The sequence below is a fragment of the Pyrus communis genome, chromosome 13 (genome assembly GCF_041283825.1).
Source record: "Pyrus communis isolate YQ-2024b chromosome 13, ASM4128382v1, whole genome shotgun sequence".
NCBI lineage: Eukaryota > Viridiplantae > Streptophyta > Magnoliopsida > Rosales > Rosaceae > Pyrus > Pyrus communis.
The window spans coordinates 16,223,815-16,293,529 of NC_142577.1; the positions used below are offsets into that span (position 1 = coordinate 16,223,815).

At 36.5% G+C, this 69,715-nt stretch overlaps 5 protein-coding genes and 1 long non-coding RNA gene across 6 annotated transcripts; 2 read left to right on the plus strand and 4 right to left on the minus strand.

The window, feature by feature from the left end:
* Positions 1-3,621: 3,621 nt before the first annotated feature.
* Positions 3,622-5,268, minus strand: LOC137736902 (cell number regulator 7-like). The gene is made up of 4 exons (XM_068476217.2): positions 5,187-5,268; positions 4,151-4,222; positions 3,821-4,030; positions 3,622-3,677 (listed from the first exon to the last, which is right to left on the minus strand). The coding sequence occupies exons 1-4, from the start codon at positions 5,266-5,268 to the stop codon at positions 3,622-3,624; spliced, it is 420 nt and encodes a 139-aa protein (XP_068332318.2).
* A 567-nt stretch (positions 5,269-5,835) lies between these two features.
* Positions 5,836-6,210, minus strand: LOC148691844 (uncharacterized). The gene is made up of 2 exons (XR_015954591.1): positions 6,138-6,210; positions 5,836-6,105 (listed from the first exon to the last, which is right to left on the minus strand). It is a non-coding gene; the product is annotated as an uncharacterized LOC148691844 (long non-coding RNA).
* A 23,775-nt stretch (positions 6,211-29,985) lies between these two features.
* LOC137738251 (phosphate transporter PHO1) lies at positions 29,986-39,198 on the plus strand. The gene is made up of 15 exons (XM_068477881.2): positions 29,986-30,281; positions 31,734-31,817; positions 31,965-32,202; positions 33,428-33,770; positions 34,508-34,556; positions 34,919-34,990; positions 35,500-35,629; positions 36,209-36,329; positions 37,040-37,289; positions 37,454-37,558; positions 37,668-37,712; positions 37,840-37,992; positions 38,095-38,376; positions 38,481-38,620; positions 38,748-39,198. The coding sequence occupies exons 1-15, from the start codon at positions 30,045-30,047 to the stop codon at positions 38,836-38,838; spliced, it is 2,340 nt and encodes a 779-aa protein (XP_068333982.2). The 5' UTR covers positions 29,986-30,044; the 3' UTR covers positions 38,839-39,198.
* Positions 39,199-46,229: 7,031 nt separating this feature from the next.
* LOC137737593 (long-chain-alcohol oxidase FAO1) lies at positions 46,230-51,965 on the minus strand. Its single transcript, XM_068477126.2, has 4 exons — positions 51,800-51,965; positions 51,433-51,710; positions 50,736-51,008; positions 46,230-48,131 (listed from the first exon to the last, which is right to left on the minus strand). The coding sequence occupies exons 1-4, from the start codon at positions 51,861-51,863 to the stop codon at positions 46,380-46,382; spliced, it is 2,367 nt and encodes a 788-aa protein (XP_068333227.2). The 5' UTR covers positions 51,864-51,965; the 3' UTR covers positions 46,230-46,379.
* Positions 51,966-58,591: 6,626 nt separating this feature from the next.
* Positions 58,592-62,868, minus strand: LOC137738436 (KIN14B-interacting protein At4g14310-like). Its single transcript, XM_068478071.2, has 3 exons — positions 60,891-62,868; positions 59,898-60,511; positions 58,592-59,310 (listed from the first exon to the last, which is right to left on the minus strand). The coding sequence occupies exons 1-3, from the start codon at positions 62,646-62,648 to the stop codon at positions 58,782-58,784; spliced, it is 2,901 nt and encodes a 966-aa protein (XP_068334172.2). The 5' UTR covers positions 62,649-62,868; the 3' UTR covers positions 58,592-58,781.
* A 1,368-nt stretch (positions 62,869-64,236) lies between these two features.
* On the plus strand, positions 64,237-67,286 carry LOC137738040 (plastid-lipid-associated protein 6, chloroplastic). The gene is made up of 4 exons (XM_068477644.2): positions 64,237-64,565; positions 65,541-65,777; positions 66,686-66,812; positions 66,927-67,286. The coding sequence occupies exons 1-4, from the start codon at positions 64,293-64,295 to the stop codon at positions 67,139-67,141; spliced, it is 852 nt and encodes a 283-aa protein (XP_068333745.2). The 5' UTR covers positions 64,237-64,292; the 3' UTR covers positions 67,142-67,286.
* Positions 67,287-69,715: the final 2,429 nt, after the last annotated feature.

The following is a 69,715-nucleotide window of genomic DNA, read 5'->3' on the forward strand; positions in this document are numbered from 1 at the left end:
TTTTTTTTTTTTTCCTTCTCTCTTCTTCTTCTTCTTGTTTTTCTTTTGCAGGATGGGTGGGTATGTTTGGGAGGGGGGGTGGGGGAGGGAGGACAAGTTTCCCATTTTTTTTTTACTTCTCTCTTCTTCTTCTTCTTGTTTTTCTTTTGCAGGATGGGTGGGTATGTTTGGGGGGGTGGGGGAGGGAGGACGAGTTTCCCAATTTTTTTTTTTCCTTCTTCTTCTTCTTCTTCTTCTTCTTCTTCTTCTTCTTCTTCTTCTTCTTCTTCTTCTTCTTCTTCTTCTTCTTCTTCTTCTTCTTCTTCTTCTTCTTCTTCTTCTTCTTCTTCTTCTTCTTCTTCTTCTTCTTCTTCTTCTTCTTCTTCTTCTTCTTCTTCTTCTTCTTCCTCTTCTTCCTCTTCTTCTTCTTCTTCTTCCTTCGGGTTGGGTTGGGGTTGTTTTTTTTTTTTTTTTTTCCCTTCTTTTACCTCCTCTTTCTTCTTCTTCTTCTTCTTCTTCTTCTTCTTCTTCTTCTTCTTCCTCCTTCAGGTTGGGTTGGGGTTGTTTTTTTTTTTTTTTTTTCTCCTTCTTCTACCTCCTCTTTCTTTCTGGGTTGCAGGAGGTTGGGTTTGTGGTGGGGGGACGAACTGCGTTTGGTTTGGGGTTTTTTTTTTTTTTTTCCTCCTCTTCTTCGTCCTCCTTCTTCTTTCTGGGGTTGCAGGAAGATGGGGAAGAGAGAGAGGAGGGAGGGACGAAAGGGAGGTTTATTTTTTATTTTTTTTATGTACTTTTTTTAATTATTTTAATATTTAAATAATATTAAATGAATTTTTTTTGTTTTTAATAATATTTTATTAATTTTTTAACAAAAACTGGGTCCCGGATCAAGCCACGTCAGCATTTAAATGAGAAATAAACGGCCAAGCTAACGAGGTATAACATTGACACAAATTCTAAAGATGAGGTATGACATTGTCAATTTTAAAAGATAAGGTATGAAAGTGTCGTGACACCAATAGTTGAGGTAGTTTTTTGTACTTTACCCTAAGTGTTTTTAGTAGTTTAAAAAATTAAAACCATCATAATAACATTTTTATTAATGGGTCGAAATGATTACCTGTGTGTCATCCTCGTGTAAACCTGTTTAGGAACCGTTATTAACGGGTTCTTATTGTGTGACTTAATAATCACTCGATTAGTTATCGTGTCAACCCAAAACCCATTGCTTTCGTGTCGTTTACGTATTGTTTTAACGAGTTGTGTAAGAAATTTTCAAGTCTATCGGGGGATGGCCACCTTTGGCCTTAACGTGGTCCACCCTTTCTTGGATGTAGGGGTGATTAGGCATGGGATCCCAAACCGAATAGGATCTCGATCCCAAACCAAAAAATTTTGGGGTGGGAATTTGAAGACTAATCCCAAACCAAAATTTCGGTATTCCCAAATTTTATACAAATTGAAATAGCAATTAGTCATACCAAGTTAAATTAACATGCAACAAAAATAAAATAGGGTAAATTACATAGAACTACCAAAACTATTGATTATGAACAGTTTCATACCTCGTCTTTAAAAAGTTTCAATGTCATACCTCATCTAAGAATTTGTTACAATTTCACATCTTCCGTCAATTGTCTGTCAATTCCTCTGTTAAACGCTGACGTGTCACACTTTCTATTAAAAAAACTAATAAAATATTATTAAAAACTAAAAAAAAACATTTAATATTTTTTAAATATTAAAATAATAATAAAAGAACCCACCCATGTTCGTTTCCCCCCCTCCCCCTCCACCCCCTTCTCCCCTCACCCCCTGCAACCTAGAAAGAAAGAAGAAAAAGAAGAAGAAGAAGAAGAAAAAAAAAAACCCATCTTCATCTTCCCCGACCCCGCCTTCCCTGCAACCCACCCCTTTCTTTCCCCTCCCGTCTTCCCCTTCCCTCCTCCTCCACACCCACCCTCTTCCTTCCTTTACACACCCCACTCCTTAAATCCACATCCTTTCCCCCCATTTTCTCCGTGCCCAATTTCTCCACCTGTGGAATCGGCGGAAGATGAGATCTGGGTTGCAGGGAAAGGGGGATCGGGGAAGATGAAGATGGTTTTTTTTGTTTTTTGTTTTTTTTTTTGTTTTTTTTTATTTAATTTTTGGGTTGCAGGTAGTGGGTGTGGAGGAGGAGGGAAGGGGAAGACGGGAGGATGAAGAAATGGGTGATGGGTGGGTCGCAGGGTAGGGGGTCGAGGAAGATGAAGATGATTGTTCTTTGTTTTTTTTGTTTTTTGTTTTTTTTTCCCTTCTTTCTTTTTGGGTTGCAGGGGGTGGGGGGAGAAGGGGGTTGGGCATAGGGAAGACGAACATGGGGTGGATTTTTTCTTCTTCTTCTTCTTCTTCTTCTTTCTTTCTGGGTTGCAGGGGGTGGGGGGAGAAGGGGGTTGGGCCCCCGGGGGGGGGGGGGGGAAGACGAACATGGGTTAGGTTTTTTTTTTTCTTCTTCTTCTTCTTCTTTCTTTCTTTTTGGGTTGTAGGGGATAGGGGGAGAAGGGGGTTGGGCCGCTGGGGGGGGTGGGGTAGGGTTTTTTTATTTTTTTTATTTTTAATTTTTAATAACTTTTCTTTAATTAATTATTATTTTAATAATTAAAAAATATTAAATGATTTTTTGTTTTAGTTTTTAATAATATTTTTTTAGTTTTTTAATAGAAAGTGTGCCACGTCACAAGCCATGTCAGCATTTAATAGAGGAATTGACAGACAACTGACGGAAGGTATGACATTGCAACAAATTCGAAGATATGGTACGACATTGAAACTTTTTAAAGACGAGGTATGAAACTGTTAATAACCCAATAGTTGAGGTAGTTCTGTGTAATTTACCCAATAAAATAAGTAACAAACCCAAAAGCAAAAAAAATAAGTTAGAAATCTAACATGTTCAAAAACTAACAATACAATTTTTTGATATTGTGTTCGAGAAATAGACACCTTTGTGGGAGGTTTGTATTGCCAAATGTGACAATAAAGGGTTACGGTTACTACTTGTAGACCAAACCAATTATATTGCTACTAGCAGTTAGCAACAATTCAAATGTGTGTGTGTGTGTGTGTGTGTGTGTATCTATATATACAATATTTATTTTCGGTTTGGTATGGGATTACCAAAAGATTGAGTAGACAATACCGAATCCCTTACCGAAATTTCGAGATCGGTTTGGTATTTCATCCCGAAAATTTCAGGAATTTTAGTTTGGGATCGGGATTTTTTTTGGTTTGGTTCGGGATTTTCGAGAATTTTTTCCAACCCTACTTGGATGTGTGTTAAATATATCAATAATGTCTCAAAATTGTATTGTTTAATATTATTTGAACAAGTCATTTAGTATAGTCAGATTTTTCTTTTCACTTATAACTAAGAAATCTTAAGATCAAATATTGAGTCTATCAAATTCATAATCAATTTATTCTCCCACTCCTTTATTATAAATATATTCATCACATTTTATTTGAACAGGAAAACGCGTTACACCCAAATATTATATTATTTTAATACATGACATACTTAGATTAAGAGTGCACACAATTTGTCAACATGCATGACTCATGGACACACAAACCATTGGACCATCCTCTGCCAAGCGTTGGAGATCATTTGAACATGGAAGGAGGCACCTGTGGAGCAACGGTTGGTGGCCCAACCCAACCTGCATTATACAAACAAACACAAATACTATTGTTATGTTAATAGTTGATAAATTTAAGGTAAAATATATAACTACGTGCTTGGCGATGATATATATATATATATATATATATATATATATTCGTCTAGTATTATATATAGAACCTGCGGCGGGATGGAATCCTCTATATTTGAGCTCAGCATGTTCTTGGCAAAGAGCACATGATTCGCAGCAGAAATGAACACAACAATCACAACAAGGCTCCTCAGGCAAACCATATTTTTGGCGTAATTTCTCTCTGTATATGCACGAGTAGAACCAATGGCACTGAATCGTCCACAACAACCCGTAGACTATGGCTTGGTTTACGCAAGCTAAAATCATAAAATACAACCCACAATCATGAATTAGTAACATAACATTGATGTAATCAATTTCCAATCATTGTTGTATACATGAATTTAGGTTTTTTTTTTGGCTCTTGTGACACTTACAGCTTTGTCCTTCGTCCACAGTTTCAGCAATTTGGCCGAAGGTGATGCATGGGAGAAAACATGCTATGCAACCTACATCACACGATCCATTAGTAACAACAATTGGGTTGGCTTTGTATACATATAAAATGAAGGGAAAATTGCACAAACACCATCTTGACTATTATTGGTGTGCTCAAATATAATCCAAATAAAAAATCTTGTCAATTTACCACCTCAACTCGTGTTTTAGTATGAATATACTACCTTGATTAATTTTCATTAAAATTTGAGTAAATGAGTCATCTACAATATAAGTGAGTTCTCTTTTTAGGGTATTTTAGTCACTTAAGACCTCTAGCTAGATGACTTTAAAGTAAAATTCAGTCGACTAAAGCTTGTGAGACATCAAGAATTCATACCCGATGTTGTCTATGATTCTATGGGTCTTGGATTGGTGCAAATATACAAGAAAAAGTGCTATTTCTGCAACACAGGATGGGCCTTGGTATAACTTTTAACGAAGATTGACAATACATCTGCACTAAAATTGGATATGGGTGGTGGGAACCAGATACCTTTCGGACCCAAAGGAACTGAGCTCAAGGATCAAATGATCCGGGTTCTTGAAATTTGATCAAACGGTTAAAGTTATTATAATTTTTAGATGATCCCGCTGTTTGTAACCGTTTGATCAAATTTTAATGATTCAGATCATTTGATAAGTAGGCTTAGTTTCTTTGGATCCGGAGGGATCCGATTCCTGGGTGGTGAACTTGCAAAATTTTTCCGCAAAACTGAAAGATCGAAACATTATAAATAAGCATTATATTTGGTGGCACATAATGAAGTTGCCAAAGCACTATCAGGGACTCGGTGTCATATACTTAAAAAGTACGATTATTAGTGACTAAAAGTTTTAGCTACCTCATCCTATTTCACTCGCATCGATGACTATTTTGTACTGTTTTCTCGTAAGGCGAGCAAACAGTTGAATCTTATTAAATACAATGAACAAAAATTAATTTGTGCCATACAAAGAGAGTATATGTCTTACATGTAACAACATCTTCTCCGCAGCTACAAAGGCCGCCGGACCAACTGGACTGCTGAGGTTGGTGGCCATAATCAACATTCATTTCCAAAAGTAATGCAGAAAGCTTAAGATCTCGTTTAATCAAATTTGAGAGAATTTAGTTTAGTGATTTTGATTACAAGGTTCCTAACATTTGGAATTTATACTCTCAGATATCTGGCTCCAGGTCAATTTAGAAAGATACATATGTCTCTGGGAAGTCCGGCTACGAATTGATTAATTGTATGTATGCTTTCTTCGACTGGTATAGCAGGCCATATATTATTAATTAAGGTAGTTGAAGTCTACTTTTTGTTTTTTGTTTTTGTTTTTGTTTTATGTCCGTTGTAAAATTGTTAGAGCAATCGATCGAGAGTGACAATATGTATTGATCAACACGGATTGGCTTGTTGCTTACGGTAATGACAAGGTGTTGGATCCATTGTTGATTGCGTGAATCACTATGGACAAGTTCCCCGAATATTTAAGAATTTGTCCTATAAGTTTATCTTCTGCATCATATTTATTAGGGCTGGGGAAAATTCCCAAAAAAACCTGAACCCAAAATCGAAATATCCAATACCGAACTATACCAAAAACCGAAAAATCAAAATAAAAAAAAAACCGGAAGTTTCGGTATGATATTGGGTTTCCATTAAGCATTTGTTCAATAATCTCAAACCGAACTGAAAGAATTAATATTAGCCGTTGGATTTTTTTGAGATTGGATCTCAATCGTTTGTTTAAACTCAATTCTCTATCTACCCCACCTCAGTATCTCACTCCCTCTCTCTCGATTCCGACGCCTTCTCTTTCTCGACCTCTCTTTACTTTCTTCTCTGGCTGTCAAAACGCCAGCCACACCAGATCACAGTGATCACTAACCACACCATACCTTGCCCTCAATTGCAGTGTAAGCGTGAAAAGCTTGACCCTAGACCTCTTTCCCCCTCTTCGCTCGAACCAAATAACCACCACCACGTCGTCAGCTCTCTCTCTCTCTCTCGACACCCATCTGGGTATGCTCTTCTCCATGAGAGGATAAACTGTCAGGATATCCAAATGTGGATGGGTTCGGTTGCTCCAGTGTAACTAGCTGCACGACAATCTATGTCGACTTTCTTATAATTAGCCTCAATAGTCTCTTCCTGGATCCCTAAACTGAACTTTGGTAACTAAATGATTTTGGTATGCGGCCTAATCCACATGAATCCAAGCTTCTTTACATGGAGAAGCATAAGTGCAACACATTCCCTAAACTGTGGCCCACGAATGCCCACACAATTGCACATGCATGTTTGCTGTAACAAGTTAGCGATTTTCGCGTTCATACAGAACTCTACTGTTGACCAAATTCGCGTACCGCCGTGAAGAGTGGTGATGCATGAATCTGTTTACCTGCAAAATAGTAAACAATCGTAAGTAGCCAAAGATTGGAGGGTGTGTGCCAGGCAAAGGCTCTCTGGTGGTCAAGTTAATAAGCAATATTATGAGACTCAACCTGTAGATAAGAGAATAAGTGTGCGATAATTGCGTCACCATAGATGAACCCTAGAAGGGTATATTTATATCAGTCGTGAAAAAGAACTTTTATGATAGAGAATTCGTACTGAACCGGAAGAATCCCAGATGATATCTAGGAAATAAATATTGCATCCACTTAGGAGTGTGATTATTTGATGCGCACGCCAAACCTTATATTGTAAGGACTCCAAGAATATAGGAAACCTACTAATTCCTTGATGGGTTAGGTTTTTGTATCATGCGGAACAAGTATGGTCAATCTCAGGGAAGTTGTCGGACTTCACCTAGTGCACCAAAATTGGATGATGGTGGCATCGCTACTCCGTTTATTTAGCTCTGTTGAGAAGCTGTTAAGTCCATGACTAGACTTCCAAGGTGTTCATATTCTGATCAGTCTTCCTCCGGCCCTAGAAATCATGTTCCCATAATTACCCTTAACTATGTATCTGAAAAGGACTTGTGACATATGGCATCTTGGCTTTGTAACCCGCTCATTTTTTACATTTCGGATTCGGACATGCTGGCTTGAAGTTCGCGGTGCGTAGGTAGTAATGACGAGGGATGTCATGTTGTTTGTGCACATTTAACAAGGGGCGGCTCTTTGCATCATCAAGTGGCTTCAACCCATGAATCTCTAGGCGAGGCTTCTCGAATTCGACAATGAGATTTTCCAGTAGCTCCTCTTTAAATACCTCAGGCTTGGCTCTATTTCTCAAAGTCCTTCATTCTGAGTTCCAAGCATCAACATGGATCTCTTGTTTCTTTTATGCCTTAGCCTCCAAACCCAATATCCACTTTAAGCCTTCGATGATTAGGATATGTTACCAAGGATTTTCCACATCCTTATTCACTCTTGTCAAGAAAGATCAAGTAAAATATGGATGAGCCACAACCTTTCAATAGCTAAATTCGCTTCCTTTAACGGGACCCTCAGTCTCCATACTTTGCTCCACAACCAAAAATGATGTCTTCCTCATAGTCTTCGCATATGGGTTCAATTTTGTGGAGAGTATTACGATCCTTGAGAGTGTTCTTCTTCATTAGAGCCGTCTTAGTGTTTTATTAAAGTAGCATTCTTTTTTATCGACCTAAAGGTAGGTTAAACCTTATTAAAGTTGATAATCTTGTCCAAATCAACCCTTTTATCATCCTTAGCAAACTTTTTGTGGTAAGAGTGAGGGCATGTCTCCCCCAAAGAATTGTACTCTTTTTGCCTTGCGTTCTTCAACAAAGTTGAGGTTGTACTTCAAGATTCAGTGTGAACCTGACAATATCTTAGCACCTAGAAAATAAATAACATCATTAAGTGGGTAATTATTCTATTTCTTTAATTTTGAGGTCAGTGACGGATCCAAGAAATATTATTTGGGGGTCAAGGGTAAAAATGCATAAACATTTCTTTGACTAATAAATAGCCCTACAAATTAAATCATAATTCCATCATTTATAATTCATGAAATAAATAAAATTAAAAACTGCAATTGTTCATTACAAGCGACAATAGTTCACGATGCGATTTCATATTTGAAAATGCTGATTATAGCTTCATTATCAACACAAGAAAAATTGAAAAAGTTTAAAGATCTAAAATTTGGTAAAAATTAGAATATTAAATATTTGGGTTTTATATATGTCTAGACTGGAAGCTTAAGTTCTTTTTATTTTTTTTAAGTGGCCATGTCTTATTTTATATATATATATATATATATATATATATATATATATATATATATAATAACTTGTTTTTGCTGCATGCAAAGCTGCGCATCAGCAACAAAAGAGACTTTTTATCAGCAGCAAAGGAGCTGCAAACAATGCCTTGCCCTACCCTACTCAATGTTCTTTATGGTATTTCATCGAGCAGTAGGAGGTCATATCTCAAGGGCAATCTAAGCTTTGAAGGACAACACTTAGATCTTGAATGGAGGTTTGTCAAAACTAGAAGGGTCAGCTGACCCCTCCTGCCTCTTAGTGGATCCGCCCGTCTAAGGTCATGTGTTTGTTCGTCCATTTTTCAATATTTTTTCAATTATTATTTTTTAAATCTCAATATGAGGGTATATATCCAATTAAAAAAAAATTGCATTGACTCAATATAATTTAATACTTTCACAAAAACAATACGTATTGGATTTCACATGCATATTTGAAGATTTAGATGCTAGCTACTTCATATAATCCATTTTTTTTGTCAAGCACAAATCCAGAATGGCCTTGTGGAGTTTCGATAGTCAACCAGAGAGAGGCAATTTGGCATCCACTAACCAATAACCACGCAGGCTTTAATTTCTAGATACAAATCATAATGGATTACGCACCATTTTGTGACACCGTAGTCTACCTAAAACAGTACTACTCAGCCACGCCAAGGATTGAAGTAAACAGAACAAGCTAAAACCGAGAGAGAGAGAGAGAGAGAGAGCCACCACCTAATTGGAATGATTAAAAAAAGAGGAACTTCAATGAAAAGCTCTCGGTATTGTTTACTTTAACGAAAAATCACATGTTTTACATTAAAAAGTCAATCCTGGTACTATTTATTTTACCCTTTAATTTATCCTTATCGTTAAAATTTAAAGTTTTTAAACTCTTTTAATTAATTTTCCTTTAAAAAAAAAGGAGAGTTCATAAGAGCTAGCATTAGTGGAGGGTGCATTTAGCTATTAGGTTATAAATTAAAGTACATTTCGAATGGAAAGGTCACTTAGAAAGGCCTTGGTGTACGTCGTTACCAAATTGAAATTGGTCTCTCCTCTCCTCTTCTCTCGTTGAAAGTGGACACTCAACCAGAACAACTATAGTTTGTTAATTATATGTCAAGCAACCATTTAATATTACAGTTTAGTGATATTCATTTTCATTTGTAAATAAGAGGTCTTAAGTTCGATTCTCCTCAAAGGCGAAGTTGAACCACATTATTACTAGTTATTGTGAGATTAAGCCTACTCCCTCCTTTTAGTGTTGATAATATCGTTTGTTAAAAAAAAAAAATTATATGCGAAGCATTTGGTTGTGAAGGTTGCAAGAAGCAACCAATGTATCTTATGGTAAAAATAGGGGTAACATTTTTCATCTAGATTAGGTTAATCTACGCCAAGGAAAATGGCCAGACCTAAGCCTTGGTCCTAAATTCTTCTAATTGTGTACGGACCATTATCCCCATGTAAATTAAATTCCAACAAAGGATTCTTCGTAAGGAAATAAAGGGAGCGTCCAACCTAGTGCCATCTAATCCGATCCGTCTATATTTAGTAGTCTCAATTATTATTTAATATAGGTAAACGAATATAGTATTCTCGATAAAAAATAAAATGCTAATCAAAAGGTTAAACTTTACTCCATTTGACTATTTTTTTAATAATGATCCACAATATTTGAAGGAATGCCTAAAATATGAATAGTACTGGATTAGATTGCAAGGACAATTGCCAAATGGTATCTTTCTGTTCATCTTGAGAATCAGATCTTTGTAATCGAGGAAAGACCTCATTATAATTTATCCAAAAGACTAGGCAGTCTTATACACTCACAAGACCAGGGTGAAGATGGGCTCTCACAAAAAAAAAAAAAAAAAAAAACAGGTTTCGTAAGGTGAAAAAAAAAAAGATACTTCTCAAGAACAGTCCTCTAAGATTCTCATTTCACCTTTTTCTGAAACGAAATAACCTGGACACTAATCAAATCCCCTAAGGCAGTTGACCTCACGTGTCATCCGGTTTCCAGGACAGCCCTTAAATCCATATATATATGGCCAATCTTTGGCTTAAATTACTTTACAGCAAAATGCTAACCTGCATAATGCCTTTATCATAATAAACTTGTGGTTGCTAGCTCGTCATAGTGGGGAAACACAGAGAGGATAAAAATGTATGTTCCGACGTCATCCACACCCAGGAAGTAATAAGTGTTGAGCAAAATGGTTCTGCAGGATTGATCTGGAAACCCCACTAAACCAGCGTCTTTGTCCCTTCTACTGTAGAAAACAACTTCCCAATAGTCTCGGATCCTGATCTAGGGTTCCTCAGTTCCTAGTTGGTAGAGTGAGTGTATATCATGCATATGGAATCTATACATGTACACACACAGACACACACACAAGCATGTTCCAATGGGCCAAAAGAGCCACGTCCAGTCCACGTACACTACTTATTCTTGTGTTCTACATCGGAAGGTGAATAAGAGGATGATTAATTTACGAACCACTAATTAATGATGCTTAATTAAATGCAAAGATCTCTGATACGATCTGTATTGACGTCATTTATACAAAACTTTACTTAATGCAGGTAGATGCCATCCCACTAGCATTGTATATCTTATCACCAGCAAGTAGCAACATTACCCTACAACAACCGGCCATATTTACACCACATATACTTGGAGCCTAGAAGTAACTCATGGATTGACAAAATGTCAAAATGTCAAAGTCATTCAATGATTAAGATTCAATAACAGGGAGTTGCTATAAGCACTTTAAAAACATTATTCTGCATTCCTCAGAGTCGCTAATGAAAAAAGAAGTGCATAATAACTTTTTTAAAGTGTTAATAACAATTTTCTACAAATAATCAGTATATCATGTTGACTGAGGGCGAGTTTCTCTCCCGATCCTCGCAAAGTGGGGAGCCTTATAACTTGGAGTCGCCCTTTTTAATCAGTATAACATGTTGACTGGTGAATGAAAAGAATTACAACCTCACCCACGCACGCAATTAGAGGTGGATGCAACAAGCTACAAAATGAGCAATGTACAACCTTCGGGTTGGTGTCTAACCCTAGGATGGTTCTCATAAATTTCTAACTGATTGCATTTTCATTTTGGGAACAACATCTCAGGAAAATATTTTCTTATCATGTCGTAACGTAAGATATTAATATTGATAGATTGTAAATACAAATCTTGACCAAGCGCCAATTTTCCGTTTGACGATGTAAACTTTTTCCAACATAAGCGAATCATTTATTTTACCATCAATCTGTCAACTTAAATATGAGAATTCATCAATCACTAGTCCTGATGACGAGAGACGTATCATTACATCTGCCAATTCCTATCTAACCAAAGATTCCCAAATCCCTACTCAGAACCATGAATCTGGGCATATATGCTGTTAATGCTATGCGCCTTGCAGAGGATAAGTTAGCAATAACTAATGCTTACTAGCTAGCTAGCTAATAATACCGGAGAACATGGAAGATCCAGGTTCCACACATTTAACTGATTTAGGTTCTGTTATAAGTGCCTTCTCGTACCCCAATTATGCTTCACCAATATATTTCTTGACATGGGAATATTCTCAAAATTGATACTTTTGCACTAATTTATATTGTTTTTATCTTTAGGCATTCAATACTTGACTTATGCCAAAAAGAAGGGGAAAATGAGCTTTTTGGGTGTCTAGAGTAATTTCAATGGAGTAAGAGACTAATTAACTGTACCATGATGCTGGAAAATAAAAAGGAAATTATTTTAGGGATATGATTTAATTAGTGATTTTATATGATTTAATTAGGTTTGATATGATTTGATTTGGTCTAGGTTTCCTTCCCTTGTTAACAAATGATTGTTTTCATTTATTTCCTAGTATTGCTCCTTTGTAATCTTATAAATACCTCATGATGGAGAAGAATAAAGTATTGAAGTTATATTTGAGAATTGTGATATTGCAGAGTTCGATTCTTGGTTGAACTTTGCTGTGAGTGGTTCCCTGTGGGTGCACGAAGCTAATTTTCTTCATGCACCCACTTGCCATGAACTTGAGGGTGAAGATTGTCTACGATTGTTAGAAGAAGATAAATTCCGTTGCCATGAAGAAGAATAAAGAGAAGAAAAGTGCGTGGTTTCAATGCCTTGGAGGAAAGAGATTAGAAGAAAAAGAAAGTCTTGAAAGGTAGGATACGTTTCCTATCATGAAGGCTTTTGGGTTTTGTTTTATCTTTTATTTTTTTTTAATTTAGTTTGATTATGAGTTTGAGGAAGAAGAAAAAAAATGAAGGATGAAACAAAAGATTGAAGAAAAAGAAAAAGATTTGGTGATTGGGGCTTTTGAAAAAGGCGTTAATTTCAGTTGAGATTTCGAAAAGATTAGCATTTGTTCCAATTGGACTTTCAAAAAGAGGCGTTAGTTCCATCATATCAAGAGATTTATTTATTGGGCTTTTGAAGAAAGATGTTAGTTCCAATTGGGTTTTCGAAAAGATTAGCATTAGTTCTAGTTGGGCTTTCGAAAAGAGGCATTAGCTCCGAGGATTATGCTTTGTTCATCGAGCTTTCAAAAAGAGGCGTTTGTTCTAGTTGGGCTTTCGAAATGATTGGCGCTAGTTCTAGCTGGACATTCGAAAAAGATTGGCATTAGTTATAGTGTATCAATGAAGATTTCCTTCTTGGCAAACTCATGATTTCACACCATGAGTTTAAAGGAAAGTATTTTAGGGATATGATTTAATTAGTGATTTTATATGATTTAATTAGGTTTGATATGATTTGATTTGGTCTAGGTTTCCTTGTCTTGTTAACAAAGGATTGTTTTGATTTATTTTCTAATATTGCTCCTTTGTAATCTTGTAAGTGCCTCCTTATGGAATAAAGTATTGAAGTTATATTTGAGAGTTGTGAGATTGTAGAGAATTCTAAATTTATCCTAAACCCTTTATTTTCAACTCAAGACATATGCATTACAACAAGAAGATGAAACCGAGTGGTTTTGGAGATCACATGGACATTGGAATACTATTCAATGGATTTTAGGAGAGATATAATTATTTGTTTTTATTATTTTCGTTTATTTTATTTTTATTTAGTAAAGACTTAAAGTGCATTAGGTAGGATTTTAGTGGGGTTTTAATTAGATTTTAGTATGAATGATTTTCTTGCCGTGGGTTTAACTTTTATATAAGGAGATTCATTCTCCTTGTGAAGGATGGAGCCAACAAATTGAACATTGTTATTATTGAGTTTTTCTTCCTTACTGAGTATTGAAATTCTTGGGAAGTTATGGATTAGAAATTCAGTGGATGAATCTTCTAGATCAAGTTACGTAAGGTTGTCGACCCTACGGTTGACCACGTTAATTGAGAGTTGACTTTTGGTTAAATGTCCCAAATTGCTTATAAATAGTGAAATTATATTATTGGAGACCCGATAAAGTTTAGCGGGCTTATTACAATAAATGGGTCATCCTGAGGATGTGTACCTCGGTGTCTGTGCAAGTGGTACCTTACTGTGATATGCATGCTTATTGGGCTTCTAAATGATACAAATGATATGTATTACTACTCGTATGATAAAATGAGCCTAGAACTATGATAGAAGTATTTCGTAGAATTTGTATGTACATATGATTAGATATTCATGGTCTTGTGGAATCAATAGTATGTTTGTTAGCAATTATAATTCATGTTGATTTTGATGCACATTGTGTAGATATGACTGCACCATGTAGCAATGTGGCACATAGGTGGTGCTGCTTGGTTAATCCGCATTAGGGGACCACGTTATGTGATGTGTGTACATGGTCTTGCTTGGTTAATTTGCAGGGACCATACACATTATAGGGGTGACCTTGCTTGGTTATTTCACATTAGGGTGTCACTGTATACCTGGTTACATGGTGCTCATAGGTGGTACTGTTTGGTTAATTCGCACTAAGGGAGTACGCCATTTGATTCATGCTTATGATCCTACTTGGTTAATCCACATTAAGGGACCATCATAAGGGTGATTCTGCTTGGTTAATCTACATTAGGGCCTATTCGATTTCTCTATTCCATAGGTGATCCTACTTGGTTAATCTGCATTAGGGGATCACACTATTGGATACATGCCTATAGTCTTGCTTAGTTAATTCGCATTAGGAGACCTTACACATCATAGAGGTGACTCTGTTTGGTTAATCCACATTAGGGCATCACTACCTATTTGATTTCTCTGTTCCATAGGTAGTCTTGCTTGGTTAATCTGCATTAGGGGACCATACAAAACATATGGTGACTTTGTTTGGCTAATTAGCATTATGGGGCCACTGCTTATTCAATTTCTTTGTCCCATAGGTGGTCATTCTTGGTTAATCTGCATTAGGGGACTATATGCATCATAGGGGTGGCTGTGCTTAGTTAATATGCATTAGGGGGTCACTACCTATTTGATTTCTATGTCCCCTAGGTGGTCCTACTTGGTTAATCCGCATTAAGAGACCGCAATATTAAATACATGCTTATGGTCCTGCTTGGGTAATAATTATTAGGGGACCATACGCATTATAGGGGTGACTCTGCTTGCTTTATCCACATCAGGGGTCATTGCCTATTTGATGGGTGGCTATGGTTCTGCCTGGTTAATCTGCATTGAATAACCATATATATTCTAGAGTGGATTTCGTTGAATGGTTCGGATGCCCTGCTTCGCCTCGATTCTGTTAAGTGGTCCAAAATCAAATTCTAATTGGGAATCCGTTGAATGGTCGAGATACCCGTTTCGCATCGATTCTGTTGAGTAGTCTGGTATAGAATTCTAATCGGGATTTCGTTGAGTGGTCCAGATACCCTGTTTCGCCTTGATTTTGTTGAGCGATCCAAAATCGTATTGTATTCGAGATTCCATTCAGTTGGTTCAGAGATAGATTCCCAGAAATCTTTATGATTCCTTCGTGTTGCTCTGGCCCTAAGTTTCTACATGTTATGAATAAAATATTTGAGAACCTTTGTGTTTTGAATTAGAAAGGCCGACGAATGTCTAGGTGACTTATCAGGGATTTCCTGGAAGATTATTCATAAGTTTTTAAATTATGGTTTATGATTGATTTATATTTTTCAAGTATGTCGATAAGTATGGTTAAAGACTATTGCTTTACATCATTGGTTCATAGAAATGTTAAATGTTGTTGAGTGTGGCAGTGCTCCTGGTTATGAACATTCTTTCTCACGAGGTCGCGCGTCCCATTTCCTATATGAGGAGGTAGACTAGAATGGATGTGAACTAAGTGTGTTGATTGAGACTATGCCACACCTTAAGTGGGTGAGTGGGAGATGTAGGATTTATCTTATGGGATAAATAAATATCAAAGGATCACTACTACAAAAAGGGCATATACTGTCGGTGACAAAACCGACAAGAAACCCCAATTACTATAGGATTTTTAGTAAAAATCCGACATTAAATCATGCAATGTCGGATAGAGGAATTGACACCAATGCTACCATCACAAAAAGGGTATTGACGTCGCTTATCCCCCTTAATCTGCCACCAAGAAGCAAAGTAATATAAAATAAAAAAGAACAACAACGTCGCTTAAAAGTGACATCGAAGCTTGCGTCGGATACAAGGGACATTAAGTACCGACGTCAACTAGCATCTAACAAATAAAATACTTAATCTATTGTCGGTCCTAACCAACATTAACCAACATCTCGATAAATAAAATAATTATCATGCATTCCTACACAGATGGTACATGGGATGCAAACTTCACAGATTCAATTTATTCAAGAATTCAACTGGGCTCTTTGGGTGTAGAATTTCTTGTTAAATGTATTCTATTTCATATAAATAAGGAAGTACAAATAACACATATATAGGAGCTAGTAGAGAACTGGTTACAAGATGAAGATAAAAAAAAAACTAACAATTACATATAATACTAATCAGAGCTCCATGCTTGCATATAATTCTAGCAGCTGCCATGATGCTTTCCCGTGCTTACCTTTATCGAAGACCACATATTCTGTAGCTCCATGTTGCCATATATAATACTAGTAGCTTCATGCTGCCATGCTTGCCATCAGATTAGTGCTCCAATACTTTACTACTTCAACATTAGGGCTCTAATCCTTATAGATTAAACTCAGGTTTTATACCTTTAAAAAATTATGGATATGTGAACCTGAGTGCATGAGGAGTTGAAGATTTTTTTCTTGTATTATATATTTCAATCTGTGAACTTGAGTGCATGAATCGGCAAGGGAGGGTGAGAAGTTTACCTCTGAGTGCGTCGACACGAAGATCGATGCTGCTACCATTCTGGTGATGTAGTAAATCCATGGCTACGAGGTCTTATGGGTTGCTGATGGAAGATTAAGGTTTGGTTTGCATAAACAGAGGTTAGGGTTTAAGAAAATGTGGAGAAAGGAGTTGCGGTATTAAGGTGTGCTTGGAAGAAAGGAGAGATAAATGAGGGAGGTGAGCTTCTTGAAATAGGGAGACTGACATCCTCTTTTTCATTTAAAAAATTGGGGGAAATATCCCGCCCAAAAGAGAAGAAGATGGAGGGATGGGAAATGGAGAAGTCGAGGAAAAAGAGAGAGAATAGGAATGAGAGAGAGAGGGATGAAAGAAGGTTGAGTGGGTGGGTACAGAGAGAGACATTATGGAGACGGAAAAGAGAGGGGGTGAAGAAGAACCAGTTAAAAAAAAAAAGAAAGAAAAGTGAGAGAAATGAGGCATGTGTGTCAGAGAGAGATAAAGAACCCATGTGAGGGAACCAGCCAAAGAGAAGGAAATTAAAAAATGATGTGATGCATTGATGTGTGTGTAAGAGAGAGAGAGAGTCACGTAGAAGCCAACATTGGGAACCGGCCAAAGTAATGGGAACCAGCCAACATTGGGTTTTAAACTATTAAAAAATAATTGTTAGTGTCGGCTACAACCGACATCAGGTTTTACAATATTTAAAAAATATTATTAGTGTCGCATAGAAGCGACACCATTCTTAATGCGACGCAATTTTCTTTTTAAACGACACCACCATTTACAAAGATTAAAATTCATGTCGGTTATAAGTGACATTAATAGTTTATGTCAGTTATATGTGACAGTAATTTCGACATCATAAAAAGAGGGTGTCGAAAATATCTTATCTGCCACTATATTATATAAAACCAACACCAGCCACCGACACAATAAGACACTTTATAGTAGTGGATATTCCACCCACATGAGGATATTAACCTCCTAATTATCTATGTGATAATTAGGTGAAAATCAAGAGATATTCATATTAGAATATACTTGGGATTTTCGTGGGCTTTTCAGTCTTTGTACACTCTTCCCAACCACTATATAAGGAGGCTTTGGGGAAGAGAGAAGACACAAGAAACACAAGCTTTTCCATAGTTCAAATCTTCTAGTTAGGTCTTTAGAGCTATCACTTTCGGCTCTAGGTCTTAGGAGGTGAAAACCAAAGGGCAACTCAACATACCGTAGCCAACCCGAAGACCTACGAGGTTTTAGGCGTGCACGGAGGGTTAGAGCAGTTGTTCGTGTTTGTAGAAGCGTGTTGAGATTCAAACTTCTGCATATAAGGTACACACGTCCTTTTGAATTTATTTATAGTCTTCCAACAGTGGTATGAAAGCCACTCACAGGCCTCTCACATGAAAGCATGAGATATATATATATATATATATATATATATATATATATATATATGAATATGCCATGTATGAAAGTATTGAAAGCATGAGATATATATATGAATATTCCATGAATGCTTGTCTTTAAATTTTTCATTTTTGCCATGCTTATTTTTTCTGGGTTTTAACACTTGGATTATGTTCTTTACATTTATATGAGACTATGTTTAAAATTTGGTAAAGAAAAACCAAGTGATTAGAGAGATAATTGAAACCCTAGTTTTGTAATAGCATGAAAAATGAATTTTTTCAAGGTTTTTTCGATCCTTTTTTCATGAAGTTAGAGTTGTTTTTGGATTTCTCCAAGTAAGATTTAATTGTAGATGGTAATCTGATCTTTCTAACGACATAAAATACACATAAAACGGATGCATATTCACTAAGTTATGGCCTCTGTAAACAGGCCTCGTGAGAGTGAAAAATCTAGAAATTCCAGATTTTTTGGAAGAAGATGATGAACAGTGGTTCATTTCTTCTACTCTTGGCCTAAGCAAGTACGAGTACATCGCTAGGCTTTCATGGATGTTAGCTACACCGTTGGATTCATCTCACAGTGTTCAATCTAACAAAGGTCAAAAGAATTGCATCGAACTGCCAAAAGGCGACGTGTGTGTGTCACGCACCACCCACGGCGAGTGGGTTCGCGCAATATTAAATTAATTATTAAAAAAATTTAATTTTGCATTGCCGCTTTGGGCGGCGTGTGGGCCGTTTTTAATTAGAGACGTTTTTAATTTACTAAAATTAAGGAAATGTTCTTAATTAACCTTTAAAAAATATCCAACACATGCCAAGATTTTAGGAAAATCAAAAAGACATAATGTCGATCAAATTGCTCATGTTGATTGAGCATTTTAAATTAGAAAGGAAGATTCTTTAGGAGAATATTTAAAAAAGATTACCTAATTAATAAAAATTAATGAAATTAGACTGGGGTTCACTAATGGTCACCTCTTATTTGATGTGGTGTCTAGGAAAAATCTTTAAGGAGACACTTTGGGTGTCAAAGAGATTCAGTTGTTAAAAGCTTCTCACTGCCACCCTTCCCGAATTTGACCTGGCCGCACTTACGGAGGCCCACATGTTGAGCCCATTGTCTAAAAACCCCAATTGTTGTGCACTCAATTGGATGTTGCATGGAAAATGGATAAGCTTAAAACATAATAATGTTTAAATTAGATTTATTTCGAAAATAATTAGAAAATATGATCTTGACTCTTAGAATTGAATGGTAATTACGAGCCACTTAGCGGATTTTTCAATTTCAACCTAGGAGAAAAAGTGAAATATTTTCTAATGAGCTTTTAAAATAAATAAATGCAAGATATGTAATTAATAATGTCAAAATTATTTCACCCTTATAGAAAGAAATGGCTGCCAAAAATGTTGTTGATTTGACCAAAGGAGAAAAGCTGGTTGGAACCAACTATGATATTTGGCATAGGAAGATCCAATATCTTCTCAATGAACAAGAGCTCTTGGACCCTTTGGAGGCTTCGGTGGATGAGCTTGATCTTGAAAGAGATGGAACCACTACGGCTCAGCATACGACTAGAGTAAGGTCTTATGAATCTTGGTTCAAGAAAGATCGAAGTGCACGCTTTACTATGTTAAGCAACATGCATGATGATTTTATTGGTGAGTATGAAGGGTACTCAACCACCAATGAGAAGTGGGACAAGCTGAAATTTTCCTTTAGTGGAACCTCAACTACTAGGCTGAAAGTCTAGTGTTGAAGTTTAAAGTTTACAGGATGGATCCTAAGCACTATGTATCTGAACATCTTAGGAAGGTGTCCAGCATGATATGAGATTTGAAAGCTGCTGGGAGTATCCTTACCGATGAATAGAAATTCCAAGCTGTCATTAGGTCCCTCCCAGACTCGTGGGATGCCCTTAAATAGATCATGACACACAATGATTAGATTAAGAACTTTCATGAGATATCGCGTCATGTTGAACTGGAAGGTGAGGGCTGAGTGGTGACCCAGAGTACTGCCCTTTTGAGTCAAGGTGGGTCCAAAAAGGGTAACCAGTTCAAAGGAAAGGGTAAAACCAAGTCTGAGAAAAAGGAAGCAAAGCTTGCTCCTAATTCTAATAAGATCAAGGCCCACAAAGATAAACGTGGCAAGAAAGACGAATCCAAGTCAATGTGCTTTAACTATAAAAAGAAGGGACAATTCTCTTGTAATTGCACTGAGCCGAATAAAAAGGTAATCGCTAACCCTAAATCTGTCATTGTTTGTGTATGTTCACATATACATGTTGCTCACACATATGACAATTGGATTGTAGACACAGAAGCAACCAAGCATGTGACGCGAGATAAAAGGGGGTTTGAAAATTATCAACGATTTCTAGCAAAGTCACACTAGGTGTACGTGGGTGAAGGAAGTCATACAGAAGCTTTGGGAGTTGGTTCGTATCGACTTCAACTAAGCATTAGGTGTTAACTACTTCTACATGATGTCTTGCACACCCCTGGAATGCAATTTAATTTACTTTCAATTACTGCACTTTTATATAAAGGATATTGTATTTACTTAAGCTTGTCTAGACTTGTAATTTATTTGGATCAAGTTGAAATTGGATATGGCTCAATAAAGAACGATTTTGTTTGCTTGGATTTGATTTATTCTTGTTCTTTTACTTTTTTTTAGTAATTGTTATTAAACATGCTAATTCTGAAACATGGCATGCTAGACTAGGGCATATAGGGCAAGATAGAATGATAAGGTTAGTTAGAGAAGGTCTGTTGGGGTCACTCACTAATGTCAATCCGCTTGTATGTGAGCCTTGTTTAGCTAGCAAAGTGGTTAGAAAGCCTTTTGGAAAAGCTGTTTAAGTTACTCAACAAATAGAGTTAATCCATTCTAACATCTGTGGACCAATGAGTGTGAAGGCCCGTCATGGCGCTTCTTATTTCTCACTTTGATTGGCGATTACATGTGGTATGATTATGTGTACTTGATCGCTCATCTCTATGAAGATTTAGATTATTTCAAATGCTTCGTAGTTGAGGTTGAGAATCAAAAAATGAAGATTGTAAAAGCTCTTCACACTAATCATGGACGCAAGTATTTGTCTGACCAATTCAAGGTTTTTTGTGAAAGTAAGGGGATACGCAAACAACTTTTTATTCCTTACACGCCACAACTAAATGGTGTTGTTGAAAAGAGAAACAAAACTTTATTAGACATGGTCAGGTCTATAATGGCGCATGCAAATCTCCCTATATCTTTCTAGGGTGATGCATTATTGACTGCGATGTATATACTTAACCGTGTGCCTTCAAAGACGGTTCCTTCAACCCCATACAAACTTTGGAATGATGTAAAACCTAATCTGGGTAATTTGCGTCCTTGGGGTTGTGCTGGATTTGTTCATAATCAATCACATAAGTTTGGAAAGTTGGGTATTAGAGCAAATAAACATATCTTTATAAGATATTGTGAAAACTCGAAAGATTATGTGATGTATGATGAACATCCAGATGAAGGGAGAATCGAGATTGATTCATGTGATGTGTGGAATTCATAGAGAATGACTTCCCAAAACTTGGCAATGCTGTCAAAAACCTTGATCTCTATGAGTTGGAGAAAGATGAGGAACTCATAACATCTTCAAGTGAATGAGGGGAATTAATTTCCAATCTGATGGTTGTTGAATATGATGTAAGAGGACTTGATCTGAGTGGGAGTACACAACCCAGTAGGAGTAATGTATCCATAAACACTCAAGAGAATACGCCCAATGATGGGAGCATACCCGCTGAAATTCAAGGTCACACAGTTCGAAGAAGCAAGAGAGGCCATATTCCCAAATGTCATTTTGAGGTTGATGGGGAGGCCTACATTTGCATACCTTCAGAGGAAGAAAAACCTTCTTCTTACAAAGAAACGTTGCCTTCAACGGCCAAAGAAAAATGGATAACTGCAATGGAGGAAGATATGAGCTCCATGGACAAAAATATTGTTTGGGAGTTAGTTGACCTTCCACTTGGACATAAAACCATTGGAAATAAGTGGGTTTTAAAAATCAAATGCAAGGCAGATGGTTCAATTAACAAATATAAGGCACGCCTTGTGGTGAAAGGATACACTCAGCAATTAGGTGTAGACTATGAATAGACATTATCCCCTGTGGTGAGGTTTGCCTCTATTCACCTCATTTTAGCTATTGTTGCTTAACTAGATTTGGAATTTTACCAAATGGAAGTTAAGACAACATTACTCAATGGAGAACTAGACGAGGAGATATACATGGATTAACCTCTAGGCCTTGAGGCTAAGGGACACTAACGCAAAGTTTGCTGTCTAAAATGTTCCATATATGGCCTCAAGTAAGCGTCTAGATAGTGGAACAGTAGATTCCATAATTCAATCACTTCATTTGGTTTTGAGATGATTGAGGAAGACCATTGTGTGTATCTTAAGAAATTTGGGAAAAGTATTATCATACTTTCTCTGTATGTTGACGACATCCTAATAGCAGGAAATGACAAAACCTCCATAGAAACCACGAAAATGTGGTTGTCATCCTATTTTGAGATGACAGATATGGGTGAAGCACATTATGTGCTTGGAGTTAAGATCACGAGAGATTGCTCAAGAAAACTTCTAAGTTTGTCTCAATAGACTTACATTAAGAAGGTACTTGAATGATTTAAGATGGAGAACTCCAAACCCATAGACACTCCTATGGAAAAAGGCACGATATTGTCCTTAGAACAGTGACCAAAGACTAAGAAAGAGAAAGAACAAATGGAAAACGTCCCCTATGGCTATGCAATAAGAAGTATAATGTATGCGATGCTTTGCATGCGTCTAGACATTTGCCATGTCGTGAGCACGGTAAGCCGTTATCAAAGTAATCCTGGACAAGCTCATTGGTAAACTGTCAAGAAGATTATGAGATACCTGCAAGGAACAAAAGATTTAGCCCTATTTTACCAAGGAAGGGATATGAAGTTGAGAGGATATAGTGATGCAAACTGGGCAAGCGATAGAGATGAACGCAAGCCCACCTCTGGTTATGCTTTTGTCCTTGGAGGTGGAATTGTTTCTTGGTGTAGCAAGAAGCAAACTTGTATTGCTCTGTCCACAATGGAGTCAGAATATGTTGCCCTTGGATCAGCTGTTTGGCTTAGGAGATTTCTACAATAGATGGGAGTTATGGCTTATGCTCAAGAAGCTGTACTTGTTTACTATGATAGTACTTCAGCTTTAACATACACTAAAGATCCTAAATATCATGGCAAATCTAAGCACATAGATACACAATATCATTTCTTTAGGAACAAGGTTACCAAGGGTGAAGTAATGTTGAAACATATCTCGACTAGTAATGTTGAAACATTTCTTTATGACTAAACCCATAATTAGAAACTCGTTTCTGACTCATGTAAAGAATATGGGTTTATGTAGGGTTTGATGTGTTTTTCTTTGTATTTGACATTATTATTGCATAAAAATGCATTGAAGTTTTTCATTTCATATTTATTTTTGAAATGATTGTTTACACATCTTTACAAGTGTCAGCAAGCTAGAATAGGTTTTTCACATAAACGATTTGCCATGGCGTTGAGATAGTGAGTAGGATGAGACATTTGTGTCCTCAACGCATTGGACTGCAAGACCAAACACGTGTATATTGAACGTACCAATATGCACAAGTCAAACGTCGCCTTAGAAGCGTCTAAGATGAGACTTAACAGAAGTCAAACATGAGATTTGTTTCATGCTGAAGCTTGTAAAGCCAGATATGAGTATCTAGGTTAGTGCCGAGAAGGTGATTAGGCTAGAAGACTCAAGTTAGGCGTTTGTGTAGCGACTAGACTAAGATCTATATGGTGTATGTCCAATGGACATGCGACACACTTATTGAAATGAAGATACACCATAACATATAAATCATATTGTATGTGCTATAACCGACTGATAGTGGGAATGATGAATTGATCCCTGCTTCAATCACTGTGTGAACCATAAGGAATCTATACTATTCCACCCTTATGCCCTTTAAACTAAAGTCTATATTAGAAAGATGAGGTTTAATGATTGTTACTTTAGCACGTTTATCTAAGATGATCATGTTAGCTACTGTCCTAAGAGGCGTGTCTAGGCAAGGAGTTAAATCAAATTAGACTGACATGAGAGCTTAAGGAAGACAGTTCGAAGAAAATACCATGTCATGTGATTCATTAGCTACGCAACATCTTTTGATATTTGTTATCAAACATAAGACATCGATACATGATACTTATAAGACATGACATTGTTTTTATTTTCATAACGAGGGATAAAGAATGTCAAATCTGGTGTGTGACGAACAGTCTGGGGCATAAAGTGATGAACTTCCGAGTGATGCACTATTGTTAGTTTAGTGATAGCTTAATGGCAGTGCTCCTGGTTTTGTACGTTCTTTCTCGCAAGGTCGCGCGTCCCATTTCCTGTATGAGGAGATAGACTAGAATGGATGTGAACTAAGTGTGTTCATTGAGACTATGCCACACCCTATCTGGGTGAGTGGGAGATGTAGGATTTATCTTATAAGATAAATAAATATCAAAGGATATACCACCCATATGAGGATATTAACCTCTTAATTATCTATGTGATAATTAGATGAAAATCAAGAGATATTCATATTAGAATATACTTGGGATTTTCATAGGCTTTTCAGTCTTTGTACACTCTTCCCAATCACTATATAAGGAGGCTTTGGGGAAGAGAGAAGACATAAGAAACACAAACTTTACCACCGTTCAAATATTCTAGTTAGGTCTTTAGAGCTATCACTTTCAGCTCTAGGTCTTGGGAGGCGAAAACCAAAGGGAAACTCGACATACTGTAGCCAACCCGACGACCTTTGATGTTCTAGACATGCACGGAGAGTCAGAGCAGTTGTTCGTATTTGTAGGAGCGTGTTGAGATTCAAGCTTCCGCATAAAAGGTACACGCGTCCTTTCGAATTTATTTATAGTCTTCCAAGATGGATGAATGGCCTTGCCCTTCCCTGGTGATAGTACTTTTGTTCCTCTTGATCATAAGCATTTTTCTTGGAAACATCTTACATTAGAATGTCATTATGACAACTACTTGGAGCAACATTGAGCAACATTATACATAAGAGGAAAAAGGAATACCATTAATCCATAAATGCTTCTAAAGTATTTGTCATCACATCACACTTTTGGTTAGGCTCATGAGTCTATGCCCTGATTTGCAAATGTATATTGTAATATGAAATTTTGACCTCAAACCAACATGGAGTTGAAACCGTGTTAAATTATTGAATATGCTTATAAGTTGGATCCTAAATTAATCTCAATTTCCATTGAAATACTAACATTAGTGAAGAATAGGCTAAGGTTGTGCTTTCAAGTATGTTTGATAACCAAGATGGCAAGAGATGGCAAATTATTGCAACAAGGTGGCATAAGAAAATGTTCTATATAATACATCCCAAAAGACTATACTAGTGTAAATATCATCACATAATTAGTGTCAATGACTCATTGGTCTCTTATTCCATAATGACTTCTTAGGCAACTTAGCTTGTCTTCTTGTAGATGTTTGAGATAATAAATAGTGCTCATGCAACCGAAACCTAAACTAAAAGTACGACTTCCCCAACTTCTTATTCACACATTCAAGAATCTTCAAATTAGATAGGTACACCTCAAATAGTATATAACATCAAAATAAAAATATCTAAGTGAGTGGTTGAAATTATTACTACTAAATCCAAGTAAAATCAAACTCACTAGCAATGACGCCAACAATTTTTCCTTATCTTTAGCTGGGGCCTTCATCCATCTCTTGTAGTACACTGGTGCATCACTTCGAACAAGAATCCCTTTCTTAGAAGTGAAAAAAAGCTGACACACCCACATCAATTGGAACTTCCTATTTGAAATCAAAGATGACTAACATCTTCTTCATGTCATTGGCCTCGAAAATATTGTGGAGGCATTTCTCAAATGACTTTCCACGTGTCATTCTTTATGTAGAAAAATCAAGGGTAAATTACATTTTACCCTTTCAAGTTTGAGTGCAATTGCAACCTCATACAATATCTTTAAAACATTTTAACCTCATACATTACTTATCATATAATTGCAATTTCATAGCAAGTGGCCCTTTACCACAGTGGTTGAAAGTTGTTGAGTCATTGCATGACAGCGTGGGTTCGAACCCCGTCGGTGGCTAATCTAACATAATTTATCGTTTGACAAAAACAAAAAAAAAATTGCAATTTCATACATCCATTAAATTTTCTGTTAATTAATTTGTTAAATGATGATGTGCGGTACCATGTGTGACCCATAATTTTATGATGTGTCCGACTAATTGGTGCTAAAAAAATAAGAAAAAAAAAACATTTAATCATGCTTCAACCAAATCAATTCCCATACCACCCATCACAATTCACAACTACTTCTTCTCCACACATTGCATCAGCTCATCTTCTCCCATCCATCGCAGCCATTTGCAGCTTCTGCCCCCACAACCCTGAACGATCTCCATGCTCGGCCTTTCTCATCCACCCACAACCCACTTCCAACCAATATGCTAAAATTTCTTTGAAAATTGGAAAAGCAACACAATCATCAGATCTACTCAACTTAATACCCATAATTTTGATAGATCAGGTCCGTCAACCTTAGACGGCATTCAAGCCTTAACAGTCATTTTCGTCCGTCCCAGGCGTCATTACCCAACTGTTATCTACTGTGCGATTTTGATCAATAAGTGTTGCCAAATATCGAATTTCATTCAAAAATGTGTGTATTGCACAGTACATCAATCAAGAATCCTTATTTTCTTGTAGCGTTCAAGTGAATGATGGGTTCGTTATCACCTTACGTTAAGATTAAATTGAGCACGTCCTATATCTTCAAACTAGTAGGAAATACCACTTCCTTAACGGGTAGTAGAAAAAGTCACATTCAAAGGCATTATTCTCACGATTCATTATTTAAGCAATTTTTAATTCATTTTAAACAAGCGATATTACAGACTTTGAACACATAAATTTAACTGCAAAGGTGAACTATTATTGAAAGTGACTTGAACACATAACCTTAAGTCTTTTATTTTATTTATTTTTTTTTTTATGAAAAAGTAATCCATTAAAGAGAAAAGCCCCTAAGGTAACCAGTTTGAGTACAATCAAACAAATAGGTTTGTTGAGCAACTAAAGGAAGAGATCTATCCCAAACGTACAAACTATTGATGGAATACCCAACATTAGTGACAGCACCCGCAAAAAAAAAAATTGGCCTTCTTGAAAATGTGCCTCCAACTAATAACCTCAAAAGAACTGGCCATCTTCCGGATGTCCTCCAAAATCGTATCAGTCTCCATGGGATATGATAAGTGCCTCGGATGGAATCAATTACAAGTTTTGAGACTCCTTGAAAGTTGATTATTTTGAAATTCCTAATTTTTGCCATCCATAATCCATCATGAAGAGCCAGGCATCCAGCAACAGATTTAGTGTTATGTCCAATTCTACGAGCCCCAGCTAAGATAGGCTTCCCATTCTCATTTCTAATGATCAAACCTTGGTTGATAAGACAACCATCAAAGTTTAATTTAACAAAGCCAGAATCAGGGGGGACCATTTGATGGATTTGTCATTCCTTCTACTAGAAATTGAAATCTTCTGATTTGCTTTAAATACTCCTTGCCAATAATTAGGGCAATAACAACCTCTCTTAGGGTCTGCTTTTTTTATTCTGAAAACCAATTTAAGTTTCTCTCTTTCCAAATTTGCCAACAAATGAGCAAAACGACGCTTAAGTCGTTTAGATTTTCATCCATCTTATAGTTAAGAGACTCAAGCCAATCATTGAACTGTATGGAACGATTTATCTTTATAGTATTAATAATTTCTGGATTGCTCCAAACTTGGTTAGCAAAGGTGCAATTCATAAAAAGAATACTTATACTTTCATTCTCAGAGTTCCAAAGAGGCAACTGGTTGGAATGTTAATAATATGTCATGATAAACGATCTCGAGTATGAAGTCTTCCCATGATAAGCTACGAACTAAATAATTTAACCTTATGAGGTATATTAAGCTTCAACATTCTCTTTAGGAGATCAATAGAATGACAACCATTATTTGCACCGTTTTGGATCCAGGTTGCAAATTTAACCAAGAAATTGCCATTTGCATTAGGCCCCCCAGCAAATGGAATCATGTTGAGGAGCTAGAAGCAAATGAATGCTACAAATCTTATTAACAATATCTGTATATACAACAGAAGAAAGCAAATCTTGATCCCAATTGCAATTATTAATGAAAGTGATTGACTTTCAGGTTCTAGTTGATACTACTTAATTGATCATTGCTCAAGAGGTTAGACAAAGGCAAAGAAAAAACCCAATTATAGGTCCAAAAAGGAATGCTTTCTCCATTTCCCTACCACCCATCTTAACCTCATCTTAACGAGAAATTTTTTCAGGAGCCGGGTACATAGGACAGTTGGAATTCCCTCCTATAAATATCTGACACCTAGGATATCATCTTCTTAAACTACTCAATCTTTAAATCTCATTGCCCAGAATATAATTAAAATTATATTAAAAAAATCAATAAAGAAAACAGGCAAATGACTCAAATTACCCTTCAGAATCTGGAACCCTCCGCCCCACCCCCACCATTCCTCCCATCCCTTTACCTCTCTATTACCCTTTCTCTAATTTCTTTCTCCTTTCTCTCTCCTTTTCTTCTTTCTCCTCCTCTCTTACGCCGGAGAAGAACACAGGAAGGTCGACCACTTCACCATCAGTTAGATCGGCGTTGGACACACCAAATTTGAGGTTGAGTTGCCGCTAAACATCCATCGGCTTCCATGTTGAATTAAGAGTGGAGAAATCGAGGGAAAACGAGAAAGAAAAATAGGAAGAGAGAGAAGAGATGGGGTGCCCCGATAAATTAGCCGGTCGGCGATGGGGGTGGGTAGCTGCTGCTTTCTGGTGATTTTTTGGCGTGGACGAGATGGTGAATTGTTCACTGTGATAGGGGTAATTCAGAAATTGTGTTGATAAAAAATTTTAATTTGGATTTTTTTCATTTTAAAAAATAAAAGAGACAGGTGGCAACTTTTGATTAGTTGGGAACCCCAACTCAGCTATTATGGAAAAATTTCTCCATCTTAACAACATGCCTAGCATTTAAGAAGCCTTTCCAGGCACAAGAGTGATTTTGCCTAACTTTCGTTTCCAGGAAACTCTCATGTCTTATGTACTTATTTCTAATAATTTGAACCCATCAATTTTGTTCATCAGTAATGATTTTCCAGCCCAACTTGGCCAAGCAAGCATTGTTAAAACGAACACTCTTTCTAATACCCAGGCCACCACTCTCTTTTGAAGAGCAAACTTTATCCCAAGGGAATAATTTAAACATAACCTTAAGTGCAAGGAAGCTCTCTCATAGACGGTAGTTTTGAACACAGAACCTTAACTGCAAGATGAATTCTCTTTTTATTACTTGATCAGCTATAAATATCTTTTTACATTTTTAAATTTGAAAGAGATGGAGAAACGAGAGCAATAACTCTGTTTAACTTTTTATACATAAAACTGGTACAATCTGTAATACAGGTGAATTGTGTGTTAGGTACTAATGTGAGAATAAGCAATATATCTTTGTTTTTTATTTTCGGTCGACAGCAATATATTTATGTTTATTGATGCAATTAAATTTGTCTTTTATTGGATAAATTTTTTGTCCCAAAAGCAAGTCATTCGACTCTTACTATACGTCTCTCTCTCTCTCTCTCTCTCTCTCTCTCCCCTGCCTCTCTATATAAACCACTTTCATTTCTCTCTAATACTTCTTAATAAACTCTCCTCTCTTCTCCTCCTTTTTCCTTCACACACGCATAACAAGAATGGTGAAGTTCTCAAAGGAGCTTGAAGCTCAGCTTATACCAGAATGGAAGGGTGCTTTCGTCAACTACTGGCTACTCAAGAAACAAGTTAAGAAGATCAAGCTTTCAAGAGTCCCCAAACAACCCTCAGACGCAGCCAGAGATTTCGGTGTCTCCATTTTCGATCCAGTTCGCTTTGTCACCAAAAGAATTAGCGAAATGTTGTTCAATTTCGATAACAAAACGGAGATAATTCAGGTAATCAATTAATGCACACGAATAGAACATGTCAATAGTTATATATCTATTAACATAATAATTTTCAATGAGTTTTTTTTTTTTTTTTTTTTTTTTGTTTTTTTTTTTTTGAGGTTTATAGGTGGTTGGTAGGAAGGGTTTTGCCTACTTTGGATTTTCAGGCGAGTTTCAGGCAATTGTTAACAAGTTTACAAATCTAAAAGGAATAAAGAACTCCAAAAACTTGGTTAACTTAAGTTTCTTTCCTTCTTTTCATTAGTTCCCCAATAAAAATAAAGTTGGTGTGTTTTGGATTTTGTCCTTCCTTGTGGGTTGTGTTCAGACCTGCAAAACACTCCAGTAATCACGTCATTTTCAGGCTAAAGGTTTCGGGTTGTGTTTCCAAAACTCTGATTCCTAAACCGATCCTCCGATACCACTGCTTAAAATCTTCTTCATTCCTCGTCCCTTTCACTCTGTTAAAGTTACGTCCTTTCAACACTCGTCAGCCATAACATCCACTTTAGTGACACAAGCACCAAAGCTTTACATCAGTGCCGGTGCCGTGAATGTTTTAGGGTATATAAATATATAGATGCTTCGCTTTCTCGCCCTTGGAAATATGCATGATATGTGTGCATGGCACAATGGAAATAACATTGGCTTCGATTAGTGAGGAGGCTAGAGGCGTCTTTCCAAAGACCCCTTTACAAAATCAACACCACAAGGTTTTTCTTTAAAAAAAAAAAAAAAAAAAGAAACATAATATTGGTATTACATTTGTGCATCGTACAAGAATAATGTTGGACACATTAGATACGTGCACTAAATGGTGTGTCATCAAATAAATTTGTACTTTAATTTAAGTTGGAAATCGATCAATAATTATAATTAAAAATTATATGGTGTAGAATGTGCCATATCATTTGGTGCACAAATTTAGTGTATGTAGCACCACCTGTTCAAACAATATTCTATAAATTAAAATTGAGTAACCAGACAATAACTTCCCCTCTTTAACGCATAAAAGTGGGTCTTTCTAAAATGAACATTAGCTATTGGACTACAGGAATGACTTATATACAGCGGCTTCTTTAATCTTTTTTCTCATCAAATACATGCTCTTTTGCTTTTCCATGAACTAGGCTCCCCTTTTTGTTTAGTTAACAGATTCAATAATCGGCGTACATTATAATTTGTTCAAAACGTTAATAAAGTGGCCGGAAATGTCAGAAAATGTTTCAGAGTCCAGCAAGTATAGTGCCCCTTCTTTTGGTCTTCTTACAAGACTTTTTTGAGGGTTTCGATCTTTCTCACGAAAGCAAATTATGGGAACGGTTGTAGTTGTAGACATACTCATATCACGAAACCATCGTGACCATGTGAAAGTAAATCCAAAACCAACATGAAAAGACACTAAAAAACAAAGACAGCAGTCCCATAAATTATTATGGATCTTTTTCTGTTGCACAGGTGAAGAGTAAAATCATGGAGGATGGTGATGAAGAAGAAATTTATGAGACAGAGCTCGCTCAGTTGTTTTCATCGGAGGATGAGGTATTAACAAATATTGGTACAAATTTTACCACTAAATAATTAACCAATCCAAAGTAATTAAGGTGACTAGGGTTAGTTAATTTTTTATTTATTGAAAAACATTTTAATTAGGGCAATATTTAATGTGTTGGGTTGGTGTTTATGTAGGTGAGGGTATTTTTTGAGGCACTAGATGTAGAACTTAACAAAGTGAACCAATTTTACAAGACGAAAGAGAGTGAGTTTCTTGAGAGAGGAGAGATTTTGAACAAACAGCTACAGATTTTGCTGGACCTCAAGCAAATTCTCAATGACCGGCGGTGGAAGAATTCTGGATCAAAATCCAACATCCCGAGTGTTCCCAGCTCATGGTCTTCTTCTCCCCGGAATTCCGACTTCAGTACCGGTAAGCCTCTTGTTTCGAAATTGGACATCTGCTTATGTTTTCTGTGTTGATATTATACTTCTGGCCAAATTAACAGAGTTTTGCTTACATGGACTTCCACATGATGAGGTAGGTGGAAACACATGGAAATTTCGAGACTGTTCATGTGCAACAAAAGAGATACAGAAAATAAACCATTTAGTGTTGCTTTTTAGATTATGACAAGGCCATGGACCACCTAATAATACCCATAAAGGGAAAAAATTTGGGTCGTTTTACATTAGATCAAACCAAAAATAAATTCTACCTCCCTCTCTTCATGGTGATACGGACTCTTTAGGCCAGTGCCTTAATAATTAACTTCGGTCTTTATTTGTGGTTTAGCAAAAGAAAATTAGCTGTTAAGGATCAGTGGCCACAAAATCCATGGCTGTACTCGAATTCCAGTAGTGCCATATGAGGTCACATTTCTTTCTTGCAAGTATTGCTTGCATTCTCAATCCTCTTTCACATTTGCAAGTGATATATTGTCAACTTTGTAGGTTTAATGGATATACATATGCAAATAAACCACTTTATATGGTATACTAAACGTATGGGAGTTTTCGTGGTCTTTATGGCACTTTGGCTTTCAAGTCGCGAGTCTAATCGTTAGTGCACCTATCTAATATCTATCTATCACAGCTGGAGGAAGATAAATTCTGGACAAATCCAAATCTTTAACGCTATTGTCATCAACTTTTCTCTTTTTTGAGAAAGGCATAAAGAAAATATATCAAAATTTACTCTTTCTGTTCTGTCTCAAATATTTTCCATGTTCCCCTATAAATTTGCTAAGAATATAAGCTCTACATAAAAACTATTAAACTGAATAAAAAAAAATGCTGTTGAAGAAGTAGGGAGTTTATCAAAAGAATCATATCAACCAAAAAAATACCAAATATTAGTCTTAGTAGCATTATTACTCGTGATAGAATTGAGAGATGATGGTGTATGACCTAATAACTTTTTTTTGTATAGGGCGAGTCTTACATGCATGGTCCTCCTTTTTTTAATCCGATGAAACTTCATTAAGAACGATCAAGAACGTACATAGGACAGACATGCCAAACATAATAATGTTACATGTTCATTAAGTCCTATATGATGCGAGAGAGTTGAGAAAAGAATTAGGTTGTAAAGAATTTTTCAAAATTAAAAAATTATGAAACCATGCATTAATTACTATTAATCGACCTTGATGCAGAGAGCGTGGCGGAATCGAATACGGCCCCTACAGAAATAACACAAACGAGTGAAGCACTTGCAGCATTAGAAAGAAATGGTGTTAACTTTATTAACACGACAACTGGGGGTAAGACGAAGAAAGGCAAACCTAAAACGGCCATGAGGATTGATATTCCAAACACAACACCGACAAGAACTATCACAGCTGTTACATCAATGCTTTGGGAAGATTTAGTGAACAATCCTAAAAAGGATGGCCCTGGAGAGTTCATCAATCGAAAAAAGATACAGTGTGCTGAAAAGATGATTAGAGGGGCTTTTGTAGAGCTCTACAGAGGTCTTGGTTTGCTTAAAACTTACAGGTTCTATCTCTTTCTTTTTATAACAATTACTTTGATTTACAAGCTAGGGATAAAAAAAAGCTTAAATATTAAATTTGGTGTGATTCAGCTCTTTTTACTGTTTCAGACTCGGTTAAAAGCAATCAAACCAATAACTGAGACATTTGGAACATATTTTCTGATTCTCTGAACAACAATAGAAATAAACCACGTAACAAGATGGTGTCATGTCGATTACAGGAACAGTCAGCAAGGCGGTCAATTATGTGGCTTAAATCTAGTTTGTTAGAAACGAATGGCGTCCTCGTTAATTTGGGCCACATTTTCTGTTATTTTTATTTTTAAAGTATACGTATAGAATTTGGTTTATATACATGTTTAAGCACGCAGATGGGATCTTTGCAGAATCCTTCACTTTGACTTGAGCATTTGTATCCTCAAGTAGCAAAAGCATTAGCAACAGTTTCTGAAAGGTATATAACAAATGACCCTTTTATTGTGCTGCTGATGTGGGCACTGGGTGAAAACACATGGATATGAAAATTATCAAGGTGGTGATACTATATACTAATAAATAGTTCTCTTTCTAAAATAGAGAAGTGGAAGGAATCAAACACCGTCTTAATAGTGAAAGCTACTTAATTGTGCAGTGTAACACTGGATCTACGCATTATTTAGCTTAGCTAATGATTGTAGTTTTAAGTATGTTTTCTTTAAGTACTTGATTAAGTATCTAAACAAATTTGTAACTTCTACAGCTCACTAAATATGGTAGCTTTTACAAAGATCCTAAAGAAATTCGACAAGGTAAGATATACATTAATTTGTTTTTTGTTAAACGATAGATTTGTTAGATTAAATATTATATTAAAATATATTTTGATATTCTACCATTTTCTTCAGCCTCATTTAATTAGCAAATAAAAATATCTCAACTTCATGAGCCATGATAGGATACTATTATTAAGCTGCATTGATTTTATTAGGGATTTTACTTTTAGGTGGTTATACAGATCATGAGTCATGCATATTTAATTAGGTGTATAACAGTGCTTATCAAGTTTTGTTTCTCCAAATTCTGTCGATCTTATTGTTGCTTTATACACATTTACCACATCCACTATTGGTGTATGTAATAACTTGGAGCAACTAAGTTTTTCCATGTATAGGTATCAAACCAGCAGGCGTCAGAAAGTTATCTGAAAGCAGTGAAGATATCACATTTCATTTGTTCTGACAAGGTAACCAGTCTGATACCCTAGCTGCAACCCTAATCTAACTAATATGCACATGCTTGGTGCTTGAATCTGCTCTAGTTACCATGATTTTCATTTCTTTTTCCGTTGTTTTGTATAATGACCATGATCATTATTTTGTATTAGTTGTACTTAGTTTTTGAGTGGAGAGGTTTGACTTGTTATTGCCGTCTCCATGTTAACATGTCAAATAATAATTTAATAAAAGAAGATTTACTACGGAATTCAAAATATTCTAGTGCTATTTTTTAACAGAGTTTTAACGAAAAGTCCACGGTACTGTTCACTTTAACGAAAAATCACATTTTTACATTAAAAAATCAATCTTGGTGCTATTCACTTTACCCTTTATTTTGTCCTTATCATTAAAACTCAAAGTTTTCAAACTCTTTTCATTAGTTTTTCTATTTTTTAATTCATTTAACTAGTGTTGGAGACAGTTTTAATGGTTTTCTGACTGGGCTTGTGTGTATTGTTATATATGGTTTGAAAAGGTTGTTACACTAATGGACGAAGTGGAGTCCATATTCACAAAGCACTTCGCCAGTAATGACAAGAAAAAGGCAATGAAGTTTTTGAGGCCACAACAAAACAAAGATTCTCATACGGTTACCTTTTTTGTTGGTAATCTCTCTCTGTCTCTCTCTGTGTAATATGCGCGCGCACGCGCACACACATACACAAATAATTAATAAGAGTGCATACATGTAAATATTTCTGAGGTTATTACTGGCTGGCAATCCAAATATGTGCTTTATACAAATTTCCATATATATTTATAAATTTAAAATACATAATGGCTATCTTAAAGTGTCAAATACATCTTCATATAATATAAGGAAGGTCACTATATAATGCTAGTCCAATGATTATTTAACTATTGTGCCATAAAGGGCATTTTCACCAAATGGCACAAAAGTTTAATGACAGAAACATCGCTTATGCAGTGCAATATGATGCATGATTAGTCCTGGGGGCCAACATGAACCGCATTAATCTGCATCGTATCGTATAAAGCTTTTACTTGCCACTAATCCTGATAGTGGGATTGCTCAATATTTAATTGAATGAATGGTGGCCACTAAAAATTTACTTGGTGCCCCACAAATCAGGAGCCCAATTGTTGTATGAGTTTTTTGTTTGATCTGATTGTGGTCTCAATCTTTTAATAAAGCATGGTCGTTTTTTGTTATGTGGATGCAGGTTTGTTTACAGGTTGTTTTGTATCATTGTTTAGTGTGTATGCAATTTTAGCGCACTTGTCTGGTATATTCTCTCCTAGCACAGAAAGAGATTACATGGAAACTGTCTACCCTGTTTTCAGGTGCACTCTTCATCCCATATATTTCTTTTAAAAAGTTATATATTTACACATAGGAGGGAGAAAACAAATTGATATCAAACTCATCATTTACAAGAATCGAACTAAAACATTTTACTTACAAGTAAAAAATAATACTACTAAATTGTCATAATAAGTGGCTTTGGTCCCAATCTATATATTAATTAGCCCTAATTATTTTACGCATATACTATATAAAATGATAACATATATAAATCGTATCATAAAATAGCAATAGTTTCTACTATGATCTAAAATTAAACTATTTGCACTAAAATTGTGAACCATACTGCGGACAATATCACCAACAGAGGTGAGAGTATGAGAATCATTTGTATAGATTGAGCCATAGCATTGTTAGTATTGTGGCGATGATATGTATTGTCAGTCACTTGAATACACTAATTTAAGCAAATATATCCCTAACTTCATGTTAGTGGCTAGATAATGAAGTTTTTATGCTTAACTACGTGAAATTTCTTAGCTTACTAGCTCATTTCTTAAACTTAAACTTCGGTGTCTTTTAATTTTCTAATAAGGTATTTAAGCTTTAGTTATAGGAGGTCTTGGGTTCGAAACCTCTAATTCTCAGTCACCAATCCTTTGTTGGTTTGCAAAGTGTAGGATGGGGGCTGCAGCTATGTATTTATTCATGTCTGCATTTCTCTAATTAAGGGTGTGAATTTGTGCAGTGTTTTTGCCTTACTCAGCCTGCACTTGTTTATGTATGGGTGCAACCTATTCATGTGGAAGAGTACAAGAATCAATTACAACTTTATATTTGAATTCCAACCAAGCACGGCCCTCAAGTATCGCGACGCCTTCCTCGTATGCACAACCTTCATGACAACTGTGGTTGCTGCCATGGTTGTGCACCTTATATTAAGGGCAAAAAACTTCTTACCTAGCCAAGTTGATGCCATTCCTGGAGTTTTCCTTCTGGTTAGTTTCATTGCTTTAATCAAGGTCTTGTTAGGAAGATGGCTTGGAGTTGAGTAACTTGTATAAAACATAATAATCAAAACTCAGGCTTTAAAATAAAGTAACTAAGAAAATTGAGACATATATCATGAAACATTGTGCTAATCTTCATTTGAATTTTCCAGTTTGCTGTTGCACTGCTTGTATGCCCATTAGACATCTTCTATCGACCAACTCGTTACTGCTTCATCAGAGTAATTCGTAACATAGTCTGCTCACCACTTTACAAGGTACATTTACAGCTTCTCTCATCTTCTCATCAAATATGCAGAATGCTACGCAATATTTTGAAATTAGAATTAATATACTTTTTGTTTTTGTCATTTGAAAAATATGCAGGTTTTGATGGTAGATTTTTTTATGGCTGATCAACTTACTAGCCAGGTAATCACATTATACTTCAACGGATACAAAAAAACATCTAATGCCACTGTAAACCAAGTCCTAAAAGTAAATAACTCTTAACATTCATCTCTTGTTATGTAATGAACTGTGATCTTCCTGCTTGTAGATCCCATTGCTGAGACACATGGAATCTACAGCTTGTTACTTTCTTGCTGGAAATTTCAGATCACACCAATACGAAACCTGCCGAAGTGGAAGGCTATTTAGAGAGCTGCTTTATGTTATCTCGTTCTTGCCATACTACTGGCGCGCCATGCAAGTAATGCAACCTCTCCCATTATTTTTCTGTTCAGTGAAAATCATAATTCTTTTAGCTAGTCCAACTGACATGTAACCTCTTCCATATGCAATGAACTTAAAGTGTGCAAGACGATGGTTTGATGAATGTGACGTTAACCATTTGGCTAACATGGGAAAATATGTTTCTGCCATGGTGGCAGCCGGATCAAGGATTACATATGCTAACAACCCGCACAGCCACCTATGGTTTTATATAGTAGTGATCACCTCTGTGGTGGCTACAGTCTACCAGTTGTACTGGGACTTTGTCATGGACTGGGGGCTTTTCGACCCAAAATCCAAGAACTTATGGCTAAGAGACGAACTTATTCTCAAGAACAAAAGCATCTACTATGCTTCCATTGTGAGTTTTTATTTAAATCTTTATGTGGCCTATACTTTCATTGCCTCCTTAGCATAAACCACATTCATTCAAAATACTAAAACAGATGGTGCAAATTTATGCAGGCCTTGAATGCGGTCCTAAGAGTCGCTTGGGTAGAAACAGTAATGGGATTTCATAGAATTCCGGATGTTGAGTCACGATTGCTGGACTTTCTCTTAGCTTCATTAGAGGTTATCCGACGAGGGCATTGGAACTTTTACAGGTACAACATTATTTTTGAACAAAATATTTGACCAATAATAGGGTAACTCCTGAGTCATATTCTTCTATACAAGCACTGCAAATAAAATCACAAGCTTCTCAACTTGTTAGATTTTTGGGTCAAACAGGTTAGAGAATGAGCATCTAAATAATGTTGGCAAGTACAGGGCAGTGAAGACAGTACCTCTACCATTCCGTGAGACAGATTCTGATGGCTGAGATGATCCTGTCTAATATGTATAGAAACCCCGAAATGCTGACATGGGGAAATTAAGCCATGGCAGAAGGAATCCACACTTTCTTATATCAATGTGTGAGATCCTGCCATCCATTCATCTCACATTACACTTCGGAATATATATGAATTGTAAGGCACCGCCAAATGTAATGAAGAAAGGCGCTTTTCAAATGGAGTACCTTTTTCTGCTGTTCATTTTGGCATTTTAATGTGGAGGTGTATCATATATTTCTGAATACAGTTCCTTTTCGGATTGACTATTAAAATGCTCGCATTCAAATAACAATCTATATGAACCCCATTACAAGAAATGAAAATTGGAGCAAGTGATTTCATTTCAACAGTTTGTCTCAATTTGATGAACCATCAGAAAACAATTCTGTCTTATCCGATTATTTTTACTAAAAGAATAGCACGATTAGGGGCTTACCATTCTTGATGGAAACATGGTCAAATACAAACCTTAAAAGCGAGCTTCGTCTTTGAAATTCTGCATGCGAAATTTACTGTGAGAGAGAGGCTTTGTAATATTTGTACTCAAGTTTCCTAATCTTCAATTCTAGGGCCAGATTAAGTAATGGTGCATATGCAATGGCAGGGAAGGGCAAGCACACAGCTCTCTCTCCCTTCACAAATCGTCAGTCGTAGAGAACTCAACTGAAATTAAAATCCTGGAACCTTATATTGTAGTTTTTCCTTGGTGTTTAAACATGTAAAGAATGTGCTAACATACATCTGGTTTAAACCTGTTTGGACCTAGATTTATCATCCCCGTTCGGGTCGAGTGAGCGTGGCATTTGAGTCGAGTGAGCGCGCATCTCACTTGAGTTGAGTGCGTGCGCATCTTGTTCGAGTCAAGTGAGTGCCATTTCATTTGAGTCGAGTGATTGTGCGTTCGAATCGAGTGTGATATGAATAATATAGGTTGTTAGATGTTTGTTATGAGCTTATGATTGGTTAGATAGAATGACAAATGTCAACAGATTGTGAGTTAAGTGTGTGGCTTAGTTAGTAAGCTACCTAGTCTAGTATATAACCAACATGTGTAACCACCTTGTACTAAGTTTTGTGAATGATTAATAAACTGAATATTCTCTCTCTCTCTCTAAATCTCTACTTCTTTCTCTATCCCTTTCTTTCTTCTTCTGCAAGATAAGTTCTTCATAGTCTACATGGTATCAATCGCCGCAAAGCTTCATGCTTGTCGATTCTTCAATCTTGGATTTCTCTGCTTCCACTCTCTATCTGTGATCAGCTCCCCTTTCTCACGTTTCTTGGGTTCTTGATCTCTCTATATTTCTTGGTTCCTTGTGCACCTTCTTGTGCACTCTAGGTGTTTGGTTTAATTCCTCTGAGAATTTGCATCTGGGTTTCTCTCTGATTTGAAGCTATGGTGATGGCTGCACAACTTCATATCCTTCAATCTCATATTGCCTCTCTTATATCGACAGTTTCTTCATCTGTTACTGTCAAACTAGATGATTCCAACCATCTTGTGTGAAATTTCCAGATGGAATTACTTTTGGAAGATCATGGCATAATGGGTTTTGTCGATGGCACCAACCATTGTCCCTCACGGTTTGATTCCACTACATTTGGGGATTCAATTGAGACTGATACCTTCAAGATTTGGAAGATGCATGATAGGGCACTCATGCAGTTGATCACTGCCATTTTGTCTTCTTCTGCCGTTTCTTGTGCAATTGGAAGTACCAGTGCTCGTGACTTATGGACTCGTCTCAAGGAGCAATTTTCCATTGTTACTCGTACAACAATCTTTCAGATGAAATCTGAATTGCAAAACATCAAGAAAGGTACTGATTCAATTTCTCAGTATTTACAAAGAATCAAAGAGGCTCGTGATTATCTTTCTGCTGCTGCAGTAACATTTGAGGATGATGATATTGTGATATTAACTTTGAATGGTCTTTCTTCTGAGTATAATACTTTAAGGTCTATAATTCGAGGAAGAAAAATGTTATCTCAATGAAGGATCTTTGCTCTTAGTTACTTGTTGAGGAAACAATGATTGAAAATGTGGTTGCCACTCCTTTCTTAACTGCAATGGTTTGCCAAGAATGGTGGTAATGATTCTAAGAATTCAAGCTGTGTTCGACAGTCTAATTCTAGTGATCAGTCTAAATCTGGGAATTCATTTCAAAATAATTCTTACGGTTCTCAATCTGGGTTCTATAATGCTTCTGGTTATAAGCCAAATTTTAACAAGAACAAGGGCAAGGGGAAATTTTACAACAATTCACAGCCTAGGTTTGGGATTAACAAATTTGGTTACATCAATAATGCTCCTGGTATTCTTGGAAATTCACCACCATCTAAGCAAGGCCAGTTTAACACTACCTGTCAAATTTGTAGTAAATACGGGCATTTGGCTGATATTTGCAGGTTCAGGAATTCGGATATTGCAGCTGTTCAACGTTGTCAAATATGTGGTAAAAAGAATCATAGTGCGCAGTTTTGTCTTTACAAAAACTCCAATGTTCAGAATTCTTCACCTACTGCTATGCATGTCAACACTGTCTCAAATTCTGTTGTTCCAAGTACACCTCCTCAATAGTTTTGGCTCACTGATTCAGGGGCTACATCACATATGACGGCTGATCTAAATAATCTTTCCTTGGCTACTCCCTATCCATCCACTAAGACAATTCAAACTGCTAGTGGTGCAAGTTTATCCATTTCACATATTGGTTCTTCCAGTATTCCAACTCCAATCAAACCACTGCAATTACATTCTATCCTATATGTTCCTAGATTAACACAGAATTTGTTATCTGTACATCGATTGTGTCTGGACAATAATTGATGGTTGATATATGATGTTTTCTGTTTTTAGATTCAGGACAAGGCCACAGGGAGGATAATGTTCAAAGGGTTTTGCAATGATGGGTTGTATCCAATTCCACTTTCAACACCTGCATCATCTTCATCAACTCGATCTCCAGTGGCATTTCTTGGACAACAAGTATCTTCTACACTTTGGCATAATAGATTAGGGCATCCATCAAACTCTGTAGTGTCTTCCATTTTAAAACAATGTAAAGTGTCTGTTACATTTGATTCATCACCTGTGATTTGTTCTACTTGTCTGGAAGGCAAACTTTGTAAACTGCCCTTTGTTGCTTCCGTGTCAAAATATGTTACCCCCTTTGAAGTTGTACATACTGATGTTTGGGGTCCCTCTCCATGTATTTCTGTTGAAGGTTTGAGATACTATGTGACATTCATTGATGAATGCACTAGATATTGTTGGATTTTTCCTCTCAGTAATAAAAGTGATGTTTGTTTTGTCTTTGTTGGTTTCTACAATTTTGTTTTGAACCATTTTACAACTACCATTAAAACCTTACAAAGTGATGGGGGAGAGGAATATATTAGTAAAACATTTCAAACCTTTCTTCTTGATAAAGGAATCAAACATCAATTGTCTTGTGCTAATACTCCGGAACAAAATGGGCTAGCTGAAAGAAAACATAGACATATCATTGAAACCTCTATCACACTTTCACAAACTGCTGCATTACCTCCACAGTTTTGGTCTTTTGCTTGTCAAGTGGCTGTCTGTCTTATTAATAGAATGGCTACCTCATCCTTAAACAACAAATCACCATTTGAATTGTTGTTTAATTCCATTCCTGATATCACTTATTTAAGAATTTTTGGGTGTTCATGTTTTCCACTACTTAGACCCTATAATAGTACCAAACTCCAACCTCGGACCATAAAATGCATATTTCTGGATTATGCTACTAAGTATAAAGGGTATATTTGTTATGAGGTATCTCATAAGAGGGTATATGTTTCCAGACATGTCATATTCGATGAAATTGAATTTCCATATACTAGTTTGCTTTCAAAATGCCCAATTCCTTTGTGTTCCAAGTCTTCTCCGTCATTTGTTGTATCACAGTCTCCAAATATGTCTATCACTCATCAGAATACTATAGTCCCTAGTCATACTGCTATGCCAAACATTGTTGGTTCTCATTCTTCAGATACCAATGATACTCACAGTTCCAGTATACAACTCATTACTGCAATCCCAACAATATCAGCAAGTTCTTCTCAATCATTATCGTCTCCTCACCCTATGGCTCGTACAAATACTTCTTAGTCTTATTCTGAGCAATCTGAAGATCCTATTAGTTTTTCTCCTGAAAGTTTACAAGTTATAATACCAATTCCAACACTAAATACACATTCAATGCATACTCGGTCTAAAAGTGGGATATCTAAGAAAAAGGTATTTCTCTCGGTTCTTCAAGATGATCAGTTAGTGGATTTGTCTCAAACAGAGCCTGCAACATATAAGTCAGCCTTGAAATCTTCTATATGGTTATCAGCAATGAAAGAGGAACTTTCAGCTCTTCATTCTCAGGGTACTTGGTCCCTTGTTCCTCTTCCTCCATATAAAAATCTTATAAGGTGTAAATGGGTTTATAAGATTAAGAAAAATGTTGATGGCACCATTTCCATGTATAAAGCAAGACTAATTGCCAAAGGTTTTAATCAAGATGAGAGTATAGATTATGGAGAAACCTTCAGTCCTGTGGTTAAACCAATTATAGTCAGGTTAGTATTAGCTCTTGCTGCTCACTTTGGTTGGTCACTTAGACAATTAGATGTGAAGAATGCCCTTCTTCATGGCATATTATAAGAAGAAGTATACATGTCTCAACCCCCTGGTTTTTTGGATCCTCAACATTCAACACATGTGTGTAAATTACACAAGTCCTTATATGGTCTAAAACAAGCCCCAAGGGCTTCGAATGATAGATTCACAAATTTTTTGCCATCTCTGGGGTTTTTTACTACATACTCAGATTCTTCACTCTTTGTGAAACATGTTGGACAATCAGTTGTTGTTCTCTTATTGTATGATGATAACATAATCATTACATGCAGTACTACAGATGCAATTACTGAGGTTATTAGAGCTTTACATTCAAAATTTGATATCAAGGACTTAGGGCCTCTTCATTATTTTCTTGGTATTCAAATTACATAACAGTCCAATGGTTTGTTTCTTTCTCAATCTAAGTATGTCTCAGATATGTTGATAAAAACTGATATGCTCCAATCCAAGTCATTTACAACTCCTTGCCTACCTTATAACAGATTGTTAAAGGATGATGGTAAACCATTTAACAATCCTACTTTATATAGAAGCATTGTTGGTGCACTTCAGTATTTAACATTCACAAGGCTTGATATTGCCTTCTCTGTGCATCAAGTTTGCCAATTCATGCATTGTCCAATGGAATCACACTTTGTTGCTGTCAAAAGAATACTCAGATACTTGAGGGGCACACAAGACTATTGCATTCAGTTTAGTGAAGGGGATATAGACTTCTATGCTTATAGTGATGCTAACTGGACAGGAGATCCTAATGACATGAGCTCTACAACAGGTTTAGTTGTATATTTGGGATCTAATCCTATTTCATGGTCCTCTAAGAAGCAAAATACAATTTCAAGATCCTCTACTAAGGCAGAATACAGGGCTTTATCTTGTAATGCAGCTGAGGTGGATTGGATCAAGCAGTTATTACAATTTATGCATATTTCTATGAATTCTCCAACTCTCTTATATTGTGATAATCTCAAGGCCATTGCCCTTGCTTATAATCCAGTTATGCATCAAAGGACAAAGCATATCGGGATTGATGTTCATTTTGTCCGAGAATGGGTAGCTAAGAAGTTACTCCAAGTCCAATTTGTTACTTCTAATGCTCAATTTGCAGACATTCTCACCAAAGGCTTGTCTACCTCTTTATTAAAAACTCATTGTTACAATCTCAAGCTTGGAAATTCCCATCCTGAGATTGAGGGAGGATGATAAGAATAATATAGGTTGTTAGATGTTTATTATGAGCTTATGATTCAATGGTTAGATAGAATGACAAATATTAATGGATTGTGAGTTGAGTGTGTGGCTTAGTTAGTAAACTACCTAGTCTGGTATATAACTAGCATGTGTAACCACCTTGTACTAAGTTTTGTGGATCATTAATAAACTGAATATTCTCTCTCTCTCTCTCTCTCTCTCTCTAAATCTCTACTTCTCTCTCTCTATATCTCTTTCTTTTTCTGCAAGATACAATGAGTTCTTCATAGTTTACAGAGTGAGTGCGTCGTTTGAGTTGAGGGAGCTTCCAATCCCTATTTCCTTGCAATTTACTTTCTCGCATTTTATTTTCTTGCATTAGGAGTATTGTAATTTAGTTACTTACCAATTCGATCCATTCGATTAGCAGTTCGTTTGGGTTGATGTGATTACTTTCACATACATCCCAGCTTACCTTATCAACCACCATAACCATTCCACTTCACTTTCATGAACATCACATGTTCTAAAGTCCGTGCACCCCAAGGTATGGAGAACCCTTAACTGAGACGCGTTTCTTTCTTAGTCACAATCATTTTGAAAGAAGCCAGACAAAGGGCAAATCAATTTTTACTCGCTCAGCCTCTAGGGCACGAATTGGCACACCTATAACAAAAACTTGAAGGACAAGAGATACCGAAATTCTTAGATGTGTGGCTGAGACTGATTTTGAGACCATCTTTTGGCATGAGCAGTTGGACGCAAACGATTTTTGTTTTATATGTATAAACTATTTTTCTACCGGAAATGAACAATCGAACTCAAAACATAACTGAGTCATTGGTTAACACAAGATCCCAACCTAAAGTAACTACACCTACACCAACTTCAACGGTCGAATCAAACATGGGTAGTTTGAAACAAGACCTGAATGAAACCATTCATAGGATGACCATGACTAAAAAGGTCAACAATACACTTTAATGCATTGTTGTAAGCAATGAAGGCATGCATTGGACCACCACCATCGCTAAACTCAGGGTGTGACAACTTGGTTAGTCAACAGGTTCAATATCAACAATCACAATTGCTACCCCCAGTTCCAACAATAGCCTCAACCGGTTTGTCAATTCCAGTTGCATATGAGGTCTGTGGAGTGTGTTACTCCACGACCATCACTGGACTCGGGGTTTAACTCCTGGGTTAATCAAAGGGTACAACAACGACAATCACAATTACCACCCTAACTCCAAGGGCCTCAACTAATTTGTCAATCAATCCCAGTCATATAGGATGTCCATGGAGTTAAGAGGCGAAGAACACTTGATAAACCAAGTGTAGATTTTAATCCCCTTAGTTGATCTTGTTTATCGATAGTCTCCGGTGTTATTCAAACTTATAAGATGATGCTATGAGAATATATGAACAATAAAGTAAACACGTCATACACAAACACATAATTTAGAGAGGTTCAGCAAACTTTGCCAACTCCTCGTGTAAACACGTCTTACACAAACCCATATGCGATAGAAATATGACTTCTTGAATTAATCATATATAATGTTTACAACATATATAGGGTTTGAGAAGACCCACATGTGGTAGAAATCTTAAATTATTTGTAATCAATATTACATTCCTTTCATTACGAAAAGATTCTGCATTAATGGTTGTATTCTAACACTTTCTTAGAGAATCAGCTATTCTCTTTGAGAGACAATATGCAGTTGATTGGATGGTGATCATGGGATTGACACCAACAGCACTAGGCAGAACACTCCCATCGCATACGAAAAGGCTTTCTGCTTCCCAACTTTCCCCATTCTCATCAACCGCCCCTTCCTTTGCATTGATTCCCATTCTACAGCTCCCCATCTGATGAGCTGAGGAATAAGTTGTCCAATTCTCTACTAGTGACTGTGGCCCTTCATTTGCAATAACCATGTCAAGAAACTCCTCCAGTTCCTCTTTATCAATCCCTTTACATTTAAGTCTTAGCCCATCACTTCGATGTGTGCCAACTTCAATTGCTCCTGCTGCTATTAGAATCCTCAATGCTTGCCTCAAACCTCCCTTTATGTTCTCTTTGTCTAAGGCAGAAAACTCATAACTTACTCTTCCGCCCTTCGTAACTACCCCAGAACCCTTATCCCTGATAATTGAAATCAAATGGGCAGTTCTTGAAAACTTCAACATTCTGTTCTTTATATCTTCCCCAGACACCCAAGGGCTCAAAGCAGAAAATGTTCCTGGCCCCAATGCTGGTGTTTCTATGATTGCTTTTACCTTAGAGTCTGCTGATACCACCTTATACACTGATGTAATTATTCCACCCTCATAGTTTTTACCTTTGAACTCTGAATTTGAGTCAGGGAAATACCCCCAGGCCATTAAAACAGGGTGGAGATGAAGATTCCGACCAATATTCTTGTTCTTCAGTCCACTAGAAAGCATTAAAGGGGGTGTCAAAAGAGCTCCACAAGCTGAGATTGTAACTTTGGCCTCAATTTGCAGCCTCTTCGTAATGTTATTGCTCAAAGGTTTTGCCATTACTCCCAAACATTTCTTTTTTCTTTTACTTCCACTCTTGCTAGTTTCCAATACAAATCTCTCAGCTTTACATCCAGTTATGATCACGGCACCATAATCCACTGCATCCATTAGCCATGTAGAATCTGTCCCCTTTTTCTCTCCTTTCCTGCATCCATAACCACATGATCCACAGTAATGCTTTTCTGAAGAATTTCGAGGCACAAAATCCACCCCAAGGCCTAGATTCTCACACCCTTTCCTTAGTACTTGATTTTGAAACCCTTCCTCTACACAATTCTCAGTAACACCAATTCTCTCGCACACAGTATCCATTGCAGAAAGATACTCCGATCCCCCGAAGAACTTGATCTTATGATCCTTATTCCATTCCTGAAGCACAGAATTTGGTGTTTTAATACAGGCTGACCAGTTAATAGCAGAGCCACCACCAACCGTTGATCCAGCTTGAAGCACAATTTTCCCATCAACAGTTACAAGAATGCCTCCTGATTCATAGAGTAGATCATGGGAGGGAGCTTCCAAAGAAGAGTAATCTGAGGGAGTGAAGTAGTTTCCTTTTTCGAGAATGATGACTTTGTGGCCTGAGCTTGCAAGAACAGCAGCTGCAACACCTCCTCCACAACCAGAGCCAACAACTATAACGTCACATTTGACGTTGTAAATATTTTTTGTGCAATCATGTATGACTTGGAAGCCTTTCTGTGCAAGGGAATTCAGAAGGGTGGTATCAGTTTCAAGCATTGTTTCTATGATTCCCTTCTGAAGAGGCCTCTCTTGTTCTTGCATTTTTGAGTGGTTCTTCTGATCATCTTGGTCATCAGTTTCTACATGGTATCCAATGGCTTGCCATATTAGGTTTTCTGCATTCTCACCAACCTGCGTCAAAAGATTAAAGATTGAAAAATTTAGGGATTGTTTAGTATTCAGTTTGAAATTAAATTATAGTTTTCAAAAATTAAGAATTTATTGGTTAAAAAAAAATCAATTCCAAAAGAGTATCAAACAGGTCTTAAGTTATCAAATGCTTGGAAACTACTTTACAGTTAAATATGGGGATTTTGCCTAGCAGAACTCATGGGATTTTAATCCATAATTACTGGAAAGTCTTGATATTTCTATCATGTATTTTGACATCAGTAGGTTAGCATTAATAAACTCATCTACAAGAAAATACTCTATACACAAGAACAATCAATGGCCACAACCCTTTTGTCAAGTGGCATGGCATGGCGTGAGTGGGGATAGGATGAGGATTCACGTACAAACTCACACATGACCTCCATGAAATAAAAAGCCAAGAATTCTACAAGCTCCCACATGATCAGTTGGTCTAACTCTTTATTAAATACAAGTTTTCATGTAGTTGGAGGAGGTCCCATATACGACACACACAAATACGAAGATATATATATATATATATATATGGGTTAGAATCAAGGGCATCTCATTTTTTCACACCTATTTTGTAGAGCTCATTTCGTAACCTTTTTGAATGATCCGAACCGTCTATATTTTAATACATCATTCATAGATCATCCTTACAAAAAATTAAACAAATCAAAATCATTAAGACATTCATTTGTAGTGAAGAAAATAAATGAATATGGTTTTGCAAAGAAACACTAAAATGACTAACATTTAATGCAACAATCACATGGTTTCAGATTTTGGTCATTTTTTGTAAATATGATTGTTGAGTGAAGACCTAAAGATAGATGATTGAATCATTAAAATACATTACGAAATAGACCTACAAAATATGTGTAAAAAATGTATCTCCTGATCCTAACACTATATATATACATATATATATATATATATAAGTTTTAGTATTGAGTTTCTCCCAAGATTACTTCCCTAGAAAGATTTTTTTTTTTTTTTTTAATAGAAAGCGAGTTTAATTGAGATTTTTTTTATGAGAACTAGTTTAATTGAGATTTTTTTCATGAGAACTAGTTTAATTGAGATTTTTTTATGAGAACTAGTTTAATTGAGATTTAACTTTTGTTTAGTAGGATGATACTTTTTCAAAAAAAATTGACAAATGATAAGACAATACAAAATTAATTTTGTTCACTATGATAATGTATTGTATTCATAGTAAAGCTACACCACCACAACGTGGCTATAACCACAATTAGGTATTCAACACATCATAAATATGCATCATCTTTGTACTCATGTTAGTCAACAAAACCTAAAACCTCCTCCTCCAACTGAATAGAAAAAACTATATCAATACACTGAAAACTAATTGATATACTTGATTCCTCGATTACGTGTCTATCCCACGTGAATTCCCTTTCTCATGAGATTGTATGCTTTAGAGAGACAACTAATATCAAACTGAATTTAGGGGCTTAATACTAGCTTGTATGGATGTGAAAATATGTCTCATTAAAAAAGTTTTTAAAAAAATATATATTGTAAGGGCATATAAGAAGTTGAGTTACGTCCTAATGACCACTTGATTTTGACCTTCTGGAGAAAAATAATGACAAAAAAATTAAAAAGTGTTATTTTGCCAACACAACAGCTATCACCTAAAGGTGACTAATGCTCTATAGTGTTCATGGAATCCAAGATAAGTTCAACCCCATTTGAAGCCCTAACGACCACATCTACGCCACATCACCCTCTTAATTTATTCTCGTGCTTAGCTTAATCAAATTTCTCTGCACACCGGAGGGCATGTAAGGACGTGACAAAAATGTCACCATTTTCCTTCTTGGGGCTGAGCTACAACTTCATGCATAGCTCTCTAGTTATGAGGAGAGTGGTTCATCACCTCGTGGTACCCAATAAGAAAGATTAAGCTTTTCTTGATGCCTAATTAAATAATTAATTGGCCAAGGCCTACTTGAATTTATACCTAAAATATAGTACGCTGACGCATGATCATCTTATTAGCTTCATCTGCACGGCAGGTGATGACGATGATGTTTCAACCACTGGTTATTTTCAACTTTTTTATTTATTTTATATTTGATGTCTCATGACTATCATGCAGTGATTTAATACAGCCTTTCGCTATCTGTATGCACGAACCGCTCACCGGTTCAACTTCTTAATTTGTTTGATGTGCCATGCTGTTACTCTATTTGTCAACCCAAACAAATTATAATCTTTATCATCTTTTTTTTAATACAAAATTTTGACTAAGCTGTATAACGGGTTAGTTAAAATATTTTTTTATTTAACTCTCTATCTATAAATGCTGAACTTAAAAATTTTCACTTACAAGTATTATTATGACACAATACTAAGTGGTGTGGTCCAAATCAGGTAATAAAATTTTTAAAATTTGAACCATTTTCCTAATTTCTCTCAACTTCTTCCCCAAAAGCTGCCTTCTATTTTTAACCCAAAAAAAAAACTGCCTCACATGCGAAACATGTGTGATATTGATAGTAATTGGAATAGAAAGAAAAAATATTTTACAGTGAAACTGTAGTTTAGAGAAAGGAAATGAAATATTACCCGAGAGAAGAAAATGTAGAGGCAAAGAAACTTGATGTAAACAAAGGCAAGCCTAATGGGGGTAAGAAACCTGTGCTTGAACCACTTCTGCAGGACCTTTTCTCTTTTCTCCAACGACAAACTTGAAAAGTTGTGAACGAAGGGCCATGTCTTACCAAAACAAAGAGAGCCACAGAGCAGTAGGGTTCCCAACTTAGTTCCCAATATCCACAAAACCACTCTAACCAATACCACAGCTTCTATTAAGGCCCTTTTCACCATTAGCTGTGCAACCTGTACTCCACGAATATATCCAAGTGATGTAATAAATCCAAGAAATATGAAGATCTAATTTAAAGAGCACAAGCTTACCTAAACTAATTTTTTTTTTTTTTTTTGTTAATTTTGCACAAACTTTCACACATTGATTAATACTTAATTAAATTTTAGAGTCATAAGTTTGACAAACGAAATAGTTTAGTATTAGTTCGACGAAATAAAAAGTTTAGTATTAGTGCGGTCAGTCTAGAACCTATGCTAGTGATTTTTTGTTGTTTTTTTTTATCAAGCCTACCCAACCTGTGATTGAACATTATTCATTTTCATTCAAATTTGTTAAAAAAAAAAATTATCAACTTATATAAATAATTCTCTTTTTAATGATTTTTAGTTGAAAAAAAAAAAAAAAAACTCCGCAGAGAGAGAGAGAGAGAGATACCTCATCAGGGATGGGAGTTTGAGCTGCAGAAGTTTTGTAGAAGGACTGAACAGCCTTGTTAATTGTAGGTTGTTCACCCTTGATTTCATACAAAGGAGGTAATAAAGCCTCACAGATACTTGCCAAAGACTGCATCTCAGCTGAAGAGAATCCATGACTGTATTTTCTGTCATCTCCTGTATATCCTCTTCCCCCATTCAACAAAGGATGACACTCCTTTCTCATCTCTCTCTCTCTCTCTCTGTGTAAATTGAAGGTAAAACACACAGCTTGGCTTGCTAAGTGAGAGTTGAAGAGAAACACAAAAGGGAAAAGTTAATAAATGATTAGAAAGTAGAAACTATCAAGTCTCTCTTTCTCTCTGTACCTCTATATATAGGAGCTTTTCCATTGTCCACTTGCGCGATCAGAAAGTCATGTGGCAAGTGCATATGTACGTGTCATATCTCGTAACCATTATAAGATTGTCCCTCCAAGCAATTTGAAGGCTTTAATGAGGTTAAGTTTGATCTGTTCTTGTATTTAGTCCAATTTATTTATTTTGTTAATTTTAGTTAAATTTTTTTATTTATGTATTTTTACTCAAAGTTTTAATTTAAATATTTAAAATATGCAGATCTAACTACTTTTCATGGAACATAGTTAAAAGAAAATTTATATTTCATCATATATGATACCTATGTCATAAGTTGATAAAATACAAGAAAAGGTATCTACGAAAATAAATAAAAATTAATATACGTATCATCCATAAAAATAGTTCAAAGAAAATTTCATCTTTCATCTTTGTATAAATTCATACTAGTATATATGCTGATATATTATATATATATATATATACACATATATATAGTACCTGCAACATAAATTAGTTAACATATTTAACCTATGATGGAGGTAGAAGAAAAAATTGAGATACGAATTAGGAGCAGGAAAAAGGAGAAACAATAGTTAATTCTTATATTTAATCTGACACCACCACTTTAACCATTCTACTCACCGACCGAGCTCGGCAATGAGTTGGCACACCCGAATTGACCAGAAGGACGTAGTTAGCTCATTAGTTACTCGGCATGCGCGCAACGTAGGTTTGGTAATTTTTAGAGTCAACATACACATTATTTTTGCATTGAAGAAAATCGACATTCATAACTTCTTTCACTTACATATTTTGGTGGTAAAAATATGAAAAACACTGTTTTGGAGTTCGAATCTCATGAAGATCAATTGTTACTAAATAATAAATTTAGAAACAAAAACTACTGCTTTCCTATGAATCTGATAAAATAATCAAAGATTGAAAATAAAATTCTCATATTTCTTGGAATGGATTAACCCTTAACCCTCACAATATATTGGGCAATCTTGAGATAAGTTGCACGTTTTTCTTCTTCTTACTTGTTTTGGTAGGTATAAATCAGGGAAACAACCTTCATTTGGCACTGGGGACCATCTTAATCTGATTACCTCTTCCCTCCCTTCTCCTCACATTTATTTATAAAGTGGGTCAGGTAGATGCCACAAATGTCAAATAATATTATTGGCCGACACCCAAATTATTACTATTATTATTATTATTATTTAGTACATTAATATTTTTACATTAAAAAGAAAAAAAGTTTGGTTAAGTCATATAATAAACAACCTAATTTAATATCAAATTATTGTATTAGAAATGTGAAATCCCCATAATTTAGAAAGCATCGTAGCATATGGTATACCATCGATGATGAAATCTATCAACCAACCAAGTGGCTCAGCCAATGGTGATTGTGACCATTGAATGGTCCAATGTGGCCCTAAAGCTTTCATGTCAGATGCCCACAGGGGCCCGTTTTAAAGAAGAGATCTTCATCTTTTTTCTAAGATGTGGAGTCTACCCACTACGCATTAAATTTTTACAATTTGAATTGTTCATTTTTTGTGATTGTGACCATTGAATGGTCTAATGTGGCCCTAAAGCTTTCATGTCAGATGCCCACAGGGCCCGTTTTAAAGAAAGAGATCTTCTTCTTTTTTCTAAGATGTGGAGTCTACCCACTACGCATTAAATTTTAACAATTCGAATTGTTTATTTTTTTTACTTATTCTAATACATTATCATTGCAAAGAAGTTAATGATCATTATCTTAATAATTATTGAAATTTCATCTTGATTACCATAAAGGTAAATAATTTTAAATTGAATTAATTTTTCGTAAAAATGATCTATGAATGAATATTTAAAAATTAGACGATTCAAATTATTATAAAAAAGTGTAACATAGACCTCACAACTAGTTTCATGCCTTGTGAAAAATAGGGATCCCTTTCTTAAAGGGACCTATCTGACATAGCGGCTAAGACTATATTTAGTGGTGATGTGATTATTTAGGTAATAACAATGACATTTAGACGTTTTTCTTTTCTCTTGTTTGTCTCTTAGGTATACCTTTAGATGAAGTCACTTAGTATTGTGGTTTAGTGATATTAAACTTCTTTTGAAAATAAAAAGTCTTACAATCTTACATTTAAATCTCGTAAATAACAAGTTTCATCCAATTTTTTTCCCTATCAATATCGTTTGTATAAAAAAATTAAATTAAATTAAAAAAAAAGAAAAAAACCAATATCACATGATAAGGTTTTGGGTTGCATGCGTGGAAGTGGGCCAGTGGCCCAATAAAACTAAAGCCACAATTAAGTCTGGGCAGGTTACCCCTAGCCCACTCATCTTAAAATAAATGAATCTACGGGTGTCCTACAGCTTATAAAAACAACGGTTCAAGCTGTGGCCAGTTTGGCATGGACATCAGCAAGGGTGCGCTTCTTCCGGACAAGGGGAAAAGTATGAACAGGTTATTCGCTCATACGTACGTATTTGATTCCTAACCATTCATTTTCGTGGGGTTCGCAATACAACAATATTAGTGCGAGAAAGTGACACTAGGTAAATTCCATGTGGGAAATGAGGCGTATACATTAAGAAACAAACCCTTAAATGCGGCCATGGGGGTTGCCTTTAAGAGTATCTCCACCTGTGTGGAATTGCGCTTGCAATTGAGTTGAATTGCGCTTGCAATTGAGTTGAATTGCCTCCCTACCCAAAAACATTTGCTCCAATTACAAAAGAGTGTGGCAATTGGTAGGAGGGCAGGCCGTATGGCAGCTACCCTGCTAAGAGCAACTTCATCGTTGCTAAGGCCCCATAGGGCTATTCACTATTTAATCCATCCAGTGAACAGTAATTGCCTTTAATGAATGGTAACTGCCTTTTGCATCTCCATCCCTACACTGAATAGCCTTGGCAATAGGCAATAAAATATTAGTATTTTTTTATTTATAAAATAATACAAAATAATTTTATTTGTAATTTCGGATAAGATTTTTAATCGTTCTCGTTACGCCACGTGTCATTATCCGAAAAGACAATTATTGGTGATGGATTTCGATAAGATTTTTATCCAATACCGTCGTACCACGTGTCGTTACCTTTTCAAAATCGTTGAGGATAGATTTTCGATAAGATTTTTAACCAATCACGTCGCGCCACGTGTTACAATCTGTTTACAATCTTTTAGGATGGATTTCAATCAGATTTTTAATGAATGATGGCATGTCACGTGGCATTATCTACAATCTAATCCTTTCTGAATCCTCCATATAATCCACCATCCATCCTCATAAATCTCACACCAATTTTCTCAAGATCTCTATCATTATTTATAGTTTCTGCTTCATTCTTCACCAAAATCAAAATCTGTATTATTATTCATAGTTTTTGCTTCCTTCTTACAATGTCTTCTTCTACAAGGATGATGTGGAAAATTGATCAGCAAGAGGAAGAATTGTTTAACCAATTAAAAGGAATGCTCAATCTCCAGGTGGCCCAAAATGAGATGGAAGAGGATGAGGAGCGTAGAAGGAGAGATGACGAAGCAAGAATGCCTAGAGCCTCACATTCATGTGCAACACGAGCCATTAGAAAGGGATGGACGTTACAATGAAAGGCTCATTCAATGATATACTGCACTTCAAAGGCCATAATAGAACACCAGTGAGAATTGAAACAAGCTCAAGATACTTAAGTTCATTTAGTGTGTTTGTTTTTATTTGGTGTGTTTATTTAATTTTATTTGGTGTGTTTTTTTCAGTTCATTTAGTGAGTTTTTTATTATTTGGTATGTTTATGTAATTTTATTTGGTGTCTTTATGTCCTTTGAATAAAGATTCTCTTAGTATAAACAAATTACCAAATTAAATAAATTTACTCTTACTTTAAATAAAGTACTAAATTCAATAAATTGGAAACAACATAAATTACTCTATTCAATAAATAAGAAATTACAACCCAAAATGATTGGAAAATTATGGGCTCATGAATGGAAAATCATCACCTAACCAATTTGTGGTGCTAGGACCATCTCCTCTTGCTCTCGCTTCTCTTGCACGCCTCCTTCGCACCATGTCCGCTTTCTCCGAATTCCAAAAATATTTAGAATTCGGAGACTTCCCTTATAAAGGTTTGTTCATAATGTCACGATTTCTTTGAGCCCTTCTTTCTTCTCTAATTCTTTCTCAACAACTGCAGCTTTTGCCTCCTCTCTAGCCTTATTAGCCTCAAATTTAGCCATTTCCCGCGCCAAAGTCTATTCACCTTGGCAAGCAAGTTCTTCCATATAATTTGCATAATCATTCTTGGAAGCACTCCTTTTTCTCTTTGAAGCCTTCTTACCTTGAGGCCTAATTGGATAACGAGTCAACCCCGACGCTTGTTCAGGGGGGTGCGTTTCAGGCACTTCTTCTACGTCATCTTCATGAACATGCAAGGCATGATTGGGTGTAGAGTGTAGAGGGGTGATGTTCATGAAAACTTCTGGACCGACAGACACAACTCTTAATTTAGGACAATCTTTGACAATTCCAACATTCCCACCTGTTGAATGATTTGTTTTTGTTTTTGGTTTTGGCATTATACCAAGCTTGTGCTTGAAGTGTCTAAACAATGCTGGAGAAGAAATAATTATAATCAAAGTAGGTAACGTAAATTTGGGTATGGTACAAACAAATAAATATATATTGTTACTTGATCCACATTTCTCGCAACTGCATCTCATTACCTGTAATCGAATCATAAGTAACTTCAACCCAGCTAGTACACAATGTAACATCTTCAATAAACGTCCAATTCGCACATGCATCATTAGTCATTTTGTTGGAAAAAAAATTGGATTGAAACTTTGAGAGAAAGATAGGAATGTGGTTGAAACTAGTTGACAAAATATGAAATTGTGGTGTAAGATAGAAGATAATGAGAAGGTATATATAGAAAAGTAAAATCAATTTTTTTTTTTTTAATTTTTCAAAATCTTTTTCGGATTTTTATTAATTTTTTACATTTTTTTTTATTCACATAATTAATCTTTGCTATTGGATTAAAAAAAATGAATTCCAACACTCTAGATTGTGCCTCGTGGCACAACAGTAAGATTTCAGAATTTTAAACTGTTTTTTATTTTTTAAATTTATAAAGGCGAATAACATGGACCGTTGATCTCAGATCCAACATCTGAAATTGAATAAGCTTTTTTTAAAAAAAAATTTACCGTCGGAAATCCAACTGTCCATAAAATGTTGCCATTGAAATCCAACAGACATGGGGAAGCCACATGGCCTCCTCAACGGTAACATCTCAAAAAAGCGCCGCAGACCCCAACTCTGAATTTGTGTTGGCCGACACGCATTTGAAGTGCAAGCGCCTGACGCAAAAAAGAGACAACACGTGGCTGACGTCAGCCTTGCATCATACCCACTCTGGGGTCTTGAGCCAGCGATTCCCCACCAGCCTCTCGCTTGGGCCCCCTTTCATCCACACGCCATTGTGGGTTGGAACATGCAACTCGGCCCATTGGGTGTCCATCGGGCTATTGCCGACGGTGGAAGTGCTCTAATTATTGCAAGGGCAGGTGCCCTAAACTTGCACCAGCAAACAACTGTAGATCCCCACATGATGAGACATGAGCCAACCGACTCTTTCTTGGTCAATTTGTACCGTTAGATTTCCAATGGTCCATTAATTTGGACCATTGGCTTTCCAACGAGAAAAAAATTGTCCCTTTGTGGTCAACTGCCACGTGGCAGAATTCTCGCCTTCCAACGTTATAATTTTGGAAATCAATGGTCAAGATTATTCTAATAGTAAAAATTCCTTAAAAAAATTCCAAAAAACCCCAAATTTTTTTTCTACAAATACCCAAATATATTAAAAACATTCAAAGTTCACACTTGATGAATCTTACAAAGTTCAAGACACTTACAAATTTAAAATTAAACACATAAAAAATCTACGACGATAATGACACGTAGAACTACATGAATGGTCAAGAATCTTAGCAAAAATTTACAATGTTAATGACACGCGAAGGACAAGACAAAGAAGACTTTAAAAAAATTAAAAAACTATATTTGTGAATAGTAATTGCCCCTGCCTTTAGCTCTTTCTTTGTCCAAACTGGTGGACTTGCACAAAGACAATTACTGTTTAGAGTAAAAAATAAAGACAATTTTAGTGCTTTTGCTCTCCAATTGCCATTGCCCTATGCCAACTGGATGAGATGCTCTAACAAGGGTAACGTGTTATGCGTCAACTCTAGGATCCTAAGCCATTGGGAACCTCCAAAGGCTCCAACTAAAGCCCCATGGTTCCGCAGAAAGCAACCGACTTTTCCCTCATCCACTTGCCTGCTGGAGCCATCAACATTCCAAACTTAGAAGATCTAGGGGCATTGGAAAGTTTACTTGGATGGATGTGCTTTTAAAATAGCTACAAACATAGTATTGCTAGCCATTTGTGAGGCTTACCCACTCTTTTATTTTATTAGTGTAGATAATATCATTTGTTAAAAAAAAAAAAAAAAAAAAAAGCTAAAAGCACTTTGAAATCACCAAAAACACATCTGACCATTGTTTGGCAGAAAAAAAAAAAAAGAAAATTTAAACGTGCTTTTGCATTCAAAAAGCACTTTCTAAAAGAAGCACTTGATGTGTGCTTATATTCAAGGAGCACTTGTGTTATTATTAAAAATGATTCCAAACGAGCCAAGAATCCAACTGATTTTCTTTATACCACTCGGGAGCATGTCTAGGTGTCGGCGTACGACCCTCATCACAATGCTGAAAATTTGTTCCAACCCTACAGTTTCAGATTCTTAGCTTCAATAACCATCTTGAAATACAAGCATAAAACCAAGATAAACAAAGATCCTGAGAGAACCTCAACCTGGAGGCATGCAATATATTATACATAACACCACACAACGCAGCAGCAGCATCTTACCAAAATAACAAAACGCATTACAACTTTTGCTAACCTATGGTAAGTGCCTCCACAGTGCCGGGCGATCTCTTGAGATGAGAAGTGCCCGAGAACCCAAGTAATCGAAAGAAGGTGCGTACAAGTCATCTGGACCAACAGTTTCTCTGGCTTTATGAGTCCCATCATCACTGGTCAACAATGGAACTCCGTCATCCTTCAACGCATCAAATACAAACAGCCCCAATCCACAAACACCCATGACAAGGTTGGAATTCCCCCAAACTTGCGTAATTGCTGTGTAATGGCTGTGAGCATTTGACTCTGGCAAAGCGTAAGTGCTGTATAGCCTTTGTTGTCGGATTGAGAATTGCTGAACCTGTGAAGAGGACTGTTTTTTCCATCCCAATCTTGCACTAGGGCAGCCAAGGAAGACAGAATCTCCACGGGAGAAAACTGATTGCACATTGACACCGAGTTTTGGTATCTTAAGACCTACGCCAGTAGGATGCCGAAAGTCTATAATGTTAATAGAATCTTGGGTACAAAACACTCCATCATTTCCTTCGGCCTCAGAAGAACTTACCCTGCAATTTAAACAATCACTTAAATTCTTAATAAAGATTCTTTTGCAAATGCTTCAAAAATGATCATAAGAAAATTTTTGCTTCAACTTATATATTCTCATGCCAGCCCTAATTTCCTACCTGATATACTATCAACAATATAAGCAAGAAAACAAGATAAAAGAAATTAGTCGCGCATACAAAATTAGCAACACGGTGACATATTCAAGCAGAAAAAAGCCGCCAACATGGTTGTACAAGAAAAAAGTCCATTACATCCTTACTTAAGGTCACAAACGGAATTCTACAGGAATCCTTTTTGGAATGAGTCTTTCTTTAGTGAAATCTGAAAAAACCCCTTTGCAGCTGTTAAGGCAAAGACCACTATAAAGAGAGGACAAGCAACAGCAAAAGGATTACAGAATAGAAAAATGGAATCACACATAAAAACATTAGTATCGCGAGTGACATATTCAAGCAGATAATGGAGAACAAATCCATGATATAATTTGAGAGTAAATTCATCAAACACAAGCAAAACAAGTAAAATATATGAACCAGAAATAGAAAATGAAAAGTAAAAGCCCAAAAGAAAGGTTGACATCTACCTTTGTCGAACGCCACCACCTAGTTCAGCATCAGTGTTATTCACATGAAGAGCAGAAATTTTCCGACCAGAAGAAGAAACAGATAGTAAAGCCTGAGAGTTAAGAGAGTTCACATCCCAAAAGGAAATTGTTTCAGCTTCAGCTACAACAACTTTTCCTCTATTTCTCCACTGCAAGGGACTTGAATTATCCATTGCTATAACAGGCTTCGATACATCCCATTTCATAACTTGTTCGCCATCACGGATGTCATAAATACTCACAACTCTCTGACAACTAGCAGTCGAGACAATGAGAGGTCCACAAGGTTTATACCACCATTGTCTAGGTTCTGGATCCAGAAGATCAGACAAAGCATTTCTTCCATATGAAATGCTGTTAGGTAAGGGACCAAGCACTGTTCTTGAAGGAGCTGAACAGTCCTCAATCCGGAAAGCACGCACATCTTTGGCATAGAAATCCCATGAACAAAACCCTGAATCCATTGTATTTCCAGCAGATGCAGCCACAACGTACTTTCCTGAGCAACCATCAGCACTGGGAGCACGGATTATCCAACAGTCTCTCCACATATTAGGTGAAACTCCACCAGGAGGTTTATACACAACCTTCTCCTGAAAAGACCATAAATCATCAATCAATAATGCGAATTTCACATCCAGCTATTACAATTTTACGTTCTCTAATTGTTCATATTTTCAAACTATAATATAAACATGCACGTTTTTCACCTTGGTTTTTTGAATCTTAATATTTGGTCTAGGATAATTGAAAGAAAATCAAACTATAATTTGCAGTAAAAGTAAAATCACACCAAGAATTCGAACTCAAATCTAGTAAGCCTAATTTATGCTGAATATGGACAAGATTTGAAATTCCTTTGATATTTCAATTATTAAAGGGCAAAGAGTATATCAAAGGATGAATCTGACAACTGATTATAAGCATAACTACGCAATGAAGCTCAAGCAATATAGGAGAAAAGTTAAATACCTCACAGTTTACAATATCATAGAAGGTGCATGAACTGTCATCATGAGCAAGAAGAACCGACTCTCCTTCGGACACAAACCACCCGCCAGTTGAGGTTTTTTGGCCTATTTGGTTCAGCTGGTAAATGCAGGTATCCTCAGTTTCCTCATCCATGATCGTTTCCTGTATATTCTCCTGATCATCCAACTCATCAAGTGTTTCATCAGTTGTGAGAATGAGCTCCAAAGTCGGCTTGCCAGTGACAAATTTTGAAGATTTTTCAACTTCTGCAGCATTGACACCATCCACTTCTTGAACTTCAAAACATTTCAAATCTTCACATCCATCATCCCTTGTTGAAACTTTAGTTTGGTCCAACGAAGCCAAGAACTCTACTGCAATTAGGTTATCATCTATAAGGCTCAATGACTTCTCTTCAACGTTTGCTTCACAACTGGTTTCAACAGCTTGGGAACCATGACTTTGAGAGCTTTGTGATGATCCTTTTAATGCCGTACGGTTTTTAAGCAGCTTGTGATGAGGAAAGAGCCTAGCTTCCAAGTCTTCACTGTTCAACCGTTCTACAAAACTCTTAGCATTACTCACCGGCTCAATATGGCCCTTCTCAACTACTTTGGCATCTCGGTCATTATGCTCAGTACTTTTCGGCAACCCAATCTTACCACTTGAATCATTGACATGTCCCATGGCCTTCTCAATCCCGGAAATCTTTTCCTGAATATCGGAGAGTATCACCTTCGACGTATCTGTAGTATTCATATCCAGAATCTCCTTTGTCTTCTTAATATCCGAGGAAATCCTCTTAACCTTCCCTTCCAAGAAAGCGAGCTTCTCATGAAGCTTACTTGGATATTTGATACCCGAACGACTGCCACTACGCCCTTCTTCACTCAGCCTCTTTTCTTTCAAACCCTCCAAAACCTTTGCATTACTCACAGATTTTTCACCAGACTCCTTCAGTCCCAAAACAGCACCACTCCCAAATTTCACAGCCTTATCATCAACCCTCAACAAATTTCGATCCTTTTTATCAACCCCAATTGGGTTTTTCAATTCGGAGGTAAGTTTACATACTTCACCACCACTTCCCGAAACCCTAACTCCATCCCAATTCTTCTCAGTTCCCACCCCTTTCACTTCTAATTCTCCAGAAGTTGCATTCCTTTTCTCTAAATTTACATCAACTTTACCAATTTCTTTGATATCCCTCAAAACCTTAATCCCATTCGCCCCCACTTCACTCTTCTTCACATCCAAATCCCTAAATCCCTTTCTCTGCTTCCCACTCGCTGATCCCCTAACATTACTCAGAGCCTTCCCTGCACTCGCCACCACTCGATCGCTCTCCCCCACCGAACTCAGACCCGAACCCGGTCTGGCCCGACCCACCGAGACCCTCCGCTCCTTACCCGTATGACAAAGTACCCTTGTAAACTCAGAAGGACTAGAGCTCCTACCTCTCTGCGCCAACGGCATGGACCACCGGGCACGCGTTTCGCCGCCGCGGTCTCTGGTTGCCACAGACACAGACGCCTTGTCAACACGTGAAACGGGCCGGATTGTGGGCTTCTTGGCCGAGGTCCGGAAAGCGGCGGTCCCAGAAAGAGGGTTCTCTTTTCCGACGCTGGAGTACCTCTTGTCGGAAAAGGGTACCGGCGTGAGGGGCTTGGATGGTTTGAGAGTGGCAGCGGCTTTGGACCCTGCGACGGAGCCAGCGCCGCCGCGGTCTTTGAGGCGGGGAGCCGATGAGGCCGACATTGTGTTTGTGAGTAAATAAATAACCGAAGATCTTAAGGTTGGAAGATGAGGTTTTTTAGAGCGACTGGGAAGATGGAATGAATGGAGATTGAAATTAATTTCGACTGGATTTGATTTGTCTGTGCTTCGAATTTGAGCGGGAAAATGAAATTAATTTGAGATTTTCAAATTTTTGGAGGTTTCGGAAGTCTCAAAGTTTCGTTTTTACGGTTTGGGCCTTGAAATTTCTATAGTAATGGACCTTATTTTATAGGCTATATATAGATGGCTCCGTATGCACCCATTCATCTGATCAATGCACCCAAGAGCTCAACTAAAAACTTTAATACAAAACCCACTTAGTATTATTGTCCAGTGATGTTCTTATTCACTTGTAAGTAAAATGTCTTATATTCGATTCTCGTCAAAAGTAAATTTGAATCACATTATTAGTTGCCAATTGTAAGGCTAAGCCTACCTTCCTTCCCCTAGTATAGATAATATCGCTTTTTTTTTTTTCATTATTATTAAAGCAAGAGCCAAACCATGGTTCTCTATCCCCTCTTAAACAACCGATTTTAAAGGCTTTTTAGCCAAAATAGTATCTGAGATTTGCATAACTTCTCACTTTGGTTCTTGAGATTTGAAATCAATAGAAGTGGTCCTTGAGATTGTCCACCATCAATCATTTTGTTCCTTTGTTGAAAAATTATGTTAATTAAAGATCAAAATGACAAAAATACCCTCAATTTAATAAACACTAGGGCAAAATGATTTGACAAAATTTGAGAGTATTTTTGTCATTTTATCCTTATTTAACGGAGACATTTCAAAGAATGACCAAAATGATTGATGGTTGACAAACTCAGGGACCAATTTTATCGATTTTAAATCTCAGGAACCAAGGTGAGGAATTATGCAAATCTTATGGACCATGTTAGCTAAAAAGTCGATTTTAAATAAACCCAACCAAAATAAAGTAAAATGAATTTGGACCGTTAAAATTTGTAATCGTAGGACCCAAATTTGGACATTTACAAACACGCGCGCACTTACACTAACGAACTAGTAACCACCAATGCAATCGCCTTCTTCTTCTTCTGATCAGTGCACCCACACCCATATAGATGGCTCCATATGCACCCATTCATCTGATGAGTGCACCCAAGAGCTTAACTAAAAAGCTTAATACAAATGCCAATTAATACTATTGTCTAGTGGTGTTCCTCTTCACTTGTAAGTGAAATGCCTTATATTCGATTTTCGCCAAAGGTGAATTTGAACCACATTATTAGTTGCCTATTGTAAGGCTACGCCCACATTCATCGTCCCAGTATATATAATATCATTTGTTCAAAAAAAAAAAAAAAAAAGGCAAAAATCCAAACCATGGTTCTCTATCATTTTGGTACAAAGTGAGAAGTCAAATCTCAATGACCAAAATAACAAGTTAAATCTAAAAAATAATTTTAACTAAAAAGTCAATTTTAAATAAATCCAACCAAAATAAAATAAAATGAATTTGAACCGTTAAAATTTGCAATGGTAGGGCTACCGGTAAATACCAATGCAGTCGGGTCCTGACAACCAAATAAAAAAGTCCAATTGTCCCACAACCGACAAACATGTAACTCCCTAAAAAGCCAAGACCTTTGCTTTCTAGCCATGGCCATGGCTTCTCCGAGCTCTCTCCCTCACTCTCTACATTCTTCGCCTTCTACTTCTTCTGCAAACTATGTTCTTCTAAGCAAACCACCCTCCCCAAAACGCCTCCGTTTTGGTTCGGCAAATCCCCGTCACACCAAAAGCTTTGCTCTGAGAGCAGCTGCGGACGAGGTCTCTTTTGTCGAGCCGCCGCCGCCGCCACGTCCGCCGTCTTCCGGAAGTAAACCCGCGCCCAACCCTGAACTCTTAGCGTCTTTGAAGCTCAAGCTATTGGTACGTCGTTGAAATTGCGAATTGCCCATTTCTGAATCAAGCTTAATTTGCTCTCATTTTGCTAAATATAATTAAAGTTGCTTGATTTTGCATTGGGGTTTATTGGGTATTTTCGTACTGATTTAAACTATTTAAAATTTGGATTTTTTGAATGCTGCTATTTTGTTATCAGTTGTTTAATTATACTTTTGGAATTTTAAACTTGGTACAGTTGAGGTTAGGAGTGAATGGGGCAAATTAGATTGTTTTTATATGGAAGGACCTTGCATGCTATCAAAACCTTACAAAATTTGACGTCTTGGACATTTTTCTCGCTGCAAATCAAGTAGTTGGTGGAATCATTAGACTACTGTGTAAATGTAACTGGTATACAAATTCTCTGCAGCATGCTGTTCAACGAAGAATGGGGTTCGTAAAATTTTTAATGCATCTCATGTGAAGTTACTTCTATCACACTAATGTTATGTGCATCGTTGTTTTTTTCGGGCTTGTGGTTTCTGATAATGTCTTCTGGCTTTTATATTTTATGGTGAAATATTGATTTTATGATCAGAGAAAGCCAATAGTCGTGTTTATGTTTAACGTTTGTGAGTTAAATATGCTGGAATGAGGATATGAAGGCTAATGCGACTGGCATAGGGTTCAACAGAAGCTCTTGAATAAGCCTCTTTAAGTCGCCTTAGTTTCTAGGTTCTGTTTTTAAACTCTTCTTATAAAGTTGATTTTGCAAAAAGTTTCTTGATCTACAGATTCATCAGTATTTTCTGTCAGTGTATCTTAATCAAATCACGGCCCTCAGTCTACATCTTTTTCATATCGAATCTACATTGTTAAACTTATGTTTTGATTGTTGTCACTTATGATAGCAATATGCACGTGGGCTTGCGGTAGTCATGGTCTTTATTTATGTGTATTCAACTGTTTATCCTGCTTTATATATAGAAAGTTTTTTCAATGTGTGTTAATATGGTGCAGAGTGCTGTTTCCGGGTTAAATAGAGGCCTTGCAGCATTGCGAGAGGATCTACAAAAGGCAGATGCTGCTGCCAAGGAGATTGAAGCTGCTGGAGGTCCAGTGGATCTCTCAGCTGATCTTGATAAACTGCAGGGGAGATGGAAACTGATATATAGCAGTGCATTTTCTTCTCGTACTCTAGGTGGGAGCCGTCCTGGACCTCCCACTGGAAGGCTACTCCCGATTACTTTAGGCCAGGTACTCATCTACTATATTCCTGGATGCTGGTGACACACTTTCATCCATTTGCATGTTTGCTAACTATGAACACCAATTGAAATATTAATGTCCAGTGACTTTACCTGAGCCTCCTTAGAAACTCACATGCCCCGATGCCCACAAAGTCTTTTACTTTTTTAACCATTGAGTCTGCAAGTCATTCCAGATCTCATTGTTAGCTCGAATTTCAAATTTCTTCCACCATTGCTTTAGGAAGTTGATCATTTGTGCTCTTTATTAGTGTGGATCCTTTTCCATTTCTCTCCTTCCCATATCCTGTTCACAGTGCCAAAACAAGTATGAAAACTTTTTCTTTGGTAAGGAAGAAACAGTGAAGTAAAGAAAGCCAAAACCCATACACAGACCATATGGTATAAATGCACAGAAAATTTCCAGGGGAATCCCTTTGAACGTCTTTCTTTGATAGTTAAATGTCTGTTATAGCTAACCAATTTACGATGCAAAACTTTGGAATAGTTCCTTTGAAACATATTTTGTTCCATCTAAACTTGGGCCTAGGATTTCAAATAGCAGCATCATATGTCTATATATAACCAGACAATACGTGTGCTCGCGCACATATAAACATATGCATGTGTGATCGCACACATGCATAAAAGTTCTGAACAGTTGGAAGGGAGAACGTCTAAGATCTGCTGTGTGAAGACATACTAGACCTATTTGGAACTTAAATTAACTGTGGTACGATGCAAATCAACTCAGATAAACAACCTACCTTGCTAGGCATTCATCGTTAAAGATCTTCTGTCTGACCCTATTGTTGTTTAGTCCTTGTCATGGTCTTACATAATACCAAAATTATTCCATGTATTGAATATTCATTGATAATTTTGCTGCTCTGAATGTAATATATGTTATGCAAATAGGTATTTCAACGGATTGACATCTTCAGCAAAGACTTTGATAACATAGTGGAGCTTGAACTAGGTGTTCCATGGCCCCTGCCTCCCATTGACGCAACTGCCACTTTGGCCCACAAATTTGAGCTCATAGGTATTCCGAATTCTGTTATTTACTGTATTTTGGTTTACGTAGCAACGTACGCATGCCATGGCATAAACCAATGAATAATCTTTCTAATACAGTTTCCACCCATAATGGTAACAGGATCTGCCAGGGTTAAAATTGTATTCGAGAAAACTACTGTAAAGACTACTGGAAACTTATCGCAACTCCCTCCATTAGAGTTACCTCAGTTACCAGAAGGACTAAGACCTCCGTCTAACCGAGGAAGTGGTGAATTTGACGTTACCTACCTTGACGCAGATACCCGCATCACCAGAGGAGATAGAGACGAGTTGAGGGTATTTGTGATTTCATAGTTTCTTGGTAGTTTTTCTTTCTATTTCCAATGTATCTCCATCGGTTTATCCTCGCGTCTTTTTGGTGTCGTCTGATCATACATTATTACTTCCAATTGTTGTATGCATGAACAGATGGATGGAAGTTCTGGTGTTCAACAAGAAACATGAGATGCCCCAATCCCGATATCCCCAAATATCAAGGTAAGCATGTGCTGGCCGACACCCGAGGGTGACGAAGCCATTTAAAACATGCATACGAACAAAATATGTGATTAGAAAGAGATACACTCATGCAGAACCGTGTTCAGAGCATACAACTAATCAAGAATAATGTGAAAGAATCATTATGAAATAAATGGGATTACCAAAAAAGTGGGTCCTACATCGAGAGGCTCGAAGATACCTATGAGGAAGTGCTCTGACGTCATGATTGTATGCCTTGATTCTAACTCCTGAGGAGACGCAAAACCAAAAGGGTGAGTCTACCAAAGTTTATAATAATAATAATAATAATAAGAAAATCATTTCTTTCTGAACATACTAACTCCTTTGTTTTGAAAACACATATATAGTAATAGTACTACATACTAGGTTTTATGAAAACTCTAGCATGCCATGAAAATCATTCATAAAACTCGGAGCGTGAAGGTGAGAGAGAGAGAGCTTACAGAGGGGATGAGAGGGAGGGTGAGAGAGTGTGTCCTGGGAGAGATAAGGAGAAAGAGAGAGAGAATCGGGAAGAACACCTTAGAAATGGAGGAGGTTGCCACGTGTCAGCCCGGTGGTGGTCTACAGTGGAAAATATCTCTACTGTAAAATTACCAAAATGCCCTTACATTTCAAATTTCGTAAAATCTTCATCTTAGCTTTGAATTTGATTCCGCTTGCGCCCACGCTTTCATAATGATGAGTACTACCAGGATACGCCAAGGAAAAGAGCCTTACATGACACGATAAGACGGTCAACAAAAGTCAACGTTTTAGCCTCCGAGGGCATTTTTGTAAATTCACGTATTAAAATTGTAAAAACCATAATATTTGGGGACGGGTTGTTACAAAACAACGTTGAATACTTGTAATTTTCAATTGATATCGTGAATCTTTTTATTTTGTTTTAGTACATCGATATTTGACATTAAGAGGAGGGGAGATCGGCAAAACCATACAATGGACAGTCTAATTTGGTATCGAATTCATCATCCACAAGATTCGAACCTAAGACCTCTTACTTCCAAGTGAAGAAGAATATCATTAATCCGTAGTACTGAGCGGTGAGATCGTAAATCTTCTTTGCACTAGATATGCATTGCACATTCAAATAATGAGACATAAACTACATTTCATACAAATCGACGGCAAGAAAAACCATACTCATCAAGATCGGTAACACATAAATAAGATCTGTTTTTCCATATCTCAGACCTATTTTTATTTTTCCCATGCCCTATACACACGTCGTTTTCAAGTGTTAAAACTCTGTAGCGCTACTTTATCAAGCCAATCCTTTTCTTAGTAGTCACGCCAAATGTTTGATTTTATTATTTTTTTCACTGTATCAACTTAACTAAGTCGTAGCAAGATTTATCCCTTAGGTTAAAAACCTTCATCTGGTCACACCCCCGGGCACTGCCAGATGCCGATAATAAGTAGAGCAAAAGTCCACGTGAACGTTTACTCGTAACAGCCCACCGCACGGAAGAATATTTCTTTGATCTGCCACTACCCACAGTTTGATCTTAATCCAATTGAAGGTGGTCGTTTAACTTTTTTTGTTGTACTTTAAGATCGAGCTTTGGATAACCACATTTTTCTTGGACGAGTCTATGAGAACAAGACTCTTGTTTTGACATGGTAATTTGACATAGGAACTTCCAAAGCTCAAGTAAATTGACAAACATGGGACAGGTTTTGATTTTTTGTCTTGAAATATTTTGAAAAACATAGCAAGTATACACTTTTTTTAAATTGCCTATCCAAATTTAGTTGGTCGTGCTTCTTGATCGACGCATTGTTTACCCCGTTAAACAGTGTTGTTAGGTAAGGTTCGAGTTCGACTTCTCACATGAATTACAGCATAAAACTGGTGGCATTAATCAAATTTATTGAGGAATTTTCGTACATAAGGAATCGAAAATCTTTGATCATATTAAGAATTTTAACATTTAGCTTCGGTTGTCAATCAAATGATTTCATTTGACTTTGGTCAATGAACCCAGTTGCAACATCAAAAGAAATCGCAATGAGGACTATATATGAAGCAAATCCACTCAAGACAACATTATGATTTTAAGGAAAAAAAACAATAATAGTATTTAAACACACAGGACTAACAAATTTACTGATGCACTCACTTTTCAATATATATGAGCTCAATCATGGCATATAAAACCCATATGCATTAGAGATTGTCAGCTAATATGTTAGTTTTGTATTTCTAAATAATCACTTATTAATAAATTATGACCCGAATTAGAATCAAAGCTTGATTAAATTGCACAGAATCAATCAATTGCTATAGTAATAGAGAAGTCTTAAGTTTTTGAGAGAATTTTTCTGCCATCATAAAGACGCTTGCTTTCAAGAAATAATCAT

Bases quoted from the DNA above. Each gene is read 5' to 3' on its own strand.
- LOC137738251 (XM_068477881.2), top strand. From the start codon at position 30,045: ATGGTGAAGTTCTCAAAGGAGCTTGAAGCTCAGCTTATACCAGAATGG. The intron at 31,818-31,964 runs GTATTAACAAAT...GTGTTTATGTAG, and splicing joins TGTTTTCATCGGAGGATGAG to GTGAGGGTATTTTTTGAGGC. The intron at 34,991-35,499 runs GTAACCAGTCTG...TGGTTTGAAAAG, and splicing joins ATTTCATTTGTTCTGACAAG to GTTGTTACACTAATGGACGA.
- LOC137737593 (XM_068477126.2), bottom strand. From the start codon at position 51,863: ATGCACTTGCCACATGACTTTCTGATCGCGCAAGTGGACAATGGAAAA. The intron at 51,711-51,799 runs GTACAGAGAGAA...ACTCTCACTTAG, and splicing joins AAAAGCTCCTATATATAGAG to CAAGCCAAGCTGTGTGTTTT. The intron at 51,009-51,432 runs GTATCTCTCTCT...CGTGGAGTACAG, and splicing joins AAACTCCCATCCCTGATGAG to GTTGCACAGCTAATGGTGAA.
- LOC137736902 (XM_068476217.2), bottom strand. From the start codon at position 5,268: ATGAATGTTGATTATGGCCACCAACCTCAGCAGTCCAGTTGGTCCGGC. The intron at 4,223-5,186 runs GTAAGACATATA...CGTGTGATGTAG, and splicing joins CGGAGAAGATGTTGTTACAT to GTTGCATAGCATGTTTTCTC. The intron at 3,678-3,820 runs GTTCTATATATA...TGTATAATGCAG, and splicing joins AGGATTCCATCCCGCCGCAG to GTTGGGTTGGGCCACCAACC.
- LOC137738436 (XM_068478071.2), bottom strand. From the start codon at position 62,648: ATGTCGGCCTCATCGGCTCCCCGCCTCAAAGACCGCGGCGGCGCTGGC. The intron at 60,512-60,890 runs GTATTTAACTTT...TGGTCTTTTCAG, and splicing joins ATGATATTGTAAACTGTGAG to GAGAAGGTTGTGTATAAACC. The intron at 59,311-59,897 runs GTAGATGTCAAC...TTTAAATTGCAG, and splicing joins GGTGGTGGCGTTCGACAAAG to GGTAAGTTCTTCTGAGGCCG.
- LOC137738040 (XM_068477644.2), top strand. From the start codon at position 64,293: ATGGCCATGGCTTCTCCGAGCTCTCTCCCTCACTCTCTACATTCTTCG. The intron at 64,566-65,540 runs GTACGTCGTTGA...AATATGGTGCAG, and splicing joins CTTTGAAGCTCAAGCTATTG to AGTGCTGTTTCCGGGTTAAA. The intron at 66,813-66,926 runs GTATTCCGAATT...TAATGGTAACAG, and splicing joins CCACAAATTTGAGCTCATAG to GATCTGCCAGGGTTAAAATT.